The sequence below is a fragment of the Micrasema longulum genome, unplaced genomic scaffold (genome assembly GCF_059751315.1).
Source record: "Micrasema longulum isolate JH-2025_06_02 unplaced genomic scaffold, ASM5975131v1 h1tg000389l, whole genome shotgun sequence".
NCBI classification, from domain to species: Eukaryota; Metazoa; Arthropoda; class Insecta; order Trichoptera; family Brachycentridae; genus Micrasema; species Micrasema longulum.
This window is the reverse complement of record NW_028277590.1, coordinates 743,181-815,269: the sequence shown is the minus strand read 5'-3', so window position 1 is coordinate 815,269 and position 72,089 is coordinate 743,181. Positions and strand designations below refer to the sequence as shown.

Below are 72,089 nucleotides of genomic sequence, written 5' to 3'. Positions count from 1 at the left end.
ATGCTGGCGTCTTCTTTCCAATTCCTTTTATTGCAATCGACGTAGCCAGCAAGTTCTGCGTTTGTAAGTCGTAATGCACGCATTTTGATCTGAGTATCAGATTTCACCACCTTTGTTCTCTTCTGAGGACGTGGCATTATCACAATATCTTAATATTTTCTGCTTTCCAGTGTAACTTTTATACTTTTTGTTATCAACGTATAACTCACGTTTTTTGAACACCTCGATCACTAAAATCAACTAACTCGTTCCGGAAATACAACTGAACTATGCGCGCGCCGTGCCCACCCAAGCCCAAATTTAGACCCCCGAGCGCCGCGTGGTGACTCCACTTCGCAACCTTTCCCCCACTCACGACAAACTACTTACAGTAGCCGATAAAACGGGCTATTCATTCATGGTTTTAGATATTGTGTAATTCTTATAGTTTTTGCACACGTGGCCCTTTGAAAGTACACAAATATTGGTCGAGTCAAAATATTACATGACACCGACAATGAACCATAAGGTGTTCATTCATATTCATATAAAAAAATACAAAATACACCTGTGTAAACAGTTCCTATACCTACACGCATTTTAAAGTTAGTAATCTGTCTAAAAAAGTTTTGAGTTTTCAGACGGAACACTGTTGTATGCTTATTCCAGAATACATGAAAATTGACATCGGCCATTGTTATGTGGATAAACCAAGCGTAAGTTTTAGTTTTACATTTTTTTGTGCTAAGCTTTGAAAATCATCAAATTTAAATTAATTAAACTTTAATATTATATTTATTAATATCTTTTATTTATTTATTTATACAAATACACATACGTTACAGAAAAGAATTACGTATCCCTAACTCTATGAGGCTAAGAGCCCAGTGTCGAGTTGGGATACAACATAATGGAAAGTGAAAGCACGCACATTATTAAATAATAGCATTAAATAAATTACATATACACCTATGTCAATATACTCGTACATCTGGACAACACGCTTAATGGTATATAAATCTATGCGATATCTCGCAGCAGTGTCCTGCAATGGTCTCTTCCCTTAGACAAAATCCAAAGTTGTACACTTCTCCTGAAAATGACCTTCGTTTTGGAGATGTTCATCCAGGACATAACCGGCTATACACTTTAACCGGCTTCATCGCTCTCCTGACATCGATAGACTGGAAATTTCAACTATAGATATGTGTCACCCAGACAGGTACTGTGGCGCAGTTGGTTAGACAGCTAATTGTGAAACTGGGGTCCCAGGTTTGATTCCCGCCAGTTACAAGAAAAAAAAATCCCAGAAAGATTTTCATCTTAGTTGGTCTGGGTGTTTATTTATTTATTATTTATTTATTAAATTATCAATGGTAAATACAATTTCATATAATAAATACAGGTACTAATCAAATAAAATTAAAGCTAGGACAAAAAACATTAATAATAACTCCCTCAAGACAACATCCAGTCTATCTTAGTGATTTTTTTTATCTGTGGTATATTTGTCATAACTTCCTTCGATATCATATTTCCCACTTGCTGAAAAGCCTATAAAGAAAAGGTTTAGCGGGTTATTCCTTTTAAAAAATGGTAATGCTCAGTTCTAACATCACTTTTTTTATATTAATGAGTTACAAAATTGATTCAGCTTAAATAAAATTATAAAAATGTCAAGATTTTTTAAAAATTCGTCCTTAAATAGACTTATTTACTATGTTTTCAAGCGAGATCTTTTTAAGAATTACTAAAAAGTTCACGATAACATTTTTAACAAATAATTTACGTGATTTAAAAAACTATCAATAATGAATGTTTATTAAATTATAATTGAACAAGAAAAAAAGTGGAATTGTATAATTCAGTAATTTTTTTTTTTTTAAATGATTTTATGCGTAAATGGATGATTCTAGGCGTTAAGAAGAAACGTACATAATTACTTGTAAAAATTATATATGTTGTGCAAACTTAATTCTATATTTACAGTATTATAGTATTAGCTGCTCGATTGTGGAATAATCTACCCTCTAATGTTCTTTATTTACATTTAAATCATGATTGAAATGTCACTATCTAAATGTTTGAGTTATTCATTTCTCCTTCATCTTTCCTTCCCATCACCTCTCCTCTCCTCTCTTCATAGTACAGTGTAAATTTTTAGTTAGTTTTAAATTTTTGTATAAAATTATAATATTCTGCATAATACATCCATGAATATGTCCATGTACTTGTAATTTTCTCAAACTGAACGGTTTGGGTAGGTAGGAAGATTTTCCCTAATATGTGAAGTGTTAGAAAATGTACGTATTTTCATTTAAAAAATAATTCATGTAGTTACTATTGTATTATAAGTTGCAATATTTAAACAGTTTATTATTTCATAAATGCATGTCCATGTTTTAGTGTGACTCTTTCAACTGCCTGCTAAAGGCGGTTAACAGCACGGGACCTGATAATAAAATTAATACAACAGAGATCACGAAGTTTGTAAAACAAAACTTTCCTGGTGATTTGGCCAGCATCATAGACTCTGTAATATCTTCATGTTTTACGCAAAGTGAAAATTCCGAGTGCGAAGCACGAAGCTTCGTGCATTGTATGACGCGTGCCATAATTACAGTAAGTAGAGAGAGACTGTATTTATTTATTTTCAATTTACAGTGATGAAGCAGTACACAAAAATAATGACAATGATGATGCAGTACACAAAAATAACTGTCCCATTGAATCAGTGGTTCTCAACCTTCTTTGAGCAGGGACCACTTTGATTTTTTCGTTGTTAGCAAGAACCACAAGGTTCAAGAAAAATAAACACTGTTTACCCAAAAAAAACTTGAATCAAAACTTTAAACAAATTTCTTAGGCTCAAAAGTATCATGCATTAATAATACTATTATAATAATAAATAATACACATTGATATTGTAAACAAATCTCTCAAACTTCTCGGTTTTATCAATAGAGTGATGACGGACTTCAAAAATATTAATACAATCAAAACTCTTAATTGCTCACTAGTTCGACCCTATCTAGAATACGCTTCTCCTATTTGGTCTCCATTCTACAAGACTCATATTGACCTTATCGAGTCTGTCCAACACCGTTTTCTAAGAAAAGTGGCATGGTTGCTCGGTTTACAAAGGGGTAATTATTCCTATATTGAAATAGAGCAATCTCATAATCTGTCTTCATTGGAGAGACGTAGAACTGAGATGGACCTTATATGCATTTTCAAAATACTTAATGCTATAAGTGATGTCCCATCTCTGTTGCAATCAATTTCTCTTCATGTTCCCAACCGTATCACCAGAAGTCAAAATCTGCCATTTATTAAATCTTCTAAGAGCAACTTTTGTTTTTATGCCCCAATATCTAGAATGTGTAGATTAGTCAATTCATCACACGACTTGGAATTCTTTGGGATAGATCTTCCGGCTTTTCGTAGATCTCTTTGCGACTAAACAGTGTGGGATGAAGTTGTATTGGCATGGTTTAGCTCGAAGTCTTATGTCTTTCGTTTTTTTATGAATATATTGTATACCATTATGGTTTTGCCCTTGTTTGTCTTTGCTTCATAGTTTTATGTTTTTTTTGTTCAGTTTCTTGCATTTATGTTTCTTCATGTAACTGTTGTAATTGGCTTAGGCCGTATTTATAATAAATAAGTAAAAGAAAAAACAACATTTTTATTCAAAAATTAAATTCGGTTTGCATTGATGTGATTTTTGAGCTTACATCCTTTGTACAAATTCAGTAATCCTGGTGCTAATATTTTTTGTTGCTCAAAGCTACAAGCATATCATAACTTACTTTCAATCGATTCCTGGATTTGTTTTTAATTACCAGCAACGAGAAAAACCCTTCTTCGCATAAATAAGTTGCAGAGAAAAGCATAAGACAACGCACAATGTGATTTTTCAAACTTTAGTGAATGAAATTGCTTTTTTTACACAAAAACTGTTTAAGAGAATCAGATTCAAATGCGTCCTTACGTTCCTAGAATTTTGGAATTCAATGAGCTCTTTCTGGATTTCTTTTGCAACTTCTCCAGCATTAGTGCTAAAATGGTTGCGATTCAGTTTTTGGTTAACTTTAGCTTCTGTTTTGTTATATTCTGGGAAGTAATTATTGAATTCATCAGCCAACATTTGTGTTAGTAATTTAATAATTTATTAACAAATTACAACAGGGATGGAGAATAACCTTAAATAAGGGAATATGGAAGTCTAGGCATTTACAGGGCTTATGACCTGTCATTGGCTGGTATAAGAGGCCACTTTACACACTGTGTAACATTCACCATTTACCATTTTGCATATTTCTTCAATTCTTCCATTTGTTGATTTTAGTGAAATTAAAGAGCTGAAACCTTTATTGTTGTGAAGAGATTCATCTGACTGAATTATTTCACATACTAAGCAACGCCTGAAAACAATTTTTCATATTCTTCTTGGACCAGTTGGTTTTATTACAATATTTGAGTTTTTCCAAATGTTCGTAGACAAAAGACTGGATTTCACCCCCTCGGGAGTCGTTAAGATTAACAAATCACAACAGGGATGGAGAATACCTTAAAGAAGGGAGTATGGAAGTCTAGGCATTTACAGGGCTTCTCTTCTTTAAGGTATTCTCCATCCCTGTGTTGTAATTTGTTAATCTTAACGACTCCCGAGGGGGTAAAATCCAGTCTTTTGTCTACGAACACTTGGAAAAACTCAAATATTGTAAATAATTTATTTTTAATCTTTTGCGGACCATATATTAGCTCTTGCTGACTTCTTGTTAGGAACCAATGCGTTAAATCAACATGACTAGTTTTATAATCTATTACCCGAAAAAAAACTATGCTCAAAACTCATTTATCCATTGTAGCTACTCTAAATTTAACTTACCTACAAAATTTTATGACATTTTCTAAAATATGTAACTTAGTTTTATCGATCACATCGATCAATAGATTCAGATGCAACAGATATGGTTTTTCGGGATTATTTAGTGATCTACGACCGAATACGAGATACCAATATTATGGTCAATTAAACGTATTAAAGTATTGCATTACTGCGAAAACATATATTTATTTTTTTCAACTGCGTTTTTTTTATTTTCAGATTTGGCCATCTGGCCTATGGAAAAATTCTAAAGAATGTACAGTGCTTAGATCCTTCGTTAAAGCATGTCCTTTGCCTCCGTTGTTCCCATTTTCTGATATATATTAAAAAACCAATTTAAAATATGTAAGTTTAAAATGTAATCCAATCACAATAAATATTTTTAATGAAACTGTACTGTGCTGTTTTCTTTATAAATTTTTTAAATTAAATTGTTTTCTTGCTACGGACGCCAACTACGAAAAGCGGCCTTTCTTCGAACCGACATACCTCGGTATGTGTTAGAAATGTGCTGCTCCTTTAATAAAGACTAGTATATTTGTTACTTACGGGGGTTGCCGTTTTATTTATTGAATTAGTTTTAGTGATTTTGAACTACTCCGAATCTGAAGATCGTTGAGCGCTCCGCCCTGCAGTCGTGACTGACCACGTATAGAGCCCGAAGGTTTCTTCTGCTTGCAGACCGCTTCGTAAGCCAGGCTCTAGACGGGGTTATCTCCCGGAATAAGCAACGAGGCTCTGCGCTGCAGGCCTCCGAGCTGAAGCAGGGTGCGGGCGATCGACCCTCACCAGGGATGGCGGCGTCTGCGCAGTCACTTTACACACTGTGTAACATTCACCATTCTGCCCATAAATGAACATCTATATTCCTTTAATTCTTTCACCTGTTGATTGTGAAAATAAGAGCTAAAACCTTTATTTATGCGGGTGAGATTCAATTAATTGAATTATTTCACTTACATACTAGGCAACGCCTGAAAATTTTATTTTTCCAATTTCTACACTTCTACATGGACCAGGTGGATTTATCAACAATATTTTGAGTTTGTCCAAATTTTTGTAGACAAGGACTGGATTCAACTCCCTGGGGAGTTGTTAACATTAACATATTACAACAGAAACGATGTGTTAATGTTAACTCCCTGGGGAGCTGTAAACATTAACATATTTTAGTTCAATATAAGTATTGTCTTTATTGAGATCCCAGATTAATAAGCTTAGTCTAAATTTGAAATGGCGTAATCTGCCGGTCTAAAAGTAATTATATTTTATTTATATGAAACTTTTAAGTACATTTTTTGATAGAAATACCTATAAAAAATATTGTTTTTATCTAATAAATAATTTTTTTTTTTTTTATTGGGCAATTTTTAACAAACTTGTAAAACTTTTTAACAAAATCGTATGATTTCCTAATTTTGCGTTCGTTTTACCCGACTACAGCCTTAATGTTAACAGCTCCCCAGGGAGTTGAATCCAGTCCTTGTCTATAAAAATTTGGATAAACTCAAAATATTGTTGACATTTATTTTATATTTTAAACATTTATTTTATTGTTTCTATTCTAGTTTTATGTTACAGAATACACTTGTTTTTTTCCTCAAAATGTGTATTTGAAATGGACTCTGAAATGGACCCTGTCCGTAATTTTATTTAAAGAAAAAAATGTGAAAAATGGTCTGGATACGCCGTGATTAATGAAGGTACCAATGCACTATTAGAAGCAAACAAGGGAATGCTGACGATGGTGACAGCTTTAATTGGCTTATTTTTTGCATATAATTACTTCCTGAGTTACACAGTATTCTGTAAAATAATTTCATTGAAATTGATGACATTGAAAATGTTTTTAAAAAGATATTTCATAATGAAAACAGTTTCATTATAAATTTTCGTCAGATCACACGTTTCTGGCGTTACAAAATGAAAAGTATTTTAACCCTTACGCTGCTACGCAGTTTTTCAAGAATCTAATCAGAAATCCTCTTATTTATACATTTCAAAAATATTTTATCGAATACGTTGTTTTCCAAACACACTACTGTTTTATCAATTAATAGCAATTCCAAGAAAAATCTTCCATTTCATAAATATCTAGTTCAAACCCAATGGGGTGAGCAAGATAGAAAATTCGTGCCGCAAATAGACAATTTTCGTACAGCGGTTGTAAACCCTTTCTAAATTGAAAATTAAAACAAACAAAACTGATCTCGTACTGCAATCTCAAGGCGCAGAAACGAAATAATTATTATGGTTTTTTTGTTGATTGCGGGGCAAAGTGCTCTGTTATATATTATCAAACCTACCACTTCCATAAATGCATGCTAAACAAAAATTAAGTAAAATATATCTTGAAATTTGTTGCAACAGAGAGGGAAAACATTTTTGCCAAGGGAATATGGAAGTCTAGGCATTTACAGGACTTATGATCTGTCATTGGCTGGTTCAAATGACCACTTTACACACTGCGAAATATTCACTATTCTGGGTATGTTTACACATCCACATTCATGGTTATTTTTACATTACCCCAACTCTTCCAACTGTTAACTTTTGCAAACTAAAAGAGCTGAAACCTTTATTGATGTCGGTGAGTTTCATCTGGATAACTTATTTTACCTCCTAGGTAATGCCTAAAAATACTTTAAATTTTTTATGCAAGTTATTTTAATCAACAATATTTTGAGTATGTCCAAATGTTTGTAGGGAGTTATTTAGATTGAAACTTAAAGGTAACCGGTAAATGTACTAGTGATATTATTTCTTGGTAGTTGTCATTATATAATTTTAATTAAAAAAAATAATGTTTTTGTACATCTGTCTCACAAATTGATATCTCTTCTAAGAAAAATATTCCGTTTCACTAATAGCTAGTTCACGCATAATGGATTGAGTGAGATAGACAACAGTTGCCGAAATTACAAACAGCTGAGGTAAATTACATATTTTTTACATTTATATATATTTTTAATCTTACTTTGTTACTTTAACTAACAATTTAACTCTGCAAAGCGTGTTTTTTATTATGAATAAATTTACAAAATATATCATTCAAAATGATAACGGATAGTAAAAGTGATAAAGAAATAATAGTATCTCGCCGAGACACTCAGAGGCTTAGCAGCTGAACCTATTCCGAAAGTGAATTAGACAATAATGATATCTTTTTAAGTGATAGTGATAACAATTTATAATATGACTCTTACGAAGAGCACGAAATCGAAGAAGCTTTTTCTGAAGTATTTTTGGATCAATATAGAGCTGATATACCTCATTTACGTTTTCTTTGTAGAACAGTTTGTAGAATAGAGTTTGTATAGTAATAATTACGTTTTGTTAGTAGAGTAATAATTACTACCTAATGAACAGCTAAAATATTTTGATTTCCCATTACTGTGGGTACCCATTATAATAAATTAACGAATGATTTTTTTAACATTCAAACGTCCTAATTGACAATCGTTAGGTTCCATGGTGAATTATTTTTATGTTTTATGGCTCTTTACTTATTTGTTTATATTCTTAATTATGGGGTTTTCCGGTGATATAGGGACCTCACTAGATAAGAACTTTTATATTAAAGGTAAAGTATTCAATTAGTTATTCATTACGGAAGTACATCAATATTTTCGTAATCACTGAATCGGGTTTAATAGCGGGGAAAACACCAAATATAATTATTTTCCTCAAATATCATATAGGTGATTAAAAATCTAACTATTAACATTGATTTATTCTTTATTTCACTGTTTTTGGAATGTAAAAAAGTTTACTGTTTCAGGTCCCGACTAGCTAGAAGTTTCCTGTGTTTAGTTGTTCTCTTTTCTTAAAAGCACTGTGAATTTAAACATCATAAGTAAATTTATAATGAGGATGTTTAGTGGTTTAAAAAAATAAAATGGTTAATAGACGAAGCTTTTTTTTTCAATTTTTATGTATCGTATTATCAGCGCTACGATCTTTTAAAGTTTTGTATTTCTGACATTAATCCGCGTGTGATGTCGCAAGGTATCTTCCCCTTCTTCTCGGTTAGTTCTGTTGATTGGTTTATTGACGATTAGCAAACCGGAAATCTTAAACAACCCTCTTATCATTGGTTGATTCATATGAACAAGTGACGTCGTTAAAAGTTGTTCGTTTTCATTAAAATATTTTAAATTATTTTTTATTCATTTTCAAGAAACTTTGCTGTACAATTTAATACTTAAATTTTTACTGCGCGTAAGAAAATATTTTTGTATTAAATTTTCCGTAGGCCTGAAATAGGTACGAAACTAAATAATAAGCCGTCGAATAAGTAATTTTTATGTTTTGAAAATGTTTTATACCACTGACAAATAAGTGCAACAAGCAGTTCCCGAATTCATTTACCCTTTTGGGGATTATGACGTCAGCATCAGTCTAGTTAGAACTTTATGATAGGGATTAACAACAACGATATATCGTTGTTTAGCAGTATAAGGGTTAATATCCATTCCGTGGATGTTTTTGGTAGTAAGACTTATTTTTAAATTTATTTTTATTTATTTCTATAAATATACATGTATTTAAAAAAAAAAACATATCCCTAACTGTTTGAGGACAAATAAATGACTAATTACTCTATTTTACCAATCAAACTTTAAAAAACTCAATGTTTGTATTTAATTACTTTCCACTGTCCGCACCCGGTGGTGCAAAGAGCGCCACTGGGATCTGGGGACAAAGGGGATCATTTCATTGACATATTAATACACATAGACGTCAGGCGCGTTCCGTCCATAGATACTGTGGATGCGGCGCATCCCTTGAAAATTTAAAAATAATATGAATTTTACAAAAAAAACATTATAAATACGAAATAAAACCTTCAAATATGTAATCCTAAAATTCTCCCAAGATTCAAACAATACCTTCAGTATACATACCTAGCTACTAGCTGCATATGCGTATTTACTAAATCAACGTACGTACTGAATATCTCGGTATCTTGTTCTTGATAGTATTGGTTGTTTACCCGGGATGCTGCTTGTCGAGTTGCGTCTAGTTCCCATAGCTTTTCGCGCACACGCTTTAGGTTCATAAGGATTTAGATTTCTCTTTCGAGGCTCGGAGAGATAAACCTTTTTTACGTCAGTAAAATATTTTTTGTGGTAAAACATAACGTAACATAACACAAAATTAACTTATACTTGTGTTATGATAATATATTGTTCGCGATCTAGCAACATTATGCGGCCACTTAACGCATGCGCGCAGGCGGAGTGTCGTGCAAGGGAGGATAGTTGGAAAACTTTTGGACACAGTTTGATGTATACAAACTTGGTTTGACGCGCCTTCTGGATATTATAATTCTGCGGTTACAAGATTCACCAGGACTATTTTCTAATATTCATATAAATTTTAACCTTTCGGTTTTGTTCTTTATGATATTTCATTATCTCTCGACTAGCACCTGAGGCTTAAGGCTGATCACCTTACTTTCATGCAACAGTTGATCAAGATACCCTGCGCATGGTGTTACAATGCAGTACCGTAGGGGTATGATGATGTTTAGTGTTCAGCGCCCTTGAGGTGGATTTTCACGAAAATGGTGCTTTATAAATCATCCTAAATAAATTATGTAATTTCTCGATCTAATTGTTAATTTTGTATGTTTTGTAGATTGTCTTTGCCCAAGAAGTTCCTGAAGAATGCAAAAAACTACCAAAAACGGTAAACGTAACAATAATTTACTGCATTAATTTGATTTAATTATTTACTGACAATTCTTGGTGGAATTCCATTGTAATGATGTAATAACTTATATTTACATATAAGTTATTAATTTAAAATACACTTCTACTTATTTGTTTAACCGATTAGCGCTTTCACCCTCTAATTGAAGTGCATTGGCATGTGCAATATCAAACAAATTTTTGTATTTGTAACAAACTCTTGTCGACGCTGCTCAAACACATCTTGAGTTTTGTTTGCATCTTTTTGCAAATTTCTCCAATCTTGGTATAAGGCTACAAGTTTCTTAACACAGTTAGGTAAAGATTTAGTCGGTACACGTGCCTTTTCCATTGGGATAGTAACATTTGCACTTTCATTGACGCTTAAATTGACTTTGAAAATATTATAAAATAAAACCGCCAGCACTTGTCCATTAGAGGGAAGTTTAGAACCTGTAATTTGATGTTTTAAATCCCCAACAGAGGAATTATATATATATACAAGTACCTAGGTATCTGCTTATCAATGAAAAGTATTTTTCCAAGCTAATAGCAGGCAAGCCAACGTTCGGACAGGACAGCGTCTGACGGGTCCGCTAGTTTAAAATATAAATGAGAACTATTTTAAATGTTAATGAAGTAAGGTTCGCGGGCTAATTTTTTTGTAAATGCATTCTCCTCGAATGAAACCCTGGTAGATTGATGAATAAAACATTTATGCTCTTTGCTTCTTTTTTTACATATTGGATTGAAGATTTTAAAATCTACGAACACGCACAGAGCAAAGATCTATATTTCTCTGAAAACCGCACGTAAATCGGTCAAGCTGTTTAGGAGGAGTTCGGTGACATCACACGTACAGAGGAATATATATATAAAGATAATTTTCTTCATATTTGCCACTAGTTAGCTGTAACGGAACGGAGTCCACCATTTTCAGTAGCTATGTAAATGTAATAAATAAAATGCTATTATTTATTTATGGCGCATCTTATGCAAATTGATAGTTACATTTTCTAGGGTCTCGGTTGGTGCTGCGAATCCATTCCTTACTACCTTAAATCGCCACATTTAAACGAATGTAACATTAACGCTGCTGGTTTAAATGTAAGTTCAAAATTCAATTTATATTTATTTATTTGATTCGTATATGTACATTACAAAATATATGTAAATTTCAAGCCAAAGATAACACGAGAAAAATTAACAATAGAGTTTGAATGATAAAAATGGTAAGTAAAAATATCCAGTAATTAAAGTAAAAGGAAGGCATTCTCTCTGAACTTTCTTTCAGTAACCTGAAAGATGTCGATATACAATTTATTGAGTTGAAACAGTGCTCTACCTACTTGCATTGCCATTGGCAGACTGGTTCTTAAGCCGTCTAATAATAATTGATTATATCTACAAAGCAGTATTTTGTATGACTATATTTACTCGTATAACCGTAAAAAAACACAGAAAAATCTATATTTAATAGAGAAACATCACATTCTTCGAATACCGATAAAAATATGTGAAATAGATTTAGAAAAATCAATCGTATTTTAAAAATCAATATGGGTATGGTGAAGAAATGATTTCATACATATTATGTTATGTACTTACATAGTACGTATTGTATTAAGTAAGCTGGTGGTAGAAATTGCGTTCTCAATAGAATGAAATATAATAGGGAAATATCACATACTACGAATACCGATAAAAATATGTGAAATGGATTTAGAAAAAATAATTATATTTTTATAATCAATATGGATATTGTAGAAATATGTTTTCATTCTTAATTTTTAAAATAAAAATGTTGAAAAATACGCCTTTACAAAAACGCCATATGATTGGTCGTGACGTCACAAGCCGCTTTCGTCTTCAATGGCTGTTATTTTTGCATACTGTTGGTACGGGTTGTCAATGTCGCGTGCGTTTTATAAAGGATTTTGACGTTGTGAATTATGTATTAAGTTATAAATGTAAATTTTAATTACTCTACAGTGATAAAGAAATCATTCAAAATAATGGAAGACGGAATTTCAAAAGCTCAATTGGATAATTTGCCGAATGATGATGCGATTATTTTAGCGTCTTTTTTTGCTACAAATATGCAGTATAATAGTGCGAAAATTCAAGGAATCAAGGCTGCAAAGTAAGTAATTGTTATAAATATTTATAGATTTAATGTATTTATCAATTATATGTGTTGATGTTTGACATGAATCATTGAAATAGTATCTTAAACATTCCCCGAATACAAGTGTCATTCTAACCTCGTTTTGTGTTAGAAAACCAGTTGGCATTATAAATTGTTGATATATTAAACACCCTAAACTTAAAAAAACGAAGGCATGTAAATATTTAATATAAAATAATATCGATGTGCATCAATTATTATGTAAAATATGAATTAAAATATTACTTGACAAGTCATAACCTAATTTTTGTTCCCGATGGTTAAGAACGAAGTTTATGCTATTGTATGTGTACATTTATAATCCGTGTTCTTCCTAAAATGTATGATTTGCTTTTTAAATCCATACTTATTATTAGCAATAATGTACTTGGCATCAGATAAATGTTATATTCAAGACATGAATGTTTATAATATTTTATTTTAATCACTAGATTGATAGATACTAACGATTATATATTTTTTTACGCAGGTCGTCCTGGGAAAATTATGGCAATAATGCAATTGGATACGTGCACGTTCAACGAATTGGATTAGTAAAAGCACATGTCACACCGGAGCACAAAGTACGCCAAATTCTGTTACTTTGATATGAAATGAAAGGGAGGAAATAGTGGAGTCTTGTATATGTGAAGATTGTCCAGCGGCTCAAGGTTAGTAGCAATGTAACAAAATGTTCATCATCTGACTTGTACTTTGTTTTGAGAAAGCAAGAATATAACTGTTTTATTGTAATTATTTTTGACCTGTCATAATAAGTATTCAGAAATATCTAATAAATTTTTAATGGGCAACTAAAACTTTTCGGTATAAACAAGTATTTTGTCCATCATATTAACTTATTTAATCTAATATTCCAGATTAATATTTTATAATATGAAGAAAAGAAAGGTGTAAAATGGGTGCAAATAGTTCTATATTGAAAACAACAGTATTTGACGCCTTTTACAGTTTTTAAATTGCAAACCAGCTTTAAAAAAGGAGTTAAAAGATTTTTAATCCATAAAATTTCAACAATTTAGCTAAAATAAAGTAAGATAATATCAGAAAAATCCTCTTTTTGAAATATATACCTTGTATATTATAAGCAAAGTAAAAAATAATGCAACTCCCATATGAAAAAATCCATAGAATTGAACTCCAGCATCATATTAAGATGGTATGACCAGTTATATAAAAGTCAGTAAAAATACTCATTTATTTTCAGGAGATTGCAAGCACGCTGTTGTTCTTTTGTCATGGCTTCATCGTCGAAGTAAGGAACCAGGAACAGGAGGGTGAGTGCCGGGAACAGAGTGAACTGTGAACTTAAATTAACCTTGGCAAATAAATGTTTGCCACAAGAGGCAAAATTATCAGTTCACAATGGAGTTCTGGCCCCGACTCTGATGTATGGGAGCGTATAGTAGGCTGAAATGTGATCTCTCAGGCGAATGTGTACTGAAACTATGTACGATAGATGCACGAATGTCGATATCCGTACATTATGTAATGCTGTGGTAGGCATTATCGACAAAATTAGGAAAGGAGATGTGCGTTGGTTTGGATATGTCGAGCGAATGGACAGCGAAAGAATGGATAAAAATATTTACAAAGTGAATGTTGATAAATGCAGAAATAAAGGAAGACCGAGAAAGACATGGCATGACTAAATTCAACAAATACTTGAAGATAGACATGTCAAAAGTCATCCATGCAATAAATAATATGATGTTATGAACTATAAATACTTACGTAGAACTGTTCTGTTTCCCAAATAAATTTAATTAAAAAAATATTGTCAACGTACCCTGTTTCTTCTTTTTTTATATATTCTGATTGTTTGTAATATTGTACGTTTTTTACATAACAAATAAAAGCTGGTTTTGTCAGCATTGAAATTGAATTGATTTTTTAACTACTTATTTCATTTCTCTTTTACTTGCAATCAATCACAATCGGCTGCGATGACGGTTGTTACCTCTTAAAATATCTGAGCCTGGTCCATTAAGTTGAACTCTATAGCAACAAATGCTAAGTAAAGTTTGCTGTAATAGTCAACGTGGAGTAAAAGATTCAGTTTGGATATCATTTTTTTATTTCAAGAATATGATACGGTCATAATATGTATTAAGTACTGTTTTTTTTTTTACGCCCAAGGGGCATTTACAAAAAAACATACGAGGAAGAAGTCCAGCAGTGCTAGATCTGGACTGTAGGGAGGGTGAGGCAACCCTGTGCTTGGTCAGAAACTCCCTCACCGACAGCGTGGTGTGGCATGGCGCGCCATCGTGGTGAATCTTTCAAGAATCGGCGATGTCTAGCCTCATGGGGAAGACGTGTTTGTGCAACCTGTCAAGCACGTCCACGTAAAAAATGGCATTCAGTCTATCCAGGGGATACGAACTCCTTGTGAGCCATACCGCGACGGTCAAAAAAGGAGATTAGCATGGATTTGACCCTTGACTTGCTCATTCTGGCTTTCTTTGGACGCGGGGAGTTTTTGGTGTGCCACTCGGTGCTCTGGTGTTTGGTCTCCGGGTTGTCACTGGTTATCACATTGTCAAGGAAATTTGGGTTTTCTTGGACACAGTTTCGAATTTCCTGGGAAATTTGCACACTTCACTTTTTCTTCATCATCTAGGACTTTTGGCACACTCATGTTATTCTCCAAATACTTTTCCAACTGTAATAAATAGAAACCCTTAAATGAATAGCAATATATTATTTATACACTTGAATAAATATCGTTACAATACCGATATGATCCGAGACTCATTGGATAAATAAAAATACTCACTATGAACGTGGAAAAGTATAATATATCGATAGCGTAGCGACAAAATAAATTTTAGGTTATACGAAATGTCAGAATTTCCGTGATCAATGACAAACTAAATACGCATAAAAACAAACGAATACTTTAAATAATACTTACATTAAAGTGATCTTCACAACAATAGATAACGGATTTGAAAGTAAACATCCTATTTTTCTTTATATCTCTTCATAGCGAAGCACTATTTTCTTCGTATTGATGCATCTTTGGGCACATTTAAAAACATTTTTTCTGGCGTTGTCTTCAAAGTAATCCTGCATTTGGGTACTATACAGTATTAAAAACCCTTTATTCCAGATATAATGCAGAAAAAATAGTTGTAAAATCACTAATATATGTAAATAAACTCAGATGAAATAATACACAACAGTTTCTGCATACAAAAATGGCAGAACGTCAAACTTAAATGCGGCTTGTGACGTATGACGGGCGTGGCCTATGAAATGAAGTGTTTTCGCGGGAATTCAAAATGATGAATTTAAAAATATGTTTTATGCTACTAATAAGTGCAAAAAAAATATTTTTTTGACATTAAAGTATTTCATTTACCCTTATTAATTCATAATTGTAAAAAAAAAAAAACGTGATATTTCCCTATTCTTATGCATTTTGGCACCTAACCTTCTTCTAAAGCCCTTGGGATCAATATTAACATCTTAAGGAATGTAGAAACATGTATTTTTTATTGAAAAGGGTCGTTTATCGTATGCATTTAAAAACCATATGTTTCAACGCGTGTGAAATATTATTTTGCGTATATCTCAGGATGTAGCGTGAGAAGAATAAATGCACCTATTTTTTGCTTCAAACCTACCCCTCCAAAAGACCAAAACAAGTATTATATAAATCGATACGCAGTCTTTTGAGGATGAATTAAAAATGTAATCTCTCATGGTTACTACGTCCCTCTGACGTAATACTTGATTTTAATATACACGGCAGCTTTTAAATACAGTTGTTTGTAATGTCTTTTAATTAAATAAAATTTATATACAACATCTTCGTGTCTTCTAAATTGATCTGTTGGACTTCGAACATTTATTCTCTGTGTGCAACACTACATCGGCACATAACACATAATTTAAAAAATACGTCTGAATAAAAATGCGACTTGTTTGACCTTGACAATTTGTCGCTTTAGTTCGATTTATCCAACAGATCACTTCTTATCTAAACATTTTGACATACTTCAAATATTTTTTATAACATTTGTTTTTTTTTAAAAAAACGAGATTTTTTGATTTACTCAAATATTTAAATTTTCAGACCATTTCCTTTAAGTCGTAAATAACTTGTGTTGGAAAAATGGAAATCGAGTTGTGGTAGTGCGGAATTTCAACCTCAGACCTTGGCCCGTGAGTCAACAATACTACCAAGGAACCACAACTCGGTTTAAAATAGCATATCATAAATAATTAAACCAGTCAAACGTATAAATTGAGATTTTTTTATATTTAATTTATCTTTCAGTGTGAGGTTCTAAAGTGCGCAATGAAGAAAGGAAACTTAGTAACGGAAGATAACAAAATTCACAAAATCAATTTTAAGACATCTGCGTTGAGCAATGTTTCTTCTGAGTGGGAAAGGGCTATTGATGAAGCTTTACAGAATTGCGAGTTTGTAGATAAACCTAATAAATGCAAAGAGCTTCCCTTCGATGCCTGTTTTACCGTACACATGATGAAGGTGACTTTATTTATTTTAATTTTATGGGTAAACGTGACACAAATGCCTTTTTATAAACATAAAGATGCATACATTAAACATTAAAAAGTATAGATTGTTTTGAAACCGCAAAAAAAATGTTAACCCCGAGAATAATAATTGACTAATAGAGTCGTCCATACAGACAAAAACCATTCTATGATTATGATAAGTTTACAGCAATACAACACGCCGTAGGTACTCGGGTCGAGAATTGCAAGCGCTTTCCAAAACCATCCATTACACCTTTGTTGTTAAACTAAAAACCTAACCAAAAGTTGTGAACGCTTTTGTTCTATGCAACAGAGATAAAGAGCTTCTCTTTAAGCGGGAGCGAATTATTGCTCTGAAGACTAATTTTTACAAGAAAACACTTACCCACACACACACCTGCGCTATAAGAAAACCAAAATTCATTTATATATGTGGGGCGTGGGGTCCATAGTCCATAATCGATGACACACACGTGTTAAATTAGTTCACTTGAAGTAGACTAATGACCGACGATGCAATGTCATCATTTTCTATCGAATCCAATACATTCCTATAATGCAACTCGTATTATTGCACGTTAAACCGGGAGCATTGTTCTGCAGTACATTCACATCGTCCCTATCATGAAGACATGAACTACAAAGAAACGTCGTCTATAAAGAGACCATGGGACGCAACGCCAGTTCAGTCAGTCAGCCCAACAAGTTCAATTCACTTCAGACAAGCTCGACAACGTCGCACAGTTCCAGCATGTAGTTCAAGTGCAGTCTCTTTAACCCATCATCACCGCTACGCCCGCGCTACACAACCAAGTGCTGTATCTTATTCGACATGTAATATATACGCATTAACCAGCAACCTTGTGTCTTCTCTGTCAATCTCTAACTGGGGTAGAAACTCCAACCCCCAACAACCTAATCCTACACACAAATGCACTCCTTAAAGATACCTGCAAATGCACACCTTCAAGTTCACTAAAAATGCACACTTTTACTCCGTCTAGTTTTAATAGTTTGAAATATTTTCAGAAATTTCAATAGCTATTTCTTAAATTTGAATTTAAAAAGCCCCCAAAGTTTCCGGCCCTAATATTTTGATATTGTTTTAACTGTTTTTTTTTCAGAATTGCCCTGCAAGTGTTTGGAAAAATAAAACTGGCTGTATGGAGGAAAAAACATTTTACGAAAACTGTTATAAATACATTTTAGCAATGTTGAACTCATAAATATAAATAACATGTATTCGACTATTGGCTAATAGTACTGTCTAATAAAGATCTTGTCTATTCTAGTTATTTGCCGTATGATTTTAATCGCTATGAATCTTTCGCATTCTTTATTTAGTCCACAATAAATCGATTTTCTTTCGCCCGTACATATTTTTTAAATAATAATATACATATAAGAATCTTTTACTTTACACATTTGCGCGTATCTTAAATTTTCTTTGTTTTTTTGTAGTTGAGGACCGTTTTTACAAATATCTACAAAAAAATGTGTTTTTTGACGGAAACTAATTTTCCTGTATAAGATCCATCGATTGGTGAAATAAAATTTTATCTAAACAATATATGTGCGAAGTCATAGATTTGTATTGTAGTTTATCATTTAATTGAGTAATAATATGAAAATATTTCAGAAATAACATACCCATACATACTTATATGTAGATATAAAATATAATAAAAAAACAGTTATAATAATTAATTCTTCCAAAAGTAAACTTATGTATATTTTGTATTTTATATGTATTTGTATTTTTAATGAATAGTTCCACTTCTTCTATAATACTGGTTTCCGGTATAAGAGTTAGGATGCATAATTTGTATAAAACGGTACTTTTGTTTTTGTTGAAATCCTAGTAGCTATTTTTGTATCACAAAAAACCTTCTCTTGAAAATTTTACTTTTTGTTGATATTTCGCTTAGTGAAAACGGTCGTCAATTGTGTTAACCCAAATTAATTACAATGTTTCTTTTTTTAATAAAAAAGAAATATTTGTTTTCCTCCCATCCCCACTCCTCTATTTATAGTAAAGTGTAGATTTTTATTTTATTTTTGTATCGTATTTTGTATAAAATTATAAGATTCTGTATTAAAATACATATAGAATATGTCCATATATTTTTACTTTTCTCAAACTGAACGGTTTGGGTAGGTAGGAAGAAATTACCTAAAGGTAGTATGCCCGCCCTTATATGTATAAATATGGAAGTTAACGACACGATGCGATGGTATTTTAATATTAAACTTAGAAATATAACTCTTTTATGCTAAAATTATGGCATAAAATTGCTTTTTAGTTTATTTCAAAGCACTGAATTTGATTTTTTGTGTTAGTAGTAGGCACAAATTTTACCTGTGTACCAAGTGATTGCTTCCCTAATCGAAAACCTCACCTCACGCTTCTGATGGGTAAATTTGAAATGAAGACGTGATGTGTAGGATGCGTAAAAAAAAACTAGTAAAAACTATTCAAATCTGAAAGTTGCAGAATTTCCAGCGTATCATAAGACACTCGGAGAAATATGAGATCCTACTCCCTGGCTGAAGAACTTGCGGCAGTGGTATTCCAAGTTTCCAGTGGAGATTTCCCGGGCAGCCGTTACAATGAACACAAATAATATTTTATGTTGAAAAGGGTAGTTGGAATTTATTATTGGTATTTCTAGATTTTCTCCAGTGGATGTCAAATAGATATTCACGCGAGATATGCATCAGATATTAGATATAATGTGTTCCGGACGCGCTGGGAGCGATGGAAGCCACGGAATATTATGTAATTGTTTGATATACATAATATGTAATAGTTTAGGTCCTCGGTATATGTGAAAGCCAAGGGCTGAACCCATAATAAAGGCGATTTGATCCACTTTTGGGTTCGGCCTTGGCTATACCGAGGAAAATATAGAATAGGAAAATATTGGATTTTATTTTGAATGTTTATAATTTGTATATGTTTATTTGTATTGTGTATTCATATATGTTTGTTGCTCGCCGCGCGGTGTACTGTCGACTAAGCTCGCGCGCGTGTGGACGCCGCTATTTACATGGCCGGCCGTCGGAACAGAGTGAGTGGGGGAGGCTGGGCGAGTGGTCGTCCGCACCCCCACTCCCCGACGGTGGCTCTCGTGCACAGCGGTGGCCGCGCGCTCGGGCATCGGGCAGTGCGCCGCGAGGGCCTTACAATGGGTACACTTTAAATAAATGTCAGTTCACTCAAGACACTACTACTGCGTTTTACTCTCCGCCCCTGCCCTCCGCTCCCCGCTGGACTTCGTGCTTCGCCGCTGCCTTCCGCCGTGACTGCCCTGACTGCGCTCGCCTCTTTGAACCAACAGGACGCGTTGGAAAGCCCTTTTCAGGGCTACTGAGGTTGACTTAGCGGTCAGTGCTTTCTCGGTGCGCCGGGCTCAGGCCCCCCATTTACGCCGGGTGGGCCGATTGACGGAACCAGGGAGACGAAGCCGCCACCCCCCCCCCCCCTGTAACGGGTCGGTTACATAATGAAAAATTCAATTTCTTAGTGTAATTTTGGATTTCAGTATACCCAAGTTAATTTATTTTCAGTTCACAAACAGTAAAAGATATCACAATATAAATACAAATTAAAAATAATAACACTAAACATAATTCGCCAATTATATGTGAACACCAATAGTCACAAAACAAAAATTAAAAATTGTATATAGTATATTTAGTTTTCATTAGATGTTATTAAAACAGTTTATTAAAAATTTTAAAAGATTGATTTTAATAAAATTTAATTTGAAATAAATGCAATTTATGCAATCGAATTATATTTCACTAGAATCTTAGAGTATATACATCTGACTAGAATATTAATAAAGTAGTTCGACGATATAAAATACATCGTATACATGGTGTTCTTTAAACCCTGTCACATCAGAAACCACGATGATCAGTATGGAAGAAGAAGACATATTAGCATATTTAAAAAAATATTTAAAACAAAGAAAATTTTGGAAAATAAAATATTAAGAAAAACAAATGGTTGCTTACTTCTGCAGGGGAGAAGTGAGGGAAGCGCGGTGCAGTATCAGACTTCCCCCCCCTTCCCCCTCCTCGTTTCACCCCTGCAGAAGTAAGCAACCATTTGCTTTTTTGATATTTTATTTTTTTAAATTTTATTCGTTCTAAAAAAATATTTTTATGTGCCAATATGTCTTCTTGCTCATACTGATCATCGTGGTTTCGGATGTGACAGGGTTAAAAGAACACCTGTATACACATGTAAATATTAATAATATAAGCGTTTAAATAAAATTAACAAATGTTAATATTTGAGTTAGTAGAAAGCCTAATATTTAAATCAAACATCAAGTTTCATTATCACCATCACGCACTTGTCTGCAACTGATGGTGCATAGGGCACTGCAGTATTTCTAAACCAAATGCAAAAAGATGATTAGTCTTATGCTTCAGGTTCCAGTCCAGGGACAGTGAAATGTCAGTGAAAACCACCTTATAAACAAATATTTCACGACGACCCTCCCAGAAATCGAACCCAGGACGCCAAACACGGTAGGCCTTCACGCCAGCCACTACACTACGAGGCGGACTTTCGTCCACCCAATTTCCTTTTTCAGGATTAATTTAAAGAACCATCGAGTCGAAAACACTCGTACTGCTGGTCAAGTTTATCTACCTTTGAAATGTGAATGTTGCATTACTGCATACATTACAAATTACATAATTAAATTTTGACATCAAAATGTATGCATACTTTTCATTTACACTAAACCATCAAGCTAATAGGGAAATATAGCTTTTTTTAAAAACATTTTTTAAGTAATTAAGGTCTATGAAGGACAGTCCAGTAAAAAAAAATCGCTAATTATTATAGTAGCATAAAAAATATTTTTAAAATTGTAATTTTGAATTTCCGTAAAAAGGTCGTTCCATTGGCCACGATCCATGTTTATGTGTTCCTGGCCATTGAAATTTGTTTAGAACATTATCACGAATCTTGACGTCACAACAACTAAGGCCAAACATTTCTTCTATATGGATATTGTGAAGAAATGTTTTCATATATAACTTTTTAATCAAAATTGATAAAAAATATGTCACCACAAAAACGCGACATGTTTGGCCTCGACAATTGTGACGTCGAGATTCGTGACGATGTTCTATTTAAATTTAAACGATCACAAACAAAGTTCAAAAATTAACCGAATCTTGACATATTAGGGGCGTGGCCAATGAAATGAACCGTTTTCGCTGGAATTTAAAATTATAAATACATTTTATGCTACTAATAGCTACAAAAAAATATTTTTTTACTTGACAGTATCTCATAAACCGTATAGGTTACATAGAAAACATTTTTTTTACTGTGTGTTATGTTATCTAGTACCTACTTTATATCGCGGGGTAATTACTACAGCTAGGTAACTTCGAAATTAGAATTTTTGAGTTAACCGCGAAAAACAAATGCTTTAATCCTCCTCCATTGATGCTACAACCTATGCGTGCATATTCAAGTCATGAATTGAAATCATCGTAATATAATAATATTTAAATGTATCAAAACTTGTCTATTCGAAGCATTTGTCGAGGATGATACAAATGATAATGATAAAATGTGTTTTTATTAGTCAAATTAAAAATCTTAATTTTTTTTTAGTTACCCAGTTGTAGCAATTACCCCACGATATTATACTCTACATAAAAATGTAATAATTTGACATAAATGTGACAATAATTTATTTCAGTAAAGTTGACAACGATAATTCGCAAGTTTCATGCTGTAATTTCAATCTGATAATTATTTTCATTGACGTAATATGAACATATAGGCTGAACAGAAAAATACGGTTTGTTACCTTCGTAGAATTATCTGCATTGAGAACACTAAAAAATTGATTTTTTTTAAAACTAGTTTTCATTTCCAATGAGAATTATGTTTTAATCGTAAGATTGTATATATTATTAAAGCTACCAGCTAGTAATAAAATAAATTGTTAAATGTACCCCTTTACAAATTATAATTTTTGACAAATAAAAACAACATTTTTTTTAAGTACGGGAAAATTAATATATTGCAGTCATAGAATTAAGAATAGTCATTGCAGTATTAAAATTAATTAAGTTTGTTTCATCAGTTTCAGGAATTATGAGAATTTTATAGTTATTGTGGTGGTATTAAATTTTTATCTGATATTTTGACAATCTCATTTACAATGTTGGTTTTAAATAATAATCACATGTATATTTTACATAATGTTAATTATGTTCAAATGTTTGTAGACATGGCTGGATTTCACTCCCAAAGATAAAGGTTTCAGCTCTTTTACTTCACCAAGGTTAACAAATGGAAGAGTTGAGGAAAAAATAATGATTAAATGTCTATGTTGACGTGTGTAAAGTGGCCACTTAAATGCTAGCCAATGACAGTTCATAAGCCCTGTAAATGACTAGACTTCCATATTACATGTCAAAAATGTTTTCCCTCTCTGTTGCAATAAATTTCACCATATATTATATATTTAACTTGTTATGTTATATGTTATAATCCTGAATTATTGTTTTTGACTCGGTGGCTGCTCTCGAGTAGAGATAAGTCCGCCTTGTAGTGTAGTGATTATAGCATCTCCTAACATCCTTCAGATACTAGGTACGATTCCTGGCCAGGGCGAATAAGAAATATTGATTTAAAAGATAATATACTGCAGTTGTTCGCTGGTGTGAGTTGGTCTCTCAATAATAAATTCATATCCATCCCATTTACCATTTTCTAGCACACTCCACTCAACAATAATAACGCCTGAAGTGACAGTGAAAAACACTTTGACTTCAGTACACAAATAACAATCTGTAAGTAAGGGGCTTCCGGCATAACAATCAACAATCAACAACGAAGCTGTGCCAGCAACCTACGAGACCGCTGGCTTTTCCATCAGGTTCCAGCATAATGTCACGCCTCAACATCAGCACCCGCTGAGTAGAGAATAGAGTTACACAACCTTTCTACCCCAACAATACAGTCCACTCTCTAAATTATCTTCCTTCACACCTCGTCCACTCCTCAAAAGCAGTATTTTGTTTCTGGACTGGCACCTGAAGCGTAAGACTGATCTTACCTTCATGTAATAGATGGTTGAGATACACTGCACCACTGGGTTGGAATAGAGTAATGATGATGATGATGAACTATTTATTTTTCCACATGCAGTTTTTTTTTTACATGATTAAATATTTGGAACTTAAAATTACTTATTGACAATTCTTGGTGGAATTCCATTGTAATGCCGTAATAACTAATATGTACTAGTGCATATAAGTTACTGATTAAAGATATTTAGTACACTTCTACTTATTTGTTCGACTAATTAGCGCTTTCACCCTCTAATGGGCATCTTTAGACTGGTAAATATTATAGTGTAAGGATAATTTATATAAAACTAAATATTATCTTAAGTGTGGTACATTTAAAAATAAGTTGAAAGAGATACAATACGTACTATTTCACTGAAACAGAGACAAATTATTGAATCATGTGTTGGCGGTGTACTGTAAGAGGGAATTCTATTCTATGAAAATATTTCTTGTTTTATTACAATGTACAGGGTCCAAATAAGGGTGAGTTTTTGAATTCTATCAACTAATTTATTAAAATTCGATCGTTATCATGTTTTATCTTACTTATTTCTAAAATTTCTAATCTATCTAACTTTGGACCAATATGTAAAATTTACATGTCTTTTGATTTGTCAAAATTATGTTTTAACTCCTTTAAACGTGATACATAGTTTGATATATTGTTATTTAATCTATGTGAAGCTAAATGTTCTTTCAGTCTATATTTAATTGCTTTCCCGCTGTGTCCTATATTATTACCAAGAATTTTTAATAAGTAACTTATATGTACATACAAGTTATTACATCACTAAAATTATTTATTTGAAATAATAAAAACATTGCTTTTTTCTGATACCTACCTATACCTATTTTAAAATAAAAATACATAATTATGGAACTATTGCAAAAACCAATTAGTGGTTATTGTGACCAATAGGGAAATATCACATACTACAAATACCAATAAAAATATATGAAATGCATTTACAAAAATTAATTGTATTTTCAAAATCAATATGGACATTGTGTAAAAATGTTTTCATACATAATTTAAAAAAAGAAATTATAAAAAAATATGTCCCTAGAAAAACGCGACATATTTGGCATTGATAATTATGGTGTCAAGATTCGTCACGATGTTCTATAAAAATTTTAACGGTTAAAAACAAAGTAAAAAATTGACATGAATCGTGACGTATTATTGGCGCAGTTAATGCAATGACCGTTTACACAACAATTAAAAATAAAATTAAAAATTATGCTACATGACTTATTATGGTGAATGTTACACAGTGTATAAAGTGGCCACTTAACCAGCCAATGACAGGTCATAAGCCCTGTAGATTCCTAGACTTCCATATTCCCTTTTCTAAGGTATTCTCCATTCCTGTTGTAATTTGTTAATCTTAATGACTCCCGAGGGGGTGAAATCCAGTCTTTTGTCTACAAACATTTGGACAAACTCAAATATTGTAATAAAAACCAACTGGTCCAAGAAGAAGTTTAAAAATTGGAAAATTGTTTTCAGGCGTTGCCTAGTATGTGAAATTATTTAGTCATCTGAATCTCTTCACAAAAATAAAGGATTCAGCTCTTTTACTTCACTAAAATCAACAAATGGAAGAAATGAAGAAATATGGATATTCGAACGTAGGCAAAATAGTGAATGTTACACAGTGTGTAAAGTGACCACTTAAACCAGCCAATGACAGGTCATAAGCCCTGTAGATGCCAAGACTTCCATATTCCCTTTTCTAAGGTATTCTCCATCCCTGTTGTAATTTGTTAATATTAAAGTAGTGAAAAAAAATTTTTACTCTACAGTATTTCATAGGCCCTTATTACTTAAAAATTGTTTTAAAAAAAGGTGACTTATTATGACTGTTTTGAATTCAATTGCATTGAAATAACACCTATAGCTTTAATTATAATAATAATGCCATACTGTGATCAAGTGTGATTAGTTAGTTGAATATGGGAGGAAGCATAATATAATACCTACATATTATCTAGCTACCACAATATTATGTATATACATATATGTGTATACTTTTTAACAAAATACAACATTGACTCCTTATAAAAGGTGATGCTTGCATGATACACTATCAGTTATCAGTGTAACGTGTTATTCAACAAGCTACAATGGTGCCCATTGCATTCATCGCTATATCTGCTCTCCTGGTAAGTTTTTAAAAAAACATTTGCGAGGAAAAATGTAAAAGGTCTGGTCATGTTACCCGGTATCCTTGAAAAAAAACTGTAGGTGATTTATGTATTTCTTTCTCAGTCTAAAAATTATTCAAAACTTCTGGTAAATTCTCTCACCCACCTAATCACACAACTATATTTCAATTGACTTATGTTGTGAACAAAACTTGATTTGGTATTAACGAATTACAACAGAGATGGAGAACCTTTTAGAGAAGGGAATATGTAAGTCTGGGCATTTACGGGGCTTATGAACTGTCATTGGCTAGTTTAAATGGCCACTTTACACACCGTGTAACATTCACCATTTTGCCCTTGTTTGAACAAATGCCTAGACTTCCATATTCCCTTCTATAAAATGTTCTGCATCTCTGTTGTAATCTGTTAATCTTAATGACTCCCTAGGGGCTGAAATCCAGTATTTTGTCTACAAACATTTGGACAAACTCGAAATATAGTAATAAAACCAACTGGTCCAATTAGAAGTATAAAAATTGGAAAATTGTTTTCAGACATTTCCTAGTATGGGAAATAATTTGTTCAGATGAATCTCTTAAGAACAATAAAGGTGTCAGTTCTTTAACTTCACTAAAATCAACAGATGGAAGAATTGAAGTAATATGGAGGTTCAAACAAAGGCAAAATTGTGAAACAGTGTGTAAAGTAGCCAATAAACAGCTAATGACAGGCCATAAGCCCTGTTAATGCCTAGACTTCCATATTCCCTTCTCTAAAATGTGCTCCGACTCTGTTATAATGTGTTAATCTTAATGACTCCCTAGGGGGTGAAATCCAGTCTTTTGTCTACAAACATTTGGACAAACTCGAAATATTCTAGATTTGGTATGTTTGCAACAGCTAATTAATGATCATCTTTTAATTTATTTTACAGATTTCATCAGTGAATTCGCAGGATTGTAATGGACCTCCTCCGAGAGTTGTGAGTGCAAATTAATTGTGATAATAATAAATATAAAGTAAGAATCAGGTTGTGGTCCCGTGGCTAGTGTTGCGGAGTCACGGATCAGAGGTCCGAGGTTCGAGCCTCACCTACCCTAACTTGATTTTAATTTTTTAATAGTGAGTTATTTATAACTCGTTGAAAATGTCCACAAAAATAAAATATTTGGGTAAATTATTTGAACACAAATATTTATTTTTTATTAAAAATAATATTCTAACACGAGTGACAAAAAATTGATAATTGTTTGAAAGAAACTCCTGGTAACGTAATTAACTGACTAAATCAAATTTTAAAAGACTGCTACAAATCCTGCTGCAAACAGAACTGTAATGTCCTGTTACATTAAGCAATATATGGGACATTTTTAAATACAGGACTTAAAAACAAAAAATTTACACATGTTACAGCGCGTTCAAATGTTTAATGAACCTTTCTTAATATGTTAGCCTGTCGGTGAACCATCTCACCTGTTCAGAATCCATGTGCGGGACTCCATGTGATATCTAGTTATAAATGGTGTTAAGCTGTAAATATGTTATATTATTATATGTATATATTATATAACTTGTATATATTATATTACTAACACATGTGTTAATATGTAAAAAGAAATAAATAAAAAACTCGACACTGGCCAGAACACCCCAGTTGAGAGGTGAAAAGGCCATTAAAAAACGAAGAAGAAGAACCAAGTAAATAAACGAATTTCATTTGTGTTAGTAAAATATTTTATTTGAAAAATTTCAGTCACCCACAGATAAGCAAAGTTTATTAATGATTTGAATATCCTACATATTAAACTGTTTCATAATCTACTGTCCATAATTTATAAAAATTGTTTTACACAAAAATATGACTTGATTATTTTTAATCAAGTCTCTTGTTTATGTAGACTTGTGACATCATAGAGTTCCCTTTTGTAAAATAATTACCTTTGCTTAACCATTCAGTTTTGTTTTAATTTAAGTCCTGCTGAATTGCAAGTATGCAATTCGTCATGATCGTAGAACAATGATGCATGTGATTTTTTTCAACTTTACATGTGAGCGATAAATGTTCAAAAAAAAATCAAACCTGGAATATAAAGCCTTTGTATAACCTTTTCAAGATCAAATTTAAAAGAATGTCAATGCCAAAATTTTCACACATCCGTCGTTGTTCTACTATCAACCACGATTTGAGAATATGTATAATATTATCTCACTCCTGCATTTAACGCACTATACTAGTGAAAAAAAATGCCGACAAGTTTCTGTTAAATATGAATTTTTCAAACATTTCTCCAATATTTGTTATTGTTTGGTATTATGTTAATGTCCATCTGCTATATTAATTACAATATCATATTCTTCAATTGTTTCCGTTACAGCATCCATCGGAATGTTGCCCGAATGCCTGCCCTAAACTACTGACCCGAGCCATAGCTGAGGAGTGCGGACTGCCAGCAGACATGGCTGACGAGCATTCTGCTGGGCCACCGCCTCCTGGACAACGCAGGGAACCACCATCAGTAAGAGTTTTTCATAATAAATACATATAACCTTATGAGGCACCTATTAGACATTGATATCTACTAATACCTAGTAAGAATAGGTACTTGTGTACTGGAATGTCCAATCTAAAAATTGCCTAATTTCAATTTTATTAGTTTTAAGTTGGCAACACTTCTGTGTAAATAATTTTGCATCTGCGTTGCTCTTGAATTTTAAATAAATATTACCCACAGAATTATGATGAATTTATTATACATGTCAAAATTTATACATGAGAAAAATAATGCCCAATATCAATAATAAAAAAAAAAATTAATGCTATAGAACTGAAAAATTGATTTGCTTAAATAGGAAAAATTGTCTTTTTTTTATAATGGTAACATTAATAAACTTTTCCAAGATGCTTTTAAAAATATGTTCATACTTTTCATTTTCATACATTTGTAAACACTTAATTGATTGTTGATTTGGTTTTTTACAGTGTGAAGCAAGTCAATGCGTCCTTAAAAAGAACAACCTCCTTACTGCAGATAACAAGCTTGACAAAGCGGCTTTTAAAACATTTGCGAGTACACAATACTCTGGCGACTGGAAGCCAGCGCTTGATGCGGCAATTCAAAAATGTGATAGTACTCCTATTAATGATGATTGTGAAGTGAGAGGCTACGTTCACTGCATTAAATCTAACATTTTGGTGGTAAGTACCTGTTGCCATCATAAGCTTTATTCTGTATTATTATAAAGATTGTGATAAAAATTATGTGATATTGATAATTCCCTTACAATGAGGAAGTTCATTGTTTTTTTATTTATTAATAGACTATTTTTTTTTAAATAAATTTTTGTGTCGTATTGTCAGCGCTATGAGTTTACAAAAACTACAAAGTTGTCATTTTGAAATTACTCCGCAAGTGACATCACAAGTACTAGTTGGCGAGTTCTGCTGATTGGTGAATTGGGTTCTCAGAAACCGGAAATCTATCACAACACGCTATCATTGATTGATTCGGAAGAATGACATAGTTCATTTTGATTTAATTTTTTATGCATTTTTGAGTTACTTCACGTACAATTAAATGCTCTAATTTTTACCGCATGTAAGAAAACATTATTTATATTCAATTCCCCATAGCACTGAACTTCCTCACTGTTAAGACATTGGCTTCTGGTATAGAAGTTCCAGGGATAGATTCTCAGAAAAATCACAATAATCAAATTACTGATTTTTTTAAAAGAGTTTTTATAAACTGGTTTGTACGCCACATTTGACAAGTCATTGCCAATAAGCAATATCTTCCTTGAATCAAAAAGTAGCGTAAAAGTGCTCAAGTCAAAGATTATAAATGTATTATATACTGTAGATAATAATTCCAGTGTTAACCTTGCATAGTATAAGTAATCAATAAAGATAATTAAATTATTAAAAGAAATGCAGTCTTCTTTCCACTTTATAATTTGGGTATTATAAAAAGTATCTATGGTAACATTGAAGAATCTGTTTTTTTTTATTACTGTAGCTATGTATTTCCATATTATTATAGAGCCACAAAACTATTCAAATTTAACAGATTTCCGAGTACAATGCATGGTTTGTGTATTTTTCAAATAATTCCTGTTTTGTGTCGCTAAACGCATATATATATTTATATTTTTAAACTACTTAAGTGCATAGTAATATATATATTTGAGGGTGTTAGAAGCAATCTTAGAAATCTCCACCAAAAACGGAAAATTAGTTATTGATGCTAAAATAAACTATGTATAAAAACCTACCTAAATAAATAAGAGCGTAATTTAAAACCGTCTGAAAATCTTGCAATAACAGATTTCAATTATACTTGACACCGCAAACTTAGCATTTTCCATTGAGTTGGTCAAGCATAATTAGAAATCTCACAAAAAAATTGTTTTTATATAAAACTTGTATATAAGGTCAACACTATTTCAACCATGAATCTTTCTGAATTTTTTCAAAGTTTATTATTTTACATATAAATATTGATAATTTATTTTCCCAGAATTGCCCAGCTTCTGTGGCCGTCACATCTTCAGAATGCACAGAGCTAAAGACATTCTTGGACAAGTGTGGAGGAATGCCTCCTCCAAGGGGACAATAATTTCAAACAAGACATTTATAATGCTTTTCCCAAATTATTGAATAAATTACATGATCAATATTTTGCACAGCTACATTATTTTACTTCATTTAAAATTCTACAATTTTTCAACATTTTTATTTATTAATTGTTCACCTAAAGTATTTAAATCCACAAAATGAAGGTCTGAGCAAAATAAATCTAACAAATATTTTGAGAATGTTCAAATATTTTAAGAGATAAAGGACCTCTTTGAGAATGGAATATGGAAGACTAATTACACAGGGCTTATGACGCACCATTGTTATAAGCCACTGTTTTTTTGAGAATGTGCATAAAATATTCCTTAGCTAGCCTTGAGTCTTAAGGGTGCGAAATAGGCAAGCAAGGTATACTGTGGGGTGTTACTACAGGCATAATATATTGTGCCAAAAACATTGTGCGTTATGGTACTGTGTAGTCATTAGTCATTAGACATACAAAAAATGAGAGATTTTAAATCGAAAAATGGAATATTCATAGTCAATTGCTTGAATTATTCATAGTCTTGTATCTCTCGCTACCAAATATATATGTAGCATCAAGAGTGAGAAGTAAAGAGTGTGTGAGACAATTGTATATTCGGTTCTCTTTTACGTCATATGCCGGGACATGCGACACATAGGTAAGCTCTTTATTGCATTAGTGATTTATCTGTGATTTCTGATAAAATGCTTTTTCTGTTCCTGATAAGCATTTTTTAAAAATATTTTAACCGATACGTAAATGTATAACAGAGGAATACCGAAAATCTTAACCTAGAATTGATTATATTTATAGAGATATTCAAGTTATTGGATGTTATGTGTACTAGCCACACATCACCGGGAAGGGAGAGATAAACAAACTATTATTTATATATGAGGAGTATTAAATGCAAAACCGCCACTGTGCATGCTCACTGTTTATGGGAAGATCAACAAAACCAGTAGCCAAATGGCTATTTCATTTAACTTCAAATAAGTAGACTTTTTGCAACCGTTTACCACCCACATGTTGCACATTGTTCTTAAAAGAAAGTCTTTTTGCTGCTGGTTTAGTTGGTCTTCCAAAAAACAGTAATCATGCACAGTGGTGATTTTGCATTTAACCTCCTCATATGTAATACGGGAACACAGATAATTATACCTAAATATGTCTATAAAAATTTGATCCGAGATAAACTTAGGATTGGATGGACATTGTGTCGCTTGATGTATTGTGGATAAGTCTACCTATGAAAAATGTGTTTTTGTGAATCATTGCAAAACTGCTGCGAGACATTGAATAGATGTATATATTATTAAGTGTTTTCTAGATGCTTATTAAAATTTATGTTTATGTAATAATTTTACTTCTTAGTATTCTTCAATAATATGCATGCTTCAACTTTCCATTATGTTGTATCCCAACTCAACAGAGGGCTCTTGGCCTCATATAGTTAGGGATACGTTTTTTTGTAATGTGTGACTTTACATTAATAAATCAATTAAATTAAATAAACATAAAATACCTAACTCACACGTGCTCGCTAGCCAGGTTCCTCTCATTAAATCTGTAATTATTATTTGATTGACCCTTCATAAAAATGTGTATTAACTAATCTATATATTTATACCCTCATCCACATTTAAAAAAATTCATCGATTTAGTGCAACTAAAATATTTAATTTGTAATTTGAAAGTATAAAAAGAAACAAAAAAACACATGTTTATTTTCCGTTTATTCATATTCAAAATGGGATGATACATAATACCATTTACAAACGGAATAAAAAAAAATATTCATGAAAATATACACTTACATTATTACACTTTATATAAAATATAACGCCATTTGAAGTACCATTTTCTGCAGAAAAAAAACAGGTATATGACAAAATATATCATACATAAAAGCAGTTCAACTATTATGTAAAAGCGCATAGAAAATATTATGAATAAAATCACTAAAACCTACACTAGAAAATTAATCCGTATTGACCTTTTTTATAAATTGTTGACTTCACTTGAACTAATGCAATTTTTGCATATCTAAGCATTAAATAGAGCTGATTGCATACATCAATGAATACAATAAATGAGGATTTTTTGTTAATAGAATATCAAAATAAGCCGAACATTTGTATGAAATATTTTTATGTATCGTATTCTTATCGCCATGATTTTTGAAGTTTTGTGATTTTGAAATCACTCCACCCGTGACGTCACTAGTTGTCATCGGTGAGTCCCGACATTTAAAAGTATACCCCATAGCTGTCAAAATATACTAAATATTGAAAAAATTCATTTCCGGAAACCGGAAATCTATCACAATGCATGTCACGCAATGCATGATTGGTTGATTGACAAGAACTTGTAACATCATTCAGAGTACCTAACTTTTATTTTAAAAGCTTTATTATAATTTTTTTCATACATTTTTGAGAAAATTCGGCGCACAATTAAATGCTCTAATTTTTACCGCAAGTAAGAAAACATTCTTATTTACAATTTTCAATAGCACTGAACTTCCTCGTCAAATGACAAGCAATCTTTACGGGATAATTTATTTTTATATAAATTATGAATTTTTATCACCAGGGATAACATGTTACTGAGAATTACATTACCGATAAATTTTTACACTGTTTACCAATATATTTAATTTAAAATTTGATTACAAATATAATGCACGGGCATATTGGATGATTCACTAAATTTGGACCTAATAATAGTCAAAATAATAATGTTATTGATAGCAGATGTAAAAAAATATATATGGCCTAATTATATCGACATAACAATTTTGTATCCTGTGAAATATGTACTGAACAAGTAAAGTGTGTGATAAAGTGCAGTGTATATCTCCATTACTATATTATTTAGCTACTTAATGCTAAAACATCACAACATTAAGCAATTTTTGTATAATCTAACAATGAAAATGATACTTTTTATATCATACAGTAAGTTGCAGAATTGTAAAATTACTCCAACACAAAACGTTTCGAATGTTGAAAAGCAATAAATAAAATCTAAAGAAACACAAAAAAAATCAAATACACATGATGTGATATTTTTTGGTAAAACAATAATTTTTGGAACATGGGAAGAAATACGAGTTAGCTAAACATGTATAAAAGTCGTAATTTAAACCATGAAATTATGAGCAACAAAATGAAAATGTTTCCAATGGATTTATGAGATGATTTTGTGTCCATTAAAAAATATATATTTGGACAGACTGGTGCAATTTGTTTCATAGGGGTTAAAAAGCCAGAAAGAATTTTGCAAAAAAGTTTACAGGAGCATGTAAAACATAAATAATTTAACATTACAAATGTTATTTTTTTTATTATGGTGTCATGGGTCAACATTCAGAATCCGAAATTTAGATATTTAATTCTCACTATTGCGGATGAAATAGGAGTAATAACATAGGGTTTTATTAACATTTGTGGCAGTCAAAAGTATGTTGTAAAAAGGCCACAAGCATTTTCATTTCATCTATAGGCAGGGCAAGGGCTGTTTTAAATCTCGCCGCATCGATTTTGATAAAATTCACGAGTTGGGTTGAAGCGCGTATAAAATAATTATTATTCGATAGTTGTGAACTGTACTTATATTAGATTTACTCTTATAAGTTGAGACTTGAAGCTCCGTATGCCGCTGGTGAGTTGGAAACACATCACAAGAACGCACCGAACCCGAACGTTCTTTGGATGCTCTCCCAATAGTATCGTTCCCAGTTTTGTTTGGTCGTTTCTACGTCAGAGGCGGGAACTCCTACTTGCTTGACAGACACCAAAGTGTGATCAGTCTAGAAACAAAAAAATATTTATCGTTAAAGCTAGGCTAAGATGCTCGCGATTTCTGATAAGATCGCAATAGTTAAAATGTGATTTTTCACAAAGATGGGTGGTGATTTACGATTATAATTGGGCCTCTTGATGTGTTATAATGTAAAAAAATATTCACGGGCACTACAGTTTGCAAATTATACGTTGAAAGAGCATCCAGAAAAATCATGAAAATAATTTATCGGGTTGGGTTCCCCAATAGTTGTATAATCACAGAAGCAGATCAAGAAAAATATAAATATACTATGTAGACTACATAGCTTAGAAACTGGAAAAAATATAGTCAGAAATAATAATTACAACTCAAAGAACACCCCAGTACTCCAAACCCTCAAATTTAAAAAGGTAAAATTGCAGTAATTGTTTTAAATAAGAATAGTAAAATTAAGTGTAATATAAGTATTGCATAATAATAGCACTACATACAAAACAGCAAGTGCTACATAAGTAATTTCACAAATTCATTTGTTCTAAAGAAATTCAAAGTAAACAGAATGTGAGATATACATTCGATTTCTTTTTCATTATTATTATTCTAGTCTTGATGACACAGTACACACGGGTATTCAACTGAATAAATAAATAACATTAATATCACAGGTTTTTTTTAGTAATTCAATTCAGTGTTACACCACATTTTTTATTTTTTTTTCATCTTTCCATAATTCTTTAATTTTCATTTTATTATTATTCATATTTTTATTTTCCAATGCTATAATTAGTTTTGTTTTTATGTTACTAAAAGCATGTAAGTATGATAAAATTATTTTGAGATTTTTACACATGTAAGGGTATTAGAAGCAATTTTAGAAATCTCCACCAAAAACGTAAAATTAGTTATTGATGCCAAAAGAAACTATATGTACAAACCAACCTACCTAAATAGCATAGCATAATTTAAAACCGTCTTTAAATCTTGCAAAAACAGATTTCAATTAAATTATGCTACTTGACACTGCAAACTAAGCATTCTCCATTGAGTTGGTGAAGCATAATTAGAAATCTCACAATTCTTTTTTCAAAGTTTTTCGCAAATATCTCAGAGACTCCTTCAATGGAGATTTCTAAGTTTTCTTCTAATACCTTCATATCTCATATTATAACTTTTACTATACTGTATGAATTGTATACAAAATTAATTTAAGAGCCATCCTCACTCAAACCAGTCATTACAAGTGTACATTACTTCTGTTTTATTTTCATTTAAAAAAGTCAAATATAATTTATTAATTTTAAAGAAGTATAAAATTAAATAATATAATGAAAAAATAGGTTAGTACTCCTTTGTTGAAAAAACTGGTATCAAACCTGAAAGATTCGTTAATTCCAGAAAATGAATCCTCGGTGAGGAACCCCAATGATAAAAACATAGTTACCTGTTGGTCCATGGAAATAGTGACTTGGGAATGGTGCGAGTCGGGCCATTGCTTGTAGCGCCATAACTGAACTATTTTCTTTCCAGGAATGAGTTCGACAAACTCCCCGGTAATATTTCCCCCAAAGAGAACAAACTTTCCACCCTTTTCCGGCTCTAACTTCACTGGACCTTTAGTAAAGGCCATCACCATCTCCACTCTGGTCAAGACGTCGTAGAACTCCTGCGCTCTACACTGGAATTGTTTTGTCAATTTAATAGTCTCTAAATTAAGTTTAATCCCCGTGCTAGGCTTAGAATCCGATACTATGGGGGCCATATCTATTTTCTTGTTGAATCCACTCGTTATGCTGGATACGTTGTCCGGTTTAATAGGTTTTTCATCTTTCTTAGGAAGAATCATTCCTTTGGAAAATTCCTCTCGGAGAGATGAGGTATATAGTGCGAGCTGAGATCTTATCTTGTCTCGTCCGATATTGTGTATGTATTCCTTCAATCTGAACGATTCGTCTGTATTCTCCTTAACCGTAACTGTTATCTGAAAAAAAATGTATAAAATAAAACTTATGAGTGATTACAAAGTTTGAACTAACCTAAAATACTGTACACATTGACTGAAAGAAATGTTTATCCCACCTCTATGTCGTCAATTCCGTTTTCTTCGGAAAGATTGGGAATTTGAATATTGCCTTTAATTAATTCTCCACTGGCACCAGCAAGGCTGCCTTCCCAGTTCAAGGTAATATCCCATTCATAAAAGAAAATTAACTTTCCTTTCCTGTTATTGGCAGAAGCTTCGCCGCTAATTTTATCTATTGCTGTAATTTTGCTATATATTTCTTTCATAGATAAGTCAAAGCCGACTAAAAGTTCCTTGAGCCGATCTTTTGACCAAGGGCCAGCATTTTTTTCGGTCCAGTGCCAATTATTAACATTTGTAGCGTCAGGTCGCTCCTCTACAATCCATCGCGGATCTCCTTCACCCCACTTGGCCATCTTATCTTAATTAACCTAAAACACGTAAAAGTTTTCATATAAGATTCGGGAATTTGAATAAAATAGCACAAGGTTTTGATGAGCTTTGCATTGCTACAGAAAAATGACACTTCAAGTATGCATATTTTCGCAAATAATTAAATAAAATCTGTAACTTATGTCCAAATCATGCAGGTCGTACATTAAAAATATACGTAAATTGCAAACCTTTAAATATTCACAAGAAAAACAACGAGAATAATATGACAAATCTCAATTTGAGATGTGACAGAAACTATAGACAGAGGGACAAACTTGCGGAACACGCAGAAACTGACATAACTTCTTCCGTTTTCTAGAAAATATTTCCAGAGACTTCTAGAATCTCGAACATAGAAATATCGCTACCAACTTGACACATGACATAGTATTACAACTGACAGGTAGGTACTATTATCATGTTTTTTTTTATAGATAAAAATAATTGTTTTTGCAATATACCAATAAAAACATTTTCTGTATAAAAATGAATGATATTGTATGTTTGGAATTATAAAACAACCGTTTCATTTTATTTTTACTTATATATATGTAGTAGGCAACATAATTTATCTCTTTTGATATTTTTATTATGACTGATCACTAATATAAATGTTGTTGTACCTGTATATTTTTTAAAAAACTGTACATTGACATATTAATACACATAAACATGCCCTGAACCCCTTAAAAATTATGACACTTAACTCATGCCCAAGCGCTCGGTCATATCCGACGCGTATTTAGTTGTTCTTCAACCGCCAGCCAGGCGTGACATTTAGAATCGAAACCAAAAATTCGGATAAACATTGTAAAAATGATTTTGTAACTTTTTGTTGGTAAATATTTGTTCATGAGTGATTAGCTTAAAACATATTTTTTGTAAATGTTAAACTATGCCTAGCAGCGCAATTGCGAAACTATTCTTATTTACAGGGCTGCACTGATGGGAATATGTTTTTAAAATATCATAAATGTAAGTTAATATTATTTTTGCATTCCCCAAAACCCAGTGAAATCAAATAAATGGGTTGAAATTATAAGGAATATAAGGAATGAATCTGATTGGGATCCACCAAAAAAAAATTTTTGATCGTTAACGTGAAAACAATTTTTTTTATATTTGAAAAATGAGTGCATGACCATTGTTCTACCAAATCCCAAAAGGAACACTCCCACACTACCAGAAGTCAAACTAGAGGATGGGTCATGGGGTCCATCACAAACTCTAAATTCAAGCAAAGAAACTTCAGGTTTCTGGACGCCAAAATATTTAATATATTATCCAAATATTGTAAAACCATGACGCGGATTCAATTTTTAAAAATTGCAAAAAATTGGTTACTGGGTTTAGGTCGAGAAAAATCGGAAAATTTACTCAAAATACGTTCTTAAATAATAAATGGTATAAATTAATATTGTATAACTGTTTAGTAAATCAACTAGTAGGTAGTAATATTATTGTTTATTTTTGCATAAAAATGTCTGCCTTAAAACAGGTTGTACCTAGTTAGGCAGACTAGACATGATCCAAAAAAATCTATTGTCTAAGTGTGTATGTAGTAAATAAAGTAATTGTTATTTTGTTAATAAACTATTATTATTGAATGCAGCCCTGGTATAAATAAACAAACTTAGTAACTATGCATGGGTACGTTTTCGTGTCACTACTTTAAAAAATATTTTACTCTTTATGGCGTGTCTACGTATTTATATGTCAATCGACAGCAGCTTGCTTGGCGCAGTTGGTTGGACTGCCAGTTGCAAGGAAAAAATCCAAGAAATATTTTTTCTCAATTTTTGGTCTAGACTCTAGACTCTAGCTCTAAACTATATGGTGTATTTTTCATAACTTCCTTCCATTTCCTCTCTATTTCATCTGCTGACTATAAATTAAGTTAAGTTATTCCTTTAAAGAAAAAAATGGATCTGTATAATGAAATTATTGCGAATAATAAAAATATATATTTTGAATACCTACATGAGAATTTATTTACTTATTTGACGGCTAATACCAAAACAACCATGAATAAAATACAATTATTGTGTCAAAAAACAAAATGTGTCAAATAATAAGTTATGAATAAAACAGTGTAAATGGTATTATTATAAATAAAATACTCTGACCTACCAACAGAAATAAAAAGAAAAAAAACACCAATTTCTAAAAAATACAGTTTTGTGTGTCATGCCAACTCCTAAATAAAAATCCTGGACCAGGAATTCAAGTGGAGATAAGTCCGCCTAGTGGTTGGCGCGTTCGCCTATCCTGGTTGAGGTCCCGGGCTCGATTCCTGGTAAGGTCGAAATATTTTTATTTTATTTAAAAGGTGATTTTACACTACAATATTGCGTTATCCCTGGACTGGTACCTGGAGCGTAAGACTGATCACCTTACATTTGTGTTACAGATTATAAAGATATGATGCATTTGGTGTTTCAATACAGTGCCCTATGCACCACAATATTCGGGTAAGATATGATAATGATGATAAGTGTAAAATTTAGGTAGGAACAACTACATATCTTTTTAAAAATATTTTTTATTTATTTACCTATTTTTTTATTTGTGTCAGCCTTTAAATAATATTAAATAACATTTCATTTTCATATTCAATATTTCTATGTTGTAGGTATTTAAAAAAAATCTTTGTTCAATAACAAAAACATGTGTACTGTGTACCTATTTTACAAAAAAACATAAGATTGAGCGTGGATTTATTTATTGAAATTTATTGCATCAGAGAGAAAAAACAGTGTTAAATGTTATCTACACATTACCCAGTGAGTAGTGATATGACTTAAACCAGCCATCGATAGGTCATAAGACCTGTAAACGTGGTTAAATGAATTGTTTACCTTCACAATACTTGAAATTTGAATTTAATTATAACGGTCGACGAATAAAGGCAAATTCACAGCAGAAAATTAGCAATGTACCTACCTACCATGCGCGGTCCGTTCATAGAACGCATGGAGCCATTAGTTCCCCTACATTTTGGCAAATAATGTTTATAAAATAGCATATTTAATAAATTAATTATCAGTCATAATACCTAACATTTAAATTACTATTAACAAATTATATAATAAGAATTTGATTAATAATCGAGATAAATTGTGAAGGAATTTTACTATCGCCTTATTAAAATGTGTTAAAAAGCAACGTAACCCCCCTTACATCCATTTACCAGCGCTGCCATGGGCGTACAGCGTACTGATCGCCTGATCGGTGCGTACTTGCTACTGGCTGGCTGGGTATCGATTTAAAGAACGATCGCGATGGAAGCAAATTCGAAATTCCGTTCCAGCGCCGTACTGAACACGCAGTCCGGGCGCAGGCGCAGACTTCAATTCTCACTAGGCAACGGAAGCAATCGAAACATACCATTACATTATTTTCCGTGTAGTTTATATACGACGCAAACGCAACGCCGCGCCGCGCCGCGCAGTACAGATATGCGATTTTGGTATTTTGGCGCTGGACATGATAGTTTAATCATTATTTTGTCGTTGAGTAGAAATACAAGGTAAAATCTAGAATTTAAATCACACATTCCATAATTATAATGTTGATTTGTTAAAAGAAAAAAGTTTTTAATCTACTACATATGTTGAATTTTCGGGTTCAAATAATGACCATTTCTTTTTCGTTGAAAAGTCATGTTTTTTAACAAGATAATATTTATTTTAGTTTCACTGCATTTTAGTCAAAATAAAAATAAATTTAGTCAAAATAAAAATAAAATATAATGCCACAAAATACTTTGCAGTTTTTTACTATAGTACATTTAGTGAAGTTAGTTGATTTGTCATTACAAATTATTACTAGATATGTAAAATTATTGTTTTTATTTCTAATCATATGTACATATAAAGTATTTAGTTTGTCTTTAATTTCTTAAGGGCAGTGTATATTATTATGTACCAATTACTTACATATTAATTGCTTCCCTAATCAAAAACCCTACCGCACGCCCCTGCTACCTACACCAACAACTTATGCATGTACAATACTTTTTTATAGACCATCGAGTTATTAGGTACCTACTGTAAGTTTTTCTGAAGTTTGAAAAAAAATAAATCAGTCAAGTCCATTAAAAAATATATTTGTTTTCAAAACAACGTGTGCCGCGACGATTTATTTATGTCCTGTGAAACAATTAGATTGCAACGAGAATCCGATAAGAATCTCGAAGAATCGTAAAATCATATTTTTATTCTATTATGCGTCGTTTTGAGTGTAATCACATAGTATGTAATTGTGTACTAAGCGAAACATTGTTGATAATGGTTTGATAAGCCGTATTTTCAGCTGGTAACAGATACTCAACTCGTTAGAGCGAGATAGTCTAACTTATCATTTCGTTTAACATTTTAAGTGAATAATTTATTACGAGCTGTTTGTATTACTTAGTAGTTGCGTAGTTGGTTGGGTGTCGCTTGTTGCTGTGTTCCTCGGTGCCTTAGGTAGTGAGCAGTGTTAATTTAATCAAGTTTCTGAAATGATTCCATTAAGAAAACTGTTGATCAATAAGGTAGATAAACAAAACCTTTCATTTCAGTACAAAACTGAATAACTGTTTTATAATTTACTCGAGTATCATATTGAATTTCAGTGCAGAACGAATATTCAGAGTTTAGATATGTTGATACATACGTGTCCGAAAAAATCTGCATTCATCAATTTGCAAATACTTTATACTCACGAGAGTTCATTTAAATTCAAGTACACGACTTTTGCAAAACAATAGTTGGCTAATACATTGATACGAGTATTTCATGTTTGAATGGAAAATAATTTCAATCTATCTGGAAGATATTATTATTAAAAATAATACGTTGTTATCTGTTACAAAAATACGTATTACATAATTTGAGTTAATTAAATTTAATATCTGAAATGTTTGCTCTATTTACAATCTTCATCTATAGTTTTCAACTGTTTTTTTTCTTGCATTTTTAAACTAGTGATTGGAAAAAATAAAACAGATGTCTTATAAGAATAAATATGATACAAAATATGAATAAACAGAATAAGTTGTTGTTAGAAAACTCATGGGATACAAATTTATATTAAGATAAACTCATTTTTAAAAATAAAATTAAAATAATTACGAGACTCTTAAATGTAATATCGGGAGCAGAGTACACTTGATAAAAACTACTTAGAATCTGTACAAAACCGACGTATTAATAATGTTTCAAATATTACATTGAATATGCCGATAAGTAATAGTAAGATATAATAAAATGGATAAAACTCTTCTTCTTGTTTTAGAATTATGTTATTTTAAATGCCTAAAAACGTGTGACTTATAATTATGTAACAATCGTTTTTATTTTTTCAAATTATTATTATTATTATAGGTGTCTGAGCAATGGCGCTCAACAAAATTGGTGTCTGCTTGTTTGACAAGACCCAATTCATCACAAGCAGGACCGGTTTTACCACCTCCTCTCACCGTCCTGACAGAAGACGAACAAGCTATGAAAGAAACAGGTAAGTTATTGTTTTTATTACATTTTAATATTCGGTCGTAAAAAATGTCGTGTATGCCTCAAGTGACAAAAAATACTAATTGGTTACGACAGCCAAAATACTGTTTTATTTTTTTATATTTTCTTTATGAAAACCCATACAGTACTTAAATTTTCAAAAACTAATCGAGCAGCATTTTTTAATGTTACTTTTGAACGTTTGCCTTATCATTTCAACTAACTAAAACACTGCAATTCGATTTAAATTCAAATAACCCGCTTTAAATATTTAAGGGAGAGTTTTCACCAACATGATTATTTCGAATAAGTGTTCTTATGACGCGAAAATTTTCTTTGTGCGTAGAGAGTATTTTAGCGAATATATCCGATAAGTTATTTATACCAATTCGTAATTAAATCGCGTTAATTATTTGTACGAAGTTTCTGTTTTTAGTTTTTATCAAACATCGGAGTTTTGACCTTTGCAAACCCCCCACACACTTTAATCTTATCATTGCTATCCATCATCAATAATATTATAATCAATATAATATTTAACTCGGTACCTACCTATTTAAAATGCTATCTTTAATAAATATCAAAATAAATCACTAACCGTCATAAATATATAAATAACAAATTTTACCATTATTTCTTCGAGCGTCTTTTAATTTAAGTAGGTATGACTTTAGATTAAAAGAAAAATTGTGGTGTACAAAAATCAAACTGTCAGAAAACAGAGAAAACTATGCGGACAAAACTTTTATTACAAATCAAATGGATTACATTACAGTTGATGAAAAAAACATTATGGAAAGGATGTATAAATTTAGGAAAAATCTATGCTAAAATTACCCATAACAAAACGAATGTGAAAATCAATTAATTTTATACCTGGGCTTTTCGGATTTTGCAGATTTCAAAAACATTTGGTCGAATATTTTATATTCGCAGTCTTTCTCGGTTTTTTAGTTTTTGCATTAGTTATTTTTGAGAAACCGAGCTCACAAAAATATTATGTTATGAGCTGTAACAAAGTTTTTATTTATTCATCTTGGAAATCCAAAATTCTGAATTATTATATTCATTCGTGTAGCGAAAAAATCACATGTTCACTTACTCTTTATTTATTTTACTTTTTGTACATGTTATTTGTACATTGGCGGGCTTATTGCCAAATGGCAATTTCTTCCAACCAACCAATAAAATAAAAGTTTTGTTTTTATAATTCAAGTTACAGAACATATTCAATAGAAAAAAGAGATTAAAAAGCTAAAGATATATAAAAATAGAAATAAACGTATTTGTTTATAAATTACCTTAAATCAAAACTATCAACCAATGGGAAAAAGGAAAAAAGAGGAAAGAGGAAAAGAGGAGAGATTAAGGAAAAGAAAGTAGATGTTTCTTCAGACGTGATTTAAACAGATAATGTAGTAACATCCTTGGTTGTGGATGGGAGATGATTCCACAGTCAAGCCGCATGGGCACTATATGATGAGTGAAGAAAGAGGAATTGTGGATGGGTATTAAGAGTGCCTGGAGAATTAGAACGAAGAGGTAAACCATTAACTGATAAGCGTTGAAATTTTTCACGCAGGTATATAGGAGCGTTAGGACTATGAAGTACATTGAACAGAGGTAAGGGGGAGTGATAGTCTCTCCGCTGTCTAATTTTGAGCCATTTCAATTGCCTACGATAATCAGAAATGCGGTCATATTTCCTAAGACCAAAAATGTACCTTATGCATGTATTCTGAAGTCGTTCAAGTTTATCGAGTTACTCTTCACATCGGTAATCATATAAATGTGACACTACCGACCTACTCACGTAATATTTTCCTAGTGCCTGTTGTTTTATATTCGCTAATATATGTACAGGCAAGTCAATTTTAAATTTATTCAATAAAGAAATATTTATGGTATTGACTAGAAATTCAAATGCAAAAGAATTTGCACACTTAAAAAAATACTTGGCAAATTTTGGTAATTAACAAATATCCATTTATTGTACGAAATATTCATTTTACTTATATAGGATAGGTATTTTGATGAGATAAATAATGTATTTATATTTACAAAAAAATATCGCATGAAAAAATAAGTACTTACACTTTTCGCTCACATATAATGCTCTGTGAGAGAGAAAAATATATGTTTCCAGTAGGCCTCGCAAATATTTTTTTAAATTCCATCCTACCTACAACTTACTTTTCAGTACATAATACTTATTTATCTTGTATTTTCAAGTTAATTTCAGTACGATAATAATAATTTGTTCATTACGATAATTTAAAAAATATTTATACTATTTTTACTATGATATTTTACGAATGACGCCAAATTCGCGACTTTTAATTTTCATCGAAATAAAAACGTCACCCACGATAGCTAAACTGCTTATTCGATGTCACAAATTATTTGCTTATTGTTATCTGTAGGTAACATAATATTTTTAATTAAAGTTTTTCATTTCATTATCGTCAAGGCTGGACTAAAATTATTATGTATGTAACTAGTAATAGTTCTATATTATCTCTGATGTATGTTGTCAGGCAGAAGTAATAATAAATTCTTCATAGATGTTACATTGTATCCTAGTACCTACATTCAATAATTTATTGTTTTTTTTTTAAATTTTAATATTTAAATGTTGGCAATTGAAAATGTGATGCGCCGGTTCCCGCGTTTCACCATTTCAATTAAATAAAGTGCTTTCAATCGTTGACAAGATTTGACTCATTAATCCCAAATCGTCAATAATTAAGCCATAATGCCATTTTAATTTATTTTCTTTTAAAAATAAAATGAAAGTAGAAAATTATTTAATTAGTTTACAATTTTTATTACTTACCTTAATACCAGCAGTATTTTGACAGTTAAAAATGACACAACATAGGGTAATTGAATTTAAATCGGCAGTTGCACACTAAGCGACGTCTACAGAGTAACCAATGGCCAAAACGTAAAACTACTCATTTATGAGTAATTTTATCGGCTTCAGTTGATATGCGTACGCGGTGTCATTTTCATTCCCGTGCAATTTTAAATAAAAAAATAATATTTAAATTATTTGATGTACCTACATATATGTCGATTCAATTACCCTATGTCGTGTGGTTTTTAAGTGTCAAAATACTGCTGGTATTAAAAGGAAACAAGGTGGGATCGCAAAGAATTCGCACAGAATTCGATTATTTTACCAACTGTCAAATTGTTAAATAAAATAAGGCGAACTTTTTTACGCGGCTTTCTATTAACAAGCCTGTATAATATTAAACAGGATTATTTAATTATTTTTTTTACGTTTGCCCAATAAAAGAACCTGTTTTTTTTTAATATTCCAGCCAGTAAAATATTTTTTGTGGTAAAACATAACATAATACAAAATTATCTTATATTTGTGTTATGATAATATATTGATCACGGTTTGGCAATTTTACGCGGCCACTTCTAGGGGGAAGGGGGGCGGGCATATGGCTATTTTTGCAATGTATGCATACTTAATACTACGCGCCTTCTGGTATATTATAATTCTATCATCCCATGTCACAAAATTGAAAAGCAAATTTCTGGATGTGGAAAAGCTGTTTTCTTATTTTTTCTACTTATTATTTTGATTTTTTATAATACATGTTACAAAAGATAGTAAACATTTTTGAGAAGATTCATGAGAGTCTAGGCATTTACAGGCTTTATGACCTGCCGTTGGCTGGTTTAAGTGATCGATTTGCATGCTGCATAACATTCACCATTATTTTATAATTGTACGTGACCCATTACAAGGGGGATAGTGGCTTTGTCATCCTGCGGTTTCACGCAACCAGAGCAAGCCGAGAAACCGCTGACTGTTAAGTCAACCTGGGGACTTTCCAACGTGCCGTGTATGTACAGAGAGGCAAGCGCAGTCAGGGCAATACACAGCAGCAACCGGCAGCAATTGCTGCTTATCTTGTAAATCCATCTATACCTACTTTGTGAAAAAAATAAACCAATTTTTTTTTCCAGTTGGAAAACTAGCACGAGATAAAATAGCACCCCTCGTAAGAAAAATGGAAGATGAAGGAAAAATTGATGATTCAGTTAGGCAAATGCTCTTTGACAATGGGGTAAGAATGTGGCTAGATAATTACAAGGATTATTGGCATGTTAAAAAGTAAATATTAAAAATGTTTGTTAACAATATTTTTAAAAATATATATATATGTACATATATAATTTAATGACCACTTCATACTTTAATAAACTTAGTAAAATATTAAAACTGTCATTTTACTACTTACATATTGTAAATAAGAACATATTGTTAATTTTTTAAGTACTGTAAATGAGAAAGAAAGTATAAGTTGAATTTCACCTTTTCACGGGCCATGCCTACGTGGAATTTTTTGTTTTAATAAATATAGTAATATATCTAATAAGAAATGTACCAAAATGTTAACAAAAAAATTGTAAACAAGTAAATAAAGATCGATGATTAAGCATTTCATTTTGACACAGTAAAGAAAAAACTAGAGTTCCAGACAAACGGACAGACGTGTTAAAAGTTGCTCCAGCAATTCCTAGGCAGGTTGCGAGCTGTGCATGCTACCATCCTCAGTCAACTCCCAAGAATTAACAGCAGTCAGTTTTTTCGCTCCTCTTCCCATTATTATAGAAAGGCTGATCGGGGAGAGAGCAGTATTTGTTTTTCATAGTCTGGGTGTTTATTTTGGTATTAATATTAAGACCATAACAAGTGGAGTTTTCCAGCAATCCGTCAACAACTTCCTGAAACCAACAGACTTCAATATGAACCGTATCGTCTGCGTATTCCAAGTCGCACTATTTTAGGAAGAGTTTACGTCTATACGTCGCGTCGGTCTGGTGGTATTAATATTAATTTTTTCAACTCTTGTATAATGCCAATACTCCTATATGGGTGCGAATCTTGGCACCTTACTAAAACTCAAAATACCGAACTTCTGAGTTTTAAGAGTAAGTGCTTAAAGAGAATATTAGGTATAAGGTGGATCAATTTGATTACCAACAATGAAGTCCGAGAACAAATGCAGCAGCCTCTTATGACAAGTGTCTTGAGGGTGTGGTGGTAGAGCACACAGAGTAAGGCTGTAGATGAGGATTTTTCGGATTTTTCTGAACTAAGGGACGCAAGATTGGTATAGGAGGAGGCGAAAGTGCTGGCTAGCGATTGGGCCTCCTGGAGGTGTTTGATGATATTTACATACTTCACTTAGGAGTGAATGTGGAAAAAAAGATTAAGCATATAAGTAAACATTACCACATGGCGGCACCCATGGTGTAGTGGTTAAGATTCTTAAAACAAAAGTTACATGTAATTTTTCTCTAGCCTAGATGTTCTGTGCCATAATTCACAACAGCAATTGAGCCTCCTGGCCTGTTGTTGTGCAAAAATAATATATTTGTATAGTAACATTGATTTTTATTTTTTATTTTCGATAAATCATACATGAATTTTTTCAGTTGATGGGTGTCGAAACTCCAGTGGAATATAGTGGTTCGGAGTGCAACTTTACAACTATGATGGTAATTGTAGAAGAACTGGCTAAAGTGGATGCATCAGTGGCAGCCTATGTCGATATCCACAATACATTGGTCAACTCTTTGTTCTTGAAACTAGGAAACCCTGAACAAAAATCTAAATACTTACCGTTACTCGCAACTAAATATGTAAGTTCTCTTTTGTTATTTGTGTATGTAAATACATTAACACTTATTATTTTTTTGCTCAAATCATTGCTCGAATTCTTTTTTATTTTAATATTACTAAACAAATTTATAGAGCAAAATACAATGACAAAATTAAATTACAAACAAAACCAACAAATATTCCATAGAACGGATATATGTTAAAATAAGCTTCTTATTTATTGTGTATGCAGATAATTGGTAGAATTCTGTAATGAAATTTGGTAAGGTATTCAAAATAAAACATTTTTATTGGATTTAATTGTTATTTTTTTTTTTTTAATACATGTGACGCGTTTCATCTTGTTGGGACATTATCAAACTCAATTAGATTAAACTTAGTTTGATAATGTCGTAACATGATGAAATGTGTCACATATATTAAAAAAAATAAAAGTAGAATTCAATCCAATAAAAGTGCTTTATTTATATTTTGGATACCTTATCAAATTTTTTAAGCTTCTTATATAAACTCCCTTGAGGATTCGTCAAAAAATCACCAACTATCATAACTATTTATGGAATACGAGTAGAGAATGTTAAAGTTTATTTTGAAATTCCAAATATTTAAATGTAGCATAATATTCAAATGTAGAATATAACCAAATATTTTTTGATAAAAAAAATAATGCGAATACCTGTACCGAAAAGCGTAAAAAACAATGAAAATCAAAACTACAACCGACTTTAGCACTGGCAACACCTAATTGCAAGTGGCTTGTTCTGCGATTGGCTACAATTTTCTATTTCAATAGGTACTGCTGTTTTCAAAGAGTTACCATAAAAGGAAATCCATAATAACTTTTTATTTTTTTTACATTTTCCACTCATTTTTAACATTTGATTGATAATTTTTCATTTGAGTTAAACAATAATTATTGCGAGTGCTTTGATATGCTACCCAGCATATTTTGTGCAGTAAATTATTAGTAAGGACAGAAATAATTATTCGACAACATGCAAGACTTATTTCATTCGATAATAATATACGTAGAGATAATTATTATTGAATAAATACATAATGAAACATGTTGATTGTACAAAAGTATAATATTTCTTATCAATGATTTTTCAAAGTTAAATTTTGTTCACAAAAACAACTGATAAAAGATTTAAATTTTATATATTATAATTGGTATGTTTACTTTGTTATCATAAACGGAATACAAAATTAATGATATGATAACGAGATTGTAAAATTATCAAAGTTAGTATTATTATAATACGATAGTGATTATATCCGAGAATTTATTTAATTAGATTTCCAAATAGTCCTATGCATTACTGAAAACATAGTTTTACATTTACATACACATAATTGTACGGTGAATTATTATCTCTTCATCAAACTCAATCCAAAATTGCAACATCAAAAATATATATCAACCTCTATTTGATAAATCTACTACATGTACCTACCATAGGCAAAAATACAGATTTTTAACATTCTTATCTATTGATTTATGTTATTTATTGAGAGTATTCTTGATGAAATTCCATTGTAATTGGATATATGAAAATATAAGTTATTATGGAAAAATACTTATCTTTGTTTGCTTTAGATAAAAAGTAAAATTAATTCACAAACAAGTTTTATTCAACACGGTTTTCAATACCAGAAAATAATATTGGAAGAGTACTTTTTTGTAAAAAAATCGCACTGTAGATTGTACAAAGTAACAAAATGTTTTCTAGCTGTAAAACCCCCATAATTCACATGTTATGATTACATCAGATTCCATGTCTAATTAATGGATATTTTAATCAAAATATGCTGTCACATTGATTTGAATAGTGCCTAATTTACTGATATATTTTTTCAATATATCTTTTTTTTTGGCACCACAACAGGTCAGGAGACCCAATTCCAGTGCTGAATTACAGCACAGAACACCCAGGCTTGAGAAAAATCACATTGAATTTTTACGTTCTCACGGGAATCGAACCCGGAACCATCCGTCTGTGAGTCAAGCGCCTTGACCACTACACCACGGAGTCCGCCAAGAGGCCATTTGTGATCACCATAATATTGATTACACAATCTTTTAATTTTTTTTTATTTTATTGCCAGCTTTTTTTTTGCTGTGGCTCTTTGTGTGTTTATTTAAGTGATTAAACAAAGATATGTACAATATTTTTTTATGTTTCTCAAAGTAAAAGTTTTAAATCAGTCAAAACTCTAAAACTACCAATTCTTTTATAAAACTCAAGTATCCCATTTTTTCATGCTTTCCCACATAATTTCGAAGAGATTGCCTGAAGTAAATAATTCTATCAATCTATTAAAATCTTATTAAGCTCAGTAAATAGCTTGCGGTCTAATGGTCAGCGCGTTTGCCTATCATATAAAAGGTCTCGGGTTCGACTCCCGGCATGGTTAATAATAATGAAATATTTCATAGTCCCTGGACTGGCACCTGAATGTATGCCTGATCTTACCTTCATGCAACAAAACATATTGAAATACGCTGCAGTTTGTGTATCATTGCAATCAGTCGCGTGCATAGAGTTTTCAACTAGGGTAGGCTGTAGAAAAAAAGTACGTTTTATATAGTATAAGTACCTAATCAATCTTACCAAACAGTTTCCTTCACTAGTCACATTAGTTTGAATCTGTAGGTAGTTAATATTGAAATTACCCAAGCTACATCAAATATCAAAATAAATGCTAAATTTATATAACATATTTCTTATTTTTAATATAATTTATATAATATATTACTACGAAATCCTTTTAAAAATATTTTTATATTTTCATTTATTACGGTTGCTACACTCGAAATCAAATAATTTTGGGCTCTATTTGATATTTTCGTAAATGCACTACTAGACAATTGCAAGTGATTTCCCAAGATACCGATATATTTAGCTAGCAAATCAATAAGTTCCAAAAAATTATCTTTTTTATTATTTTTTTTTTAAATAAACGCAAAACAAAAATACTCTCGATTATAATGAGGAACTTCAGCCCTACGGGAAATTGGATACAAAAAATGTTTTCTTACGCGGGGTAAAAATTAGAGCATTAAATTGTACTACAAAGTTTCTTGAAAATGTACAGAAAAAATAATAAAAAATACTTTGATAAAAACGCACTACTTTAAATGACGTCACTGGTTCATGTGAATCAACCTATGATCTGAGAGCTATGGAAGATTTCCGGTCTGCTTGTCGCTTCTGGACCAATATGAAGGACTGAATGAGAATAAGCGGAAATGAACCTCTTACGTTACACGCGGAGTTATTTCAGAAATACAAAACTTTGAAAAATCGTAGCGCCGATAATACGATACATAAAAATTAAAAAAAAAATTTTTTGACTTAGTTTAACAGTCTATTAACAAATAAAAAATTCAAAAAAAAACACTGAACTTCCTCATTATAACAGAAACCAATTTAAGGTTATTTATTCGACATGGCTGTCTTTTATTAAATAATAATCGAAAAAAACGCTAGATGTCAGTAACGTATTCGTTTGTTCTTTCTAAAACAATGTATCTACCAACGTTCAAAAAGCACTGCCTACTAGCTTACACATGCACGCGTAATTACAACTGAAATAAAACCCACACATACATATTTCGTTACCGCATCGCATTATGTTCCTTTGGAAGAAAAGAAGAAGCATTTGTAGTTCGTGCTTCTCCCGACCCAGGCCGATAGCGGCGCGCTGATCGGTACAATATTATATTACTTAACCGAATTATCTCTGGCGCGTTTTTCAAATTTTAAAAATAGTTACTAATATTTTTGATATTATTTTTTGCTATTATTTCAATGAAATTCTAGTAGGGTAGGCACTGCTTATGTGCCTTTATGGAACGCACGCCACTGATTGCAATGCCCTATGCAGCATTAGGTGTGATAGGGAAATTATGATGATGAAATAATAATAATTAAGTCAAGTTATATTTTAACCCCTAGGCCGGAAGTTTCTGTCTCACAGAGCCCCTCTCAGGGTCAGATGCATTTTCACTAAAAACCACTGCCAAAAAGGATGGAGAACATTTTGTCATCAATGGATCTAAAATGTGGATCTCCAACTCTGATGTAGCCGGTGTATTTCTGGTTATGGCTAATGCTGATCCATCAAAGGTAAGATTCTTAAACCCAAGTTATCTGAAATAAAATAACTTTTAAACAATGACTATAAGTGCTTTAAAAAAGAGTCATTATTAATATCTATGTCATATGGGTGTAAAATAATTCATTATGTTTTTCACTAAATTATGATATTTCTCACTGAATAAATCATTAAAATTACTCATTTAAACGTGAGTTTTTAAAATGGTTCATTGTGTTTTAAATAGATTGACTTTAGATTAAATGATTTTACTTGTGCTATGATATATGGTGTGTAAAATAGAACCAGAACCCTGGGCAAGTGACTTGATGTCTGCTATCAGGTCATGGATTTGATTTCTGGCAGGGTTGAAGAGAAAAATTTGTTTTAAAGGTGGTTTAACACTGCCGGACCTTCATGTAACAAATGATTGAACGATGCTGCATTTGGTTTACTAATGCAGTGCCCTATGCACCACTAATTGGAGGTAGAGAGATTACAATAATGATGATATTTAGCACTAAATAAATCATTTAAATTACTCTTTGAAATTTGAGTATGCATTGTATTTTTAATAAATAAACTTTTTTTAAAAATGCTTTTGCTTTACAGTTTTACAACCTGGAAAGAGGATATCATAGTATTACACCAATTTACTAAATTATACATCTCGTGTTTATTTTAGTATAACTATGTGAATAATAGCATTAAATTAATTTCAGGGATACAAAGGCATCACATGCTTCATTGTTGATAGAGAGACCCCCGGATTGTCTGTTGCCAAACCAGAGAACAAATTGGGAATCAAGGCATCTGGAACATGCATGGTGCATTTTGACAATGTTCGGGTTCATGAATCTAGTATTCTAGGGGAGTATGGAATGGGTTACAAGTACGCAGCGGGATTCCTAAATGAAGGCAGGATCGGTATAGCTGCGCAAATGATAGGCTTATGCCAAGGATGTATGGATGCTACCATTCCGTACACTTTGGAAAGAAAGCAGTTTGGAAAGAAGATTTTCTCTTTCCAGGTAAGATTTAATCTCACATTATCATTTTTATAATATTTATTTACATAATAAATAAAATATTTTAAATAATATTCCCAAGGAGTTTAGGCAAAAATCTAATATACGAAGGTGCAAAATACAACATTTCTGTAGACATATTTAACATTGTCCAAACATCTATCCATGTCCAGGCGGTGAAAAAGAACCAGAATCCTGGACGAGTATTTTCGACTCAATGGCTGCTCTCAGGTAAAAATCCTGAAAAGGGAAATCGAGTGGAGAGTGTAGTGGTTGGTACGTTCACCTACCATGCTTGAGGCCCTGGCTTTAATTCCTGCGAGTGAACATAAAGTATTGGTTTTTATGGTGGTTCACTACAATATTTAAATGCTCCTGGACTGACACCTGAAGCTCTATGCACCGTTAGGTACAGATAGGGTAATGACTATGATAAGACTATCAAAGAACGCTTATGTGCAAAAAATATAATAAATATGAAAATGTATCAAATGATGTTACTGTGGCAAAAAAAATAAACCTCAATTCACTTTGGCTGGAAAAATCTTCATCAACGTAAATAATGTTTAATTATTTATAATATCTGAATAATGTTTATTCTAAATACTGAAATTAGAAAAGCAATTTTTCAATTAAGAAGTTCTGTTCTTTTATTTGTAAATTGGTCTCCAAAATAAATTTGAATGATTTAACTGCGTAAAAAAGTATGACCATTTATTTATTACCCATTCGCTTCGAACTCAAGTGGCTTAGTTTTTATCATCGCATAAACTTTCAATCTCTTTCACTTCTTTATAATATTCTTCACAACCCATGCGCTCCAAAATATCTTGCCGAGAATTTCATTTACCTTTCTTATTAGTCTTTCCCATCGCTCTTCTCAGGAGAGAACTTTTTCCATTCCTCGACATAACACATCATTTTTCAGCTATTCCTTTTCTTACTTACATATAACTTTGAATTATGTATCCTCACCTCTGTTCTGTATAAATACATTTAACTTTTTAATAAAGATACCAGTCTCGAAGATGTCACGAAAGCGATGAAACCGGTCACTGGATATTCCAAATTTGTGGATTAAAGTATCACTCGTGTTTTATTTATATAATAAATTACAATGAACTTCCATCAAGAATTTTCACTTACAAACTTAAATGTTTTATTCCTTTTCTGTTCAAGGTGCTAGACTTTGGAATGAGCTACCTCTTCATATAAAAAATGTACCTTCTCTAGCCACCTTCAAGAAACGTCTGAAACATTACTTTAATATATCCTCAGAAATCTGACCTCCCTGTATTTTATTGTTTTTTAAATATTTACTATTAGGTATCTCTTTTCTTCCCTTGGTTCCTCTTTCCCTCTCCTTCCATACTCATTATCTGATTCCACATTCCTCATCCTTTTATGCATAGCAAAATGTACTTTTATTTAAATTGATATGTGCAAGCCTTATCTACCCATTGAAAAACAGCTGTTATTTTTAAGATATTTTGTTTTTTAGTACAAATTTTTGACCAACTCTTCTTTGGGACAGACTGTTTTTTGGTTGGCTTGAAAATATTGCTTTTAGCAATAAGTCCCCTGAAGCACTTATTCTTCATACTTTAAAATTAAAATAAATAAATTAATGATATATGTCGTAAGAATTTTGTACCAAACCTAAATTCTGATTAAAAAATTATGTTTGTTTGTACTATTTAACTTTTATTGACAGGGAATGCAATTTGAGATTGCACGAATTACAACGGAATTAGAGTGTGCCAGGTTGCTGACGTACAATGCATCCAGGATGAAAGAAGCAGGTCTACCTTTTGTTAAGGAAGCCGCTATGGCCAAATACTATGCATCAGGTCAGTATTCATATTATGTAACGTGTTTGTTGAAGCCAATACTACATTTAAATATCCTCCATTTTACTGAACAAATAATTGAGAAAGATGGTAAATTTATGTTTAAAACATTTCATGTTCAAATTTTCAGATATGTAAATTACCTTGTTCTGAAATATTACATCATTGTGTTTCAATCATTGTTTTCCAAGTACAGTTTCGAACTTGTTTATTACGAGGCAGATGGACTGACTGAATTTGTTTGTTATAAACATTACTTGTTATAACAGAGAAAGGTTTTTTAAAAAAATCTTATCGCCATTACATATTGTCACTAAGTAAACAAATGAATACACATTTTTTTTATTATGTCCAAATGTTTGTAGACGCTGTCCAAGCTGCGGATTTTGTCCCTATGGAGTTATTTAGATCTGTGTCTTTACACCTGGCCACTTAAACCACTCAATGACAGGTCATAAGCTCTGTAAATGCCTAGACTTCCATATTACTTTCTAAAAAATGTTTTTCCTCTCTGCTGCAACAAGTTTAGATCTAAATAAATATACGGTTATACAGATAATTGAAAAATAAAAATGTTAAGGAAAATGATAATAAAATCCTTACAAACATATCACTAAATTTCAAATGCAGATGAATTAACATTTTAGTTTTTCCACAAGGGTAGAGAAAAGTTTTTTGACACTTCCAATATTTTTCACGTCACATTCTATTTCACAAATAATTGCCACTTTTTCACAAATTGAGAGACATTGTTTAGTAGACATTTTTATAATAAACTCTAGAAAGAGTTGGATTTAAACTGATCTTATATCACCCTCTCGTAATATTTATTATGCATTGACCATAGAACGTTATAAAAGCTGAAAAACATTTTGAAAAACCACCGCAATGAGGATGTCATTCATAAACTACAAAAAAGTTGTATATTGTAATAAGGCGCTGAGCTGATACTTACTGAGTTCATAAAGCTTGGATTTTTTACACGCAATTTCAACAATATTTGTGATATTTTGTCAATTTTGTTGGCAAAAATACCAATTAGGTACTTAGATACATACATAGTGCCAAAAACGTAATCCGATCCCTACGCCCAGTGGCATTGGTACTAAGATAATCGCTTTTTTGGATTTTATTACTTAGATTCTCAATTTAAAAATAATGTTTTCAAACAATTTAAGAGTTGTTGCTCATTTGCTGACAATATTTTTGTTTGGTATGTCCGAAAAGTACTTAGTTCGTTATAAAAGTGAAAAAATGTATGGAGAAAACCATAAACTAAAATGTCAAAAAAAGTTTCCTCATCACATCCGAGATCTCGCTATTTCTGTGGTCGTTATAACTACGTTCGACTATATTTTAGAGAATGAGAATTTGTTTACTTCAACATTGCTAGTAATAAAAAATTATCTTGTGTAAACTAACCTTTACACTATTCTTAATTCTATGCTTTACACTCAAGAGGCATCACAAGATATTTTTTTTATTCAATAACTCAATAAATAATAGTATAAATATTATGTCGATAATGTACCTCATATCTGCACTTTATTTAAACTTAAATTTGATTATAATTAATACATACTAAAACTAAAGGCCAATAATTATGACAGTTGGGTTGTTCTTATTACATAATTATTATAATATGTTATCATGTTCCCTGACCTATTCAATATTTATGATTATGTAAATGGGAGCAAAGTATGTAGTAGTTTGCAAACTAAATCGCACCGTTAAGAATTTAACTAAGATTACACTATAATAAATGCCCTTCTTCAGTTTGCTCAATAAAGTACTTTTTTTTGAAATGACAAAATGATATTAGATTTTATATTTATATTTGTGTTTGATCTAATTTAGCATAATGTGTCTTAAAAATATTTCAATTTTATTTTATTAATCATTTTTATGATAAAGAAATGCTGAAAAAATATACATATCGCGGGGTAATTACTACAACTAGGTAACTTCAAAATCAGCATTTGTGAATTATTTTATCCTCCTCCATGAATGCTACAGATAGACAAGTCATGCATTCAAATCATCATATGATCTTAATGAATCTTGACTTGCTTACTTGTAGCTTTCATGGAGGAAGAAAAAAAAAATTACTTTTAGTGGGTAGGTAACTTACAAATGCTGATTTTCAAGTTACCTACTTGTACTTATTATCCCGCAATATATAATCACAGCATACTCAAGATTAACAAATCCTTAAAAGTGAACATGTCAAAAGTTACATGCGGAGATGCAAAAGATGTGGAGAAAGGGAAGTCTGAGTGGATAGTGGCGCGGTGTTCTATTTTACCAACAAATTATGAATATGTTGATTAATTAATAATTTTCTAACTGTACATAAGTTGGTAAATTTTTAATGATGTATAAAAATTGAAACGTTGCAAAATATTTTCTTTTTTTCTTTACCACAGATTTCATGTGAATATTTTTTACAGAAATTGCTCAAACTCTGACTGCAAAGTGCATAGACTGGATGGGTGGAGTCGGTTTCACTAAAGATTTCCCACAAGAGAAATATTACCGTGATTGTAAAATAGGAACAATTTATGAAGGAACTAGCAACATGCAACTTCAGACCATCGCAAAGTATATTGAAAAGGAATACACCAAGTAGTGGATATGTCAACTGTGTTCAAATTATTATTAATGTTTTGTTTACATTTTAATTTCCATTTATTTGTGCCTAACACCACTATAATTAAAATTGAAACAACATACAATAACATATTTGATTAAACTATTTTTAAAATTATTTTTATTGAAGTCCAAAATAATGATTTTAAGAGATTTGTATGATTCCCATTATAGTTAAAAATAGACATGCAGAGCTGAATTGTAAAATAATTCAGTTCTATTATTATATATCAATTTTGCGAGAGTACTAAGAGTTTATTTCTATCGGCGAGAAGTTTATATGAAAGATTGTTATTAGTCATAATGGACCATAATAATAAAATAATATAGGTATACAGAAATTTAATACAAACATAAATACGTAGTGTTTAAAACTGTCTTAACATTTTATAATTTCTAAAAAAATAAAAAAAAGGATTTTTAAAGTTCAAAGCATTAACTTTGTGGTCAAACATTTTAATCAATGTTAGTAAATATTAGTATTTAACCACTAACCGACTTTTTATGTCTACCGGACAGTATTTGCATGTTGGTGTAGTGAGTGTCCTGACGAAGAGGTGGGTACGTCTCGAAACATTTAACAAGTTTATTTTTAAATGTCCTCGGCACGGGCAACCCCAGGAGGTCACATTATTTTTACCATTTATTATTGTTTATAATGAGAAAAAAAAAATAATATCTTATCCCCACACAATAGTAAAGTTGAAGTAGCTAGAGCCTATGAGACCCTAATCCCCAATAATAAATCAACAAGAACGACATAATTTATCCTGATTAAATTGGTATAGTCATTCATTATTATTATTATTATTTTATTTTATTCAGAAAACATACAGTCATACATAAAAAGTATTAAAAACAACAATTTTTTAACATAAAAAGATCAATTAAGTTTTCATAAATTATGCAAAAGATATAAACATTAAATGTGACAAAAAAATAAATAAGAATTTTAAGTAAGAAAAGAATAATTGTTGACATTTGCGTTTTCCATGGAGGTAATAAATTAAAATAAATGAAAATACCAAATGTACACTCCGAGCCATCCACGCACACATGAACGCACATATAAAACATACACAAACATATACATTACATGCGGCACATATACATAGCATAAACCACTCAAGATGCACATTCAGCAACTATCCCAAATAATCGACCCCATGAAGAAATTTTCTGTACAAATGCAACGTGCAGTCTACATCTGTCTACATCAATACTGAGTCCATTATAATTTATACAGGTACGTCTAATGAATGAATTTGAGGTATAATTGTTTTTACAAGTTGGTACATGAAAAAGGGAATTGAATCTAGTATAGCGAAGAGGACAACGGAAACAAATATTTTGTAAAAGATACGCCGAATCAACTATATTATTGAGAATTTTGAAAAGAAAAATTAAATCACATGTAAGGCGCCTTTTTTGTAGTGATTCTATATTAAAATTGATCAAAGATGCGCCGTAATCATTTTCAATGTTGCCAAAACGATATTCCAGGCTCCTTATAAATTTCTTTTGAATGTTTTCAATTTGATTAATATATACATTATACTGAGGGGACCATACTAATGAAGCGAATTCGAGTTGACTTCGCACATAAGTATAGTAAAGAAGTTTGAATGTATTTGGTGATGAGAATGGCTTGGAGATTCGTAAGATAAACCCTAGAAGTCTGTACGCCTTATCTACTATTGTATTTATGTGATCTCTAAATAAAAGCTTTATTATGCAGTCAATATAATATAAACATTGTGCATACATAATCTGCTATTTTTTTTTGTGGATTAATGCCTCTTGATCTAAGGATTAGAGAACTTGCAGAAGTTTACAACATAAAAAAGAGCCTCACTATACAAGACCTGCCAAATGACAGATATGGCAGACACTTTTCTTTTTACCGAATCCTGCTGACCACAACCAAATTGACCTTGGCTACAATTACTAAACTTTGACAGATATGGTGCATGGAGAGTTAAGACTATTTACTGATGACAGTATTTTAAACAGTAAGGTGGAGGCAGCATTTATAGAGAGAGCTGAAACTTGATGATTTCTGTTCTGTGTTTCATGTGTAAATATTTTCAAACATAGAAGTGCTAATTTATGTCTTAAAGAAACCACCTAACAGATAGAATCAAATTGCGTTTTGTCAGATTGTAAATCAGGGGTCTAAGCAAAAGCTAATCGAAATTTGACTAATCCTATTGTTATGGACATTCATACTAATATACAGAAACTAAAATCCAGATCACAGAATGTTCATATCCCATGGAAATGAAACAGCAGATGAAAAGGTTCGAGAAGCTACTATCAAGAAAACAGCTCCTGATTTTGCCAAAAAGAAAATAAGAAGCGGAACTCTTAAGCTCTGGAACGACCAGTATTCAAGTGAAACTTCTGGACAAGCAACTAAAATCTTTTTCCTGCCAATTCTTGATGCCTGTAATTTTAGGAAAATGCAGTAAGTTGGCTATTAATTGACTCAAATCATCATTGGCCATGGTCGTTTTATGAACAATCTACGCTTTAATCTCTCAGATATAGCTGTCCATGTGATGACGATACACCATAAGACGTTCCTCATTTGTTACTGTATTTCCCCTTTTTCAGCTTAGAGCGCATGGAGCTAGAGGCGCAATGTAGAAGCCAAATTAACAGAACCGTGATAAATCATAATAACTCATCGCATGAGGTAGTATCATATATGGTAAAAAGCAACTCCCATTTTATAAAGAAAACCCTTTATCTAACGAGCAACTGCCATAGAATAAAAGTACAAAAGTTTGTAATCATATTTTATTTAAATATTTAATATTGTAGGTTTATATTTATACGAACAATGATTTTTATTTTTTTAAAACAAACCTAAGATAAAAAAAAAACTACTTATTTTTATAAAAAAATTACATTCCATATTATAGTTTTATTCTCGATCATGGGGTAGTTTAAATCCGACCATTTTTGCTGTCTCTGCTACGGTTCTCTCTCCCTTCCCTTTATACTCTTTATTTATGGCCAAGTATTTCCTCGTGCTCCGCAAATAGGTCTTGTAAGTGTGAGCAAAGTATTTAGCCTCTTCTTGAGCTTTGCATAACTGAAGGTCGGTAAACTGGTATTTTCTACATTCGTTCATTACGTATCTCACCGCCAGAGAATCTTTAATCTTCTTCTCGCTGCTTGACATTCTAATTTCTGATAGCAGCTGTCGTATAATCTTAGATGCGTTTGGTAGGTAGCCATGACTGTATTTAAATTGGCTGCGTAGTGATTAATTTAAACACAATATTTAAGTTTGTGAGATGTGCAGTTTTTTTATCAAATCGGCAGTTATAAACTCTGTTCCGTCTTCGTATTCCGGTTCTTTTTCTTGCTTCACCCAAAAGTTTTCCGTAATATGATGCAATATATCAGACGGGAAAATGTGAATGGCGGTGTGGTTAAAGATATCGTTAAACCTGAAGCTATTGACCAGGCTAAATTCCTGGACGAAAGAAAATATATTTAAAATATAAGAACCATTACACTCGAGATCTTTCTGAGGTTGAGATTCTACGAGTGATGTGAAACTGTTGCATATGAGACGCAATTCTTCAAACTGGTGCCCCAGTTATGCCATAAAAAGTTGTTTGTCAACTGTCGGGGGCAGTGAGGTAAGTAAACTATCGTGATGCCTTCACTAGACAGTGTATGTTTTCCTTCTTCGTTATTCTCAATAAGAGTAAAGTCTAATTCTTTCAATATTTCACACTCGTCACTGTAAAATATGGGGTCATGTAAAGAGCAGTTCACCTTAAAATGTTCCCTAAGGCACAACACTAATGCGAGTTGATATTGAGATATGGTGCATTCACCTATGTGGCCGAGTCCTAAGCACAATATTTCTGTCACTGTAGAATGCTTCAACACTTCTAAACTTTCCTTTAGTGTAATAAAAAAAGATTTGTAGTAATCGGATGATTCAAAATCTTCCTTGGCGGTGTTCAAGCGTCTGTAATAAAAATATAATCGTTTGTTGATATAAAAACAACATTATCCTCCAAAATTTTTCACTAAATACATAACATAATTGATAACTTTATTATCGATCTGCCTTTTCCTCGAACCTAACCTAACTTTGAAGCGATAAATATTGTCACAATCTGAACAACGAACAATTTACTGAATAAAATGTTAAAAGTTTTATGATATTTACACCTTTATAATGAAGAAGGAAAGAAAGATTGAAATAAATAGGGCTTTCGGTTATGCAACTCGACTGACAGATGACAAATGTGATTGAATCAATGTATACAAAACCTGTGTTACCAGGTTAACATAGTTTGACGTACGAAACAAAACATAGTATTGCATTGTCTAGCAATCAAAACAAACAAATTGTGTTATTCCTGTGATGTTAACTTTTCTCTCGAACATAAAAACAATGTTATGTTCATAAATATTAAATACTATAAATATAAACTAGGGTACATAACCTAAAATAACAACAAAATAGAAAGCACTCGGTAATGTGTACCTTAATGCTGTTCCTTTGTCGATTAAACAATCTTCAAAAACACTCCCATTAACAAAAGGCGAAATTTGTTTATAATTTTTGGACTTTTTTTTCCTTCTTTGACGAACAACACGAAACCCATCCGATAACACTCCGTTGGCAGACATTAGTGATGCACCGCGCGTACTAATTATATTCGATTATGACAATAATAATCAATTAAATAATATCTGGATTCTTGTATTCTGTTAATCGATTATTATCATAATTTGGTTGTTTGAACATGAACCATTCATAAATATTATTGATTTGCGGAAATACTGACACTCACTAAAGCGGATATCCATTCAACACACTAAGTCATTAATTAGAACAAAGTATACCTTTTATTTGACAACAACAGATCTTTACCTGTAAAAGGTAAACATCAGTGATGAACCTCTATGGTGAAAATCTGAATTTTATTGTAGCAAGTACATAAACCAATAATAACTGTCCTGAAAAATCTAAAAAAACATCCCTAATAACCGATTTTTTTCACACAATCGATACACTTTTAACAACTGATCATGAATTATTCTATTATTACAAAATAATAAATACATCACTAGTGGATTCAGATTTTTTTAATGTGTACTAGCTTACGTCGCGTACATGTAAACGCAGCCAGATAAAAGTACTTAAGTTCGTACGCAGTATTTCTCATGCTGGATATTTTATTTCGTAGGTATTTTCGTAGTTTATTTGTTGTGAAAAATATTTTTTCTTATAAATAATTTATACTAGCAATAATTTTGTGGCTTGAATCTAAAAGGATCAATGTTGCAAATCGCAATATTACAGGAGAGTAATTATTTAGCCATTCGGTGGAGGTATAATGAATTATTTGCCTCTTTCGACAACGAATATTATTTTTTTAAAAACATTACCACATATGTATGAAGTATGTGAACATTAGAGTAATTTAGTACTTTTTAAAGGATATCGACTCACTGCAAAATGTTACAAAAAAGAAATCTAACAGTGGCCTCAGGGCCCCCTTAGGCCATGCAGGGGCCCTTGGGCACGCATAGCTTGGGGCTTATAGAATTTTGAGGTCCCCATGCGGGCTTGTTTCGCCCTTTTAGATACAAGCCACGGAATTGTTATATATCGTGCTAGAATGTAAAATACCAAATTGAAAATTAATTATTTAAATGCAGTATTGATGGATTAATAAAAAATCTAATAAACGTGGGTCCATGTGATCCTAATGAATTATTGTAAAACATATAAATATTAAAATTAATTGTGAAAACAGATGGTTGTATATTATACTTTTTGAAAAAATGCTAATGAATAAGGGCAAAATAAAAATAATATCTAGTTTATTAATGTCAATCTTTATTTTTTTTCTTTTTACTTTTCTTAATAAAACATCCTTGACTTAAATCGGTCTTTTCGTTTAGTAAAGAGTGCTTTCTTTTGGACTTTTTACATATAGATTCTGAAGAAATATTTTCCTGTGGCACTACATGTTTTCTTTCATTTGTGGGACTTTCTGTTAAAGAATGTTGTTGGTCAGACTTTGAACATTTTTTTTCTTTCTTTTCTTTTACATTTTTTAAGATATGTTCTTCATGTTGTTCAATTCTGGTTAATTTTCCATTCAGTTTTAATCCATGCCTGGCAGCTCTGAAAAACATTTTTTTTATTTAATCACTCATAAATCACATACATTTTTACATTTTATGTATCATGTGTATTATATTGATGCTGAAAGACATAAATGTACAAACTACATCTAAAAGTAATTGTTTTGTCATTAATTTGTTATGTTTTAACAATATTTTTTGAGAATCAAAATGACATATTAACCCAACTTAAAAAATACATTTAAATGTTCACATTTTTTTTTTATAAACAATGCTTCCACGGGTTTCTGGCATAAGTTGGTAACTACAAATTGTCAAAAAATGAGATTTCTTCATAAATGGCATCAAATAATCTTTATTTAAAAATTAAATAAAAACATTTCATATTTGAGAAATACAAAAATTACAATATTCAGCTTGCAATTTTATTTAAATTGCTGATTTGGGATGAGCTTTTAACTTTAAAGGTGCAATATCTCACAACTAGTAAAATGAACTTGCCAACTTGTGCCAGAAACTTTTTACTCTCAAAATCTAAGAGATTTATTTCAGAATTTACCCTGATCACTTCCTCACAGTGTTAACTGATAAATCGTAGGCCCAAAAAAAAGTATTGTAAGTGCAATTTGTTATTTTCAACAATGAATTTTCTGACATTTAGAAACTCGTAATCAATTCAAATATTACAAAGACAAATTAATAATTTACTGGACTGCCATATGACTACTTTGAACTTAAGTATTAATTAGTACTTTGCGAATAATAGAAGACACCAAATTACCGCTGAAAAATAGCAAAACTGAATCAATAACTTCGATCCGGTCTATAAATAATAATCATGTCCAACTGAAAATCTTTTCCTGAAAAAGTTCCTCGATAACCCTTGACTTTTATGCTAGTGTTATAATATTTTGTCAATTTGTCCTTTAAGGTTTCTGAGATTTGTCCACTCATAATTTGTTTATATTAAACTGTATACCTATCTATATTTGATTATGTCTTAATCTAATTCATTGTAACCGTCTCAGAATGAGTTTGCAAAATCATGGAAGTACAATTGGACATAGTTGTGCAGAAAGCGTCCAACCCTCAAAATACTAAAAATGCGTAATGTCAGTTTCGATAGCATACTACGATATATTTATGTGCTGAAAACATCCAAGCTCCAAGTGCTATACTGTTTATGCCAATCAAAGAAATTTCTAACCCACATCACGGCTATCACTGTTGTATTAACTTTTAAAACGTCCGAGTGGTTTGAATGTTTTCTGCAGCTCGTTTTTTTTTTTCAAATTTCTTTAATTGGCAAAAAAGAATAGCACTTGGAGCTTAGACGTTTTCAGCACATAAAGATATCATATTATGCTATCAAAACCGGCATTAAACTCATATTTAGCATTTTGATGTCAAATGCATATTTTGTATTTTGAATAAAAAACAAAATATATTTGGTTACAACTCTTCTTAGAGACCATCTAAATGATATTCTAACAGTGACAATGATTTTCACCTATAAAATTACAACTTTTGTTCGTTGCTGACTTGTTTTAGCATAAAATCTAATTTCAAATAATCTTTTACTTTAATTAGAACGAAGTTGTCTTACTTATGAGCCGTTCGTCCTCCACAGGCTGCAAATAATTCTTCATCTGTCAATTTCTTTACAGCAAATTTAATAGATTCTTCTTCACTAGAACTATCATCTTCGTTAGAAATCTCTGCAGCTTCTATTGCACCATTGGTTAATTTAGATCGCTTAGTAAAACTTTCTGAATACAGTTGCTGCGCCTTGGATGAACCTTTTCGTTTCTTTGGTTTCACGAATTTCTGAGTTGAGATTTCTAAAACACCTGGATTTTTCGTTATGATTGAATCTACTTCTCCATTTTTAGTTTTTTTAATCTGCAAATAAGTACAAACACCATGAACCATTTTGTTTTTATAATACACATTCATAGTAGAAGAGGAAATGTCACAATCGCGATTAATTTAGTCAGGTTGTAACCCAGTAGTAATGTTGAAGACTCTGGAACAGAAGTGTGAGGTGTACTCTTTGTCATTATTTACTGGTTAAAAATGAATTAATTGTTAAACAATTCATTTTTCTTCATTTACACTCTGCTAATGTAATTTACTGTTAGTTTTAAATAGCATTTAAAACAATCAAACACGAGGGAAATAATTTTTTTAGCTATTTTGCATTGATTTTTGAGAAATTGTCAAAATATTTGACTACGTATTTAAAATGATAAATCGATCTTTTTTCAATTCACGCTTAGTGCCAAAACTATACTTCATAATGAGGAAAATAATGCATATAATGTATGATCGAGTAAGGAGGCAGGAAGGAGGCAGGAAGAGGATCCAGGAACGAAGAGGAATACAAATAAGGGAAATTAGGGTTCTACAGATATATAATAATGTTTCAGGCGTTTCTTAAAGGTGCATTTTTCACATGAAGAGACATCTAGCTCACTCCAGGATCTGGCACCTTGAACAGAAAAGGAATCGCTGAAGAAATGTGGGGTGCTGAAGAATGGAGAGTGTTCTCTCCTTAGAAAGCAATACCATACATAGACCATGATCAGAAAGGTAAATGAAGTTCTAAGCAAGACATTTTTAAAAAATGAGACAAACTCAAAGGTCACAGTTCTAGAAATAAGAAACATGGTAACAGAGAAAGATACCAAGTATTAAGTATGTGAAATAAAACACAGTTCAATAAATATTTTTGTAATTATTTGTTATATGGTCCAAATAAACTTATCTAGCATCTTTTTTTGGCCCGAAAGAGTCTCAGAGTTTGACATGTACTTTACACCTATAAAAGATACAACATAAAGTTTGATTTCAACACCCTTTATTGATTGATTTATTTTGATCAAGATGAATAATATTAATGGCCAATTTACATAAAGCAGAATTAATATTACATCACCTCAAGGGCGCTTAAATAGGCAGTAGAGACTATCGGATTTTATACACCACTTTTACAACTAAAATCACTTTTAAAATATACTCATGAGAATAATCCGTAGAGTTCAATGTACTAAATAATTGAAAAGATTACCTCTATGTTTTCTGTTGCTTTATTGTAAAGTTTTTGCCACCAGTGATTAGTGAATTCTTCAGCGATATCATGCCCAATACCTCCGGATCCATGCTTAGGTTTTAGCTTGAGAGCTTGAACCATACCGTCTTCTGATTTTCCCAATCCTTTCCCTAAAAATACATATATTTGGTATTTTATAAAAAAAACTATTCATAACAAAAGGAAGCGTGTTTATGAAATTGTAGAAGAAATATTAAATGAAATAAAAACATACCTTCTGACCATCCGTATTTCTCAAGTTGTTTACGAGCAAAATCCATGTTGCAATGTTCCAATACACAAATAAATAAGTAAAAACAATAAGTTAAAAATAAATAAAACTGATTTTTAAATGTTTTAAAAATCACCCTATGATAATATCTCGACAAAAAACATAATATATAAATAAAACGAAAAGATCATTGAATACAACATTTAACCTCAAATATATTCATAAACGTCAGTGTCATGTGTCATGTACATGTACATGGAAAATGACAATAAAGACCGCGTTGTCCATTGCCCACAGATTCATAGACTATCGAGTAGTAGGGATGTAAATGATAATCGATATTTCCATTTCGATCGCAATTTCAATTAATAATAAAAAAATAATATTTTTGAGATACGAGTTATAAAACTTATTGCAACAAAGAGGAAAAAACAGTTTCCAGAAAAAAATATGGAAGTCTAGGCCTTTAGTCATGGCCCCTAGTCATGGGGTGGTTTAAGTGGCCAACTTACACACCGTGTAACATTCCAAAGCCTAGACTTCCATATTGCTATTATTATTATTATTATTTTGAATTTTGAAATAGGACACAATGTACATAAATTTAATTTATAAGTTATTTAACACATATTTCTTAATCTTCTCGAAAATATGTTTCCCTGTCTGTTATTATGCATGTTTTGTTTTTTTATTTTTTTTTATTTATTTCATCCAATATATAATACAAATACATAGTTTACAAAATAAAATGTTTATAAAATGTACATTCAATATAATTTCCTTTTTATTTATGGATGTAGCCACTCCACTGGCCCAAAGGCACGTTCCGGAGTGTCAGTGTATTGTTGATTGTATACATAATAGTACATACTTTCACATCAATTGTTGTGTAAAAATTCAAAATAAATATGATAACAGATTTTAAAACATACCTACATTCAAAAAATGAGAAAGGACTTTTAAGAAATTAAAATTATATTAAGATATACGAAACATATTTCTCAGCTTCCTGTCTAGTCCTTTTTCCTGAAAATTTGGATCTTAAGAACTCCCTAGGGAGTTAAAAAAATCCAGCCTGTCTACAAACATTTGAACATACTTAAAACATTGTTGTTGTAAAACACTACTATAATTTCAGAATATAATAGCACCCCAGGGCCCCGATTACAATGGAAAGTTAACATTTATCTTCAATTTTATCTACGAAGTAAACTTAAGTTTTCTGTATGAAAAGCAGAATATGCATACAATTTTTTCTTCTAAATATGTTCTAATCTAGGCTACCGACGAAGATACTTTAAATGTTCATGCAAATATACTCATTTTCGTACACACATATCGGTTTTTCTTTATAGACAGTCGACGATAACTCTGTTAACTTCCCATTGTAATCGGGGCCCAGGTATTCATCAATAGTAGCTAAACGCCGAGCAAGCGTCATAAGGAAACAAAATAATGTAAACTGACCGACATCAAACTCAGTAGTTGATTTAAAAACAGATAACGCCCAATAACTATGCCAACTATCAACCTTGCGTGCCAAAATACAGATATTTAATTGTTTATTATAAATATAAGTACACAAAATGCAAGAGCCTAATAATAATGCCATTCTCTACAATGTATAACCAATACGTATAACAGCACAGTTCCGACGATTTCATAGAATGAAAGTACTACAACGATACTCGTTTACCTTGGACAAGCACTTTGTTTCTAATGTAAGCCGTAAAGGTTGATAAAAATTTCCAATATTGTAGAAACTAACTTAAGAATAAAGCAAAAAAAAAATGACATCCAACTTTTGTTATAATAATAACAAGCCAGGTGGTGTGTGCAACCCTCGATGGATCATACTATGGTGAAAAAAATGCAGCATTAAGTACGTACAGTAATTATAATAATATGTTACTTTTATTAAATAACATAGAATGTAACGCAAAAAAAAACACAAGCATGTTTCGGACATTGAATTGATCTAAAGGTTCGTGCAAAGTTTTGGTTCTATTTCGGTTATTTCACACACATAGAACTGTATTCTTAAATCCACCCAGACGCTGAAAACTACATCATAGGCAAACATTCCATGTCCAGGCAGATAAGGAATATAGTTCTGTGTGTAAAATAGAACCAAAACCGGCCGGTGTTTTCGACTCGATGGCTACTCTCAGGTAAAAACTCCGCACTGCGATTCTGAATGTTTTCTCGACTCCCTAGCGAGCGTTCACGCAGCACGTAATGTAGGTTCTGGTTAGCATTCCTGCTGCATACTCATCATGTCTGAAGCCACAGGTTCAATTTTCGGGAAGGTAACAAGACATATTTATTTTATAGGAAGCAGAAACTGAAGAATAAGTTTACATTGGTTGTACATAACTATTGAAATACATTAGGCATAAAAACTAGGTATTCTAGGTAATGATAAAAATAAAAATAATTTACGATAGCCGCATTAAAAAATGTTGTTTTGAATGAGTACATAACTACGTGGCAGACATACTATAAAACATACCTATCCATGTATGTATTTGTCTTAAATTTACTTGCAATTTGTGTTTAAATCGTTAAATAGATTCATTGTATTTGGCGAACCCCGTGATTTGTGACGATATAAAAACAATGCAAAGACACAATGGGACAAAGGCGAAGATTGCTAAGGTTATGTGAAACTATAATTTATTTTGAACCAATGCAATGACATAATGATCACTACCTCTAGTACCTACTACCTACATAGATATTTTAGCAACTATGTTTTTAATGTCTCCGGATAATTAAAATTAAGCTAACTAACAAAGATGAAAACGTAATATGTAAGGACGGAGTGTTAATTTTTATCATTTTAAATATGTAACCTTCCACCTAAGAATGAATTGGGACTCGGAAGAAATATCTGATTTAAAATACTTTACATACAAAGGATATTTCAAAGAATCTTTAGTGTTTATAAAAGCCGCAATAATCAATCATTTCATTCATAAATTTAATTTGAGAAATTCGTCAAATGGGAAGTGATTCATCTAGTAAATTAGATAGTTTTTACGAAATGCTTGTGGAAGAACCCCATACACTTCATTAGCACTTCTTAGGGAATCTTATCGAACATGACCAGTATTAATTGGCCAAGCATATTTCGCGTCTTCGTAAGAAACAGATTATCAGATACGTTTGCTCAATATAAGAATTGCTTTACTGAAATAAAAGTAATAGATTCTAAGTCATTTGGTAAAATAAATGTTTCAAATCAGTGAATGATGAAGTTTCCACCATACATAAAAAGGACAAAATAACTTCTCTTTCTGATGCGATAATAATGTTAGCTAATAAATAAATTCTAATACACAATATATAAGTTATTAACTGATTATTTTATTTGATCAGAATGCAAGATTATTATGTCCACTTTATCTATTTACTAAGAAATTTAAGAAGAATTAAGAACGCAAAAAGACGTAATGATTATGCAGAGGATAAAAGACATTGCTAAAGCAGAACTCCCCGTTACAAGAGATCAACTTCTCAATGTGAAAAATGTCTTTTAATTTTAAAAAACCATGAAGAAAGAAAAAAAAAAACAAGATTAATTTATGCTGATAAAACAAAAGACAGGATTCATTTACAGTACTTATTTTATATTCAAACGCAATCAAAACCATACTTCGAGCTTGCTTCCTCTCATAATTGAATGAATTTACGAAACTATTTACATTATTTACAGCACAAAGCACAATGCCACTAATATAAGTTCTAGACTTCGTTAAAACTTGACCTCCACAAGGAAGTCCTCAATTTATTTCTGGAGAAATAGAAACCACGTCAAAAACGGAAAATTCATTACCAGTATCACCCGCTACTTTAAGAAATCAGTTAATAGCATTCAGACCCAATGCAATCTACCTGCAGCTTGACGTCAACAACCAACTGGAACATTTTAAATAATGCATAGTCCATTGAAACTAGTTTTATTTGGTCAGAGTATAAAATTGTGACAAAAAAGAAAAAATCAAAAAAATATCCAGCAGTAATAACATCTGATCTCTGGCAAAAATATTGTGTTAGACAAAGAGAAAAAAAACTTTCAGTTTTTGAAGAAAAGAAAGGAGAAACTGAAAAAAAGGTTCTAAAAGAAAACACACAAAATCTAAATATAATGAAGAAGACTTATGACTTTACTTATGCGGGTGAGATTCATCTTATTGAATTATTTCACCTACATACACACATTGTGTAAAGTGGCCACCTAAACCAACCATTAACAGGTCATAAGCTCTGTAGATGCCTAGACTTCTATATTACCTTATCTTGAATGTTCTTCATCTCTGTTGTAATATGTTAATATAAACAGCTCCCCAGGGAGTTGAATCCAGTCCTTGTCAACAAAAATTTGGACAAACTCAAAATATTGTTGACCTCATTATGCAGTTATTAATTAAGCACGATGCGATGTTCATTTTCAGGACCGTAATTC

At 31.6% G+C, this 72,089-nt stretch overlaps 7 protein-coding genes and 2 long non-coding RNA genes across 10 annotated transcripts; 4 read left to right on the top strand and 5 right to left on the bottom strand.

Annotated features, from left to right (window-relative positions):
- Window positions 1-6,778: 6,778 nt before the first annotated feature.
- Window positions 6,779-18,619, top strand: LOC148281969 (uncharacterized). Its single transcript, XM_088225840.1, has 6 exons — window positions 6,779-6,812; window positions 9,342-9,364; window positions 10,517-10,567; window positions 11,590-11,676; window positions 17,043-17,258; window positions 18,394-18,619. The coding sequence occupies exons 1-6, from the start codon at window positions 6,797-6,799 to the stop codon at window positions 18,493-18,495; spliced, it is 495 nt and encodes a 164-aa protein (XP_088081966.1). The 5' UTR covers window positions 6,779-6,796; the 3' UTR covers window positions 18,496-18,619.
- On the top strand, window positions 12,236-14,639 carry LOC148281971 (uncharacterized). Of its 2 annotated transcripts, none has more exons than XR_015822209.1 (3): window positions 12,236-12,712; window positions 13,227-13,407; window positions 13,962-14,639. It is a non-coding gene; the product is annotated as an uncharacterized LOC148281971 (long non-coding RNA). The 2 variants fall into 2 exon arrangements; XR_015822210.1 differs by lacking the exon at window positions 13,962-14,639 and adding an exon at window positions 13,615-13,951.
- LOC148281970 (uncharacterized) lies at window positions 14,814-15,984 on the bottom strand. Its single transcript, XR_015822208.1, has 2 exons — window positions 15,672-15,984; window positions 14,814-15,419 (listed from the first exon to the last, which is right to left on the bottom strand). It is a non-coding gene; the product is annotated as an uncharacterized LOC148281970 (long non-coding RNA).
- Window positions 18,620-26,446: 7,827 nt separating the features above from the next.
- Window positions 26,447-31,229, top strand: LOC148281968 (general odorant-binding protein 68-like). The gene is made up of 5 exons (XM_088225839.1): window positions 26,447-26,557; window positions 27,477-27,524; window positions 28,918-29,058; window positions 29,523-29,738; window positions 31,060-31,229. The coding sequence occupies exons 1-5, from the start codon at window positions 26,519-26,521 to the stop codon at window positions 31,156-31,158; spliced, it is 543 nt and encodes a 180-aa protein (XP_088081965.1). The 5' UTR covers window positions 26,447-26,518; the 3' UTR covers window positions 31,159-31,229.
- A 3,235-nt stretch (window positions 31,230-34,464) lies between these two features.
- Window positions 34,465-37,711, bottom strand: LOC148281967 (activator of 90 kDa heat shock protein ATPase homolog 1). Its single transcript, XM_088225832.1, has 4 exons — window positions 37,576-37,711; window positions 37,009-37,383; window positions 36,374-36,910; window positions 34,465-34,957 (listed from the first exon to the last, which is right to left on the bottom strand). The coding sequence occupies exons 2-4, from the start codon at window positions 37,366-37,368 to the stop codon at window positions 34,826-34,828; spliced, it is 1,029 nt and encodes a 342-aa protein (XP_088081958.1). The 5' UTR covers window positions 37,369-37,383; window positions 37,576-37,711; the 3' UTR covers window positions 34,465-34,825.
- A 4,081-nt stretch (window positions 37,712-41,792) lies between these two features.
- Window positions 41,793-58,282, top strand: LOC148281966 (short/branched chain specific acyl-CoA dehydrogenase, mitochondrial). Its single transcript, XM_088225831.1, has 8 exons — window positions 41,793-41,924; window positions 42,757-42,889; window positions 46,876-46,976; window positions 48,352-48,558; window positions 52,501-52,671; window positions 53,362-53,670; window positions 55,382-55,517; window positions 57,968-58,282. Exons 1-8 carry the CDS (start codon window positions 41,892-41,894, stop codon window positions 58,144-58,146), a joined length of 1,269 nt encoding a protein of 422 aa, XP_088081957.1. The 5' UTR covers window positions 41,793-41,891; the 3' UTR covers window positions 58,147-58,282.
- A 2,672-nt stretch (window positions 58,283-60,954) lies between these two features.
- On the bottom strand, window positions 60,955-61,437 carry LOC148281965 (protein FMC1 homolog; the record flags this gene model as incomplete). The annotated part of the gene is made up of 1 exon (XM_088225837.1): window positions 60,955-61,437. A coding segment is annotated over one exon (342 nt), but the record flags the coding sequence as incomplete, so codon positions are not given.
- On the bottom strand, window positions 60,955-62,848 carry LOC148281964 (SRR1-like protein). Its single transcript, XM_088225830.1, has 2 exons — window positions 62,686-62,848; window positions 60,955-62,160 (listed from the first exon to the last, which is right to left on the bottom strand). Exons 1-2 carry the CDS (start codon window positions 62,829-62,831, stop codon window positions 61,722-61,724), a joined length of 585 nt encoding a protein of 194 aa, XP_088081956.1. The 5' UTR covers window positions 62,832-62,848; the 3' UTR covers window positions 60,955-61,721.
- A 1,179-nt stretch (window positions 62,849-64,027) lies between these two features.
- LOC148281963 (G patch domain-containing protein 4-like) lies at window positions 64,028-67,954 on the bottom strand. Its single transcript, XM_088225829.1, has 4 exons — window positions 67,625-67,954; window positions 67,369-67,520; window positions 65,905-66,200; window positions 64,028-64,338 (listed from the first exon to the last, which is right to left on the bottom strand). Exons 1-4 carry the CDS (start codon window positions 67,668-67,670, stop codon window positions 64,041-64,043), a joined length of 792 nt encoding a protein of 263 aa, XP_088081955.1. The 5' UTR covers window positions 67,671-67,954; the 3' UTR covers window positions 64,028-64,040.
- Between the last annotated feature and the right edge of the window lie 4,135 nt (window positions 67,955-72,089).

Excerpts from the sequence above, each read along its gene's own strand:
- LOC148281969 (XM_088225840.1), top strand. Across the intron at positions 10,568-11,589 it reads GCAAAAAACTACCAAAAACG|GGTCTCGGTTGGTGCTGCGA; the intron begins GTAAACGTAACA and ends TACATTTTCTAG. Across the intron at positions 11,677-17,042 it reads TTAACGCTGCTGGTTTAAAT|TGTGAGGTTCTAAAGTGCGC; the intron begins GTAAGTTCAAAA and ends TTTATCTTTCAG.
- LOC148281968 (XM_088225839.1), top strand. The coding sequence starts at position 26,519 with ATGGTGCCCATTGCATTCATCGCTATATCTGCTCTCCTG. Across the intron at positions 27,525-28,917 it reads ATGGACCTCCTCCGAGAGTT|CATCCATCGGAATGTTGCCC; the intron begins GTGAGTGCAAAT and ends TTTCCGTTACAG. Across the intron at positions 29,059-29,522 it reads AACGCAGGGAACCACCATCA|TGTGAAGCAAGTCAATGCGT; the intron begins GTAAGAGTTTTT and ends GGTTTTTTACAG.
- LOC148281967 (XM_088225832.1), bottom strand. The coding sequence starts at position 37,368 with ATGGCCAAGTGGGGTGAAGGAGATCCGCGATGGATTGTAGAGGAGCGA. Across the intron at positions 36,911-37,008 it reads ACGGAATTGACGACATAGAG|ATAACAGTTACGGTTAAGGA; the intron begins GTGGGATAAACA and ends ATTTTTTTTCAG. Across the intron at positions 34,958-36,373 it reads CTATTTCCATGGACCAACAG|ACTGATCACACTTTGGTGTC; the intron begins GTAACTATGTTT and ends TTTTGTTTCTAG.
- LOC148281966 (XM_088225831.1), top strand. The coding sequence starts at position 41,892 with ATGATTCCATTAAGAAAACTGTTGATCAATAAG. Across the intron at positions 41,925-42,756 it reads GAAAACTGTTGATCAATAAG|GTGTCTGAGCAATGGCGCTC; the intron begins GTAGATAAACAA and ends TTATTATTATAG. Across the intron at positions 55,518-57,967 it reads GGCCAAATACTATGCATCAG|AAATTGCTCAAACTCTGACT; the intron begins GTCAGTATTCAT and ends TATTTTTTACAG.
- LOC148281964 (XM_088225830.1), bottom strand. The coding sequence starts at position 62,831 with ATGTCTGCCAACGGAGTGTTATCGGATGGGTTTCGTGTTGTTCGTCAA. Across the intron at positions 62,161-62,685 it reads GACAAAGGAACAGCATTAAG|ACGCTTGAACACCGCCAAGG; the intron begins GTACACATTACC and ends TTTTTATTACAG.
- LOC148281963 (XM_088225829.1), bottom strand. The coding sequence starts at position 67,670 with ATGGATTTTGCTCGTAAACAACTTGAGAAATACGGATGGTCAGAAG. Across the intron at positions 67,521-67,624 it reads GAAATACGGATGGTCAGAAG|GGAAAGGATTGGGAAAATCA; the intron begins GTATGTTTTTAT and ends ATGTATTTTTAG. Across the intron at positions 64,339-65,904 it reads GGAGGACGAACGGCTCATAA|AGCTGCCAGGCATGGATTAA; the intron begins GTAAGACAACTT and ends AATGTTTTTCAG.